The sequence below is a fragment of the Pygocentrus nattereri genome, chromosome 17 (genome assembly GCF_015220715.1).
Source record: "Pygocentrus nattereri isolate fPygNat1 chromosome 17, fPygNat1.pri, whole genome shotgun sequence".
Classification (NCBI taxonomy): Eukaryota; Metazoa; Chordata; class Actinopteri; order Characiformes; family Serrasalmidae; genus Pygocentrus; species Pygocentrus nattereri.
In genome coordinates, this window is record NC_051227.1 from 16,969,811 (window position 1) to 17,041,899 (window position 72,089).

General features: G+C 41.4%; 1 protein-coding gene across 2 annotated transcripts; it reads right to left on the reverse strand.

Moving 5' to 3' along the window:
* Positions 1-19,785: 19,785 nt before the first annotated feature.
* On the reverse strand, positions 19,786-40,450 carry ptbp2b (polypyrimidine tract binding protein 2b). Of its 2 annotated transcripts, XM_017722253.2 has the most exons (15): positions 40,334-40,450; positions 38,883-38,913; positions 38,693-38,753; positions 37,628-37,800; positions 37,283-37,426; positions 36,550-36,711; positions 36,198-36,308; positions 35,606-35,804; positions 30,728-30,787; positions 26,648-26,763; positions 23,881-23,914; positions 23,253-23,345; positions 22,558-22,774; positions 21,967-22,044; positions 19,786-20,171 (listed from the first exon to the last, which is right to left on the reverse strand). In XM_017722253.2, exons 1-15 carry the CDS (start codon positions 40,339-40,341, stop codon positions 20,042-20,044), a joined length of 1,617 nt encoding a protein of 538 aa, XP_017577742.1. In that variant the 5' UTR covers positions 40,342-40,450; the 3' UTR covers positions 19,786-20,041. The 2 variants fall into 2 exon arrangements, with proteins under 2 accessions (XP_017577742.1, XP_017577743.1); XM_017722254.2 differs by lacking the exon at positions 30,728-30,787.
* Positions 40,451-72,089: the final 31,639 nt, after the last annotated feature.

Sequence of the window (72,089 nt, forward strand, 5' to 3'; positions counted from 1 at the left end):
TTTAAGGCTTGTAGCACACAGCCTATCACGGCTTATTGCGTTCATTTCCAGTTTAGTAAAGAAACTTAGCAACTTCCCGATAGCTTCCCTTATAGGTGAATTTTGAGTAAATGGGTTTTCTGTTCTTCTACAGGAAAACATCAGAATTATTTGTCTTAATCGACTGTATGTTACAGATGCAGCCACAGAGATTAGGCTGACAAAGGCTGGAGTATTCCTTTAATCTTGTGCAAAGGCGTCCTTGGCTCCCTTTGGAAGGCCTGGATGGGTGAGCCAGGCTTTTCTACTGGAGCCTCACTCTGCTCTCAGTCTACAGCCTGAAGCAGATGTTAAATGCTGCTCCCCTGATAGATGTGCTGATAAATGGTAATGGAGGTGATTACTTTAAAGAGGGATAAAATGGCCTCTGAGCTACAGACCATCAGCGGCATTGGCTGGGGCTCTCACAGACTTCCCTAGCCTCTCCCAAGCCTGGTTTCCAGCGGATCAATTGGATTTTTCTCCCTGTTGACCCAAAAGAAGTACAGTCCAGACAAAATCCAGAGGCACCATTGATCCACACTTTTACAATAGCCATTATAAACATTTTACAGTGCTGTCAAAAGCAGGACTAGCATGAGGGACGGTTTGAGGCCTCTGCTGGTCGCTTTAATCTTGATCTGTTCTTAGCATGTGTAGCATAGGTCTGTTATAATTTCATAAACAGAGCTACTGTATTCTGTCATCATAGAATGCACAGCATAGATCTACTGTGATGAATTCATTCTCAACACCAAAGAGCTACTGCAGTTAATCTGCTAAACAGGGGAGAACTTTCATTATCTTGAATATGCATGAGGAAATATGGTATAATTAGATTGCACACGCATGAGATCGTACCAAGACAGCCACAGTGCCGTCATATGAAAAGAAAATGTAACTTGCCTTCTAGAAACAAATTTAAGTCCAATCTGCCATCTCGAGCATTACTGAGCTGCAAATAATGACAATTCAGTTTTACTGTAATTCTATGATAATCTGCAAAAACGGTCCCCCCGCCGGCCCTTCCCTCCGAAAATCTTCTGTTAACAGTTTTGCAGACTGTTATGAAGTCGCTTGTAAGCTTCAGACCCTCTCCTAATTGAAAAGTGCATGTGCCTGTGAGTACATCATTAAGGGGAAGGCCGCCGCCGCCGCTTCTCATCTGATCATTAAAGATGCGGAGGGGGGGCACTAAACACCCGCAACACCAACAGTGGCAGCCGTTTGTTTAATCTCTCTCTGTGTATCAGTGTTATTGGGCTGTTGCTTTGGGTAGCAATTTAGTGTTTTTAGCAGAGTTTCTGGCCCTACTGGAGATGCAGCGGGTATTCTGAAGGGATTTGTTACTGAAAAATGTATGAATATAAAAATAACACATTCTACATGTAAGAATATAAAACTGTATATATACACTACTCACAAAAAGTTAGGGATATTTGGCTTTCTGGTGAAATTTATGGAAAATGTAAAAAGTTCATGCTACAGTGATATTATATCATGAAAGTAGAGCATTTAGTAGTAGAAGCATGCAATGGTGATTTCCTCATCTCCAACAATGTATTGAAACAGAAGCCAACGACAGCGGTGGGTAGACCCCAACAAAAAATCTCAATGTCTCAATAACTTGTCATGTGCCCTTGAGCATCAATTACAGCTTGACAACGACGTCCCATGCTGTTCAGAAGTCGACTCATTGTCTGCTGAGGCATGGCATCCCACTCTTCTTGAAGGCCGTCAGGTCATTGAGGTTCTGGGGTACAGAGTTATGAGCCTCTACACGGCGACTCAGCTGATCCTGTAGGTTTTCTATGGGATTCAGGTCTGGAGAAAGTGCAGGCCACTCCACTTGAGGTACCCCAGTCTCCAGCAGCCGTTCCCTAATAATGCGACCTCTATGAGCTGGAGCACTGTCATCCATGAAGATGAAATTAGGCCTGTGTTGTTCATGCAGAGGCACAATGACTGGATTAATGATGTTATTCAGTAGTATGGGCTCGTCACTGTACCATTCACAAAGTGTAGAGCAGTTCTATATTGACTAGACACCCCTGCCCACACCACAACACCACCACCACCACCTGGCCGTTAAGCTCCTTGTTAGAGAACAGCAAGTTGTGAAAATAGTACTGAAAGATTGAACAACTGGACATGTGCATTCAAAAGTTTAGAAAAGGTCACATTTAGATCACCTGTAAAGGTTAGAGTGCATTTAAGGTTCATACTGAAATTTCACCCAAAAGCCAAATATCCCTAACTTTTTGTGAGGAGTGTACAATGCTGTTGTTAGAAGAAAACCTCATATTTCCATTTTTGTCGTTTTTCAGACATAATTTAAAAGTGTGTAAATTTCATGATGAATGGACTAAAAGAAATGACTCAAAATTACTAAAAATGTCTGAGATTTTCTTCCAACAACAGCACTACACACACACACACACACACACACAATATACATATATATATATATATATATATATATATATATATATATATATATATATATATATATATATATATATATATACATATACACACATATATAGTTAACCCTTTCAGTTATAGGGCTGAACCATTTGGAGAAAATATTGAATTGTGATTTTTGCTAATATTGCGACTGCAGTTTAGATAGCGATTTTTTATAGTTATTCCAGCCAGATTTATTTTGCCAGAAAGACCAGAATATCCACCTTTTTTGGCTTGAGGCTCGACTCCTGAACGTAGCGTGCCAAACTGCCAGTAAGTTGTGGTGGTGATGTCACAACACATGGAGGTTCGGTTGCCTCTGATTGGTCTAACTCATCTGCAGGCACGTCTCAAACTCTTATTAGGTTCCGTTTCCCCTCTTCACACGTAAAACCTTTCTGCTAATGCACACAATTAAAAATGATGGTTCTTCAAGGGTTCTTTAGTCAAGAAACTGGTTCTATATAGAACCATAAACACTCAACAGCCCACTGGCAAGCTGAAAAATGGTTCTTCAGATTGATGGAGAATGTGTTGTATATTATTTTATACAGCACCAAAATGTTCTTCTATTGTTACAAGTCTGACATCATTTTTAGTTCAATCCTAGAACCCTATACAACACATTCACCATCAGTCTTCAGAACCATTTCACCATGCAAAGAACATTTAAGCATGCAAATGGGCCACTTGGGTGTTCTTGGTTCTATATAGAATGACTGTCTTTACTAAAGAACCATCTTTCTGAAGAACCTTTATTAAGACTGTAGGATATAATAAAAAAATGCAGCTTATGCAATTTGAAAATAAAATTGTGATTTTGATATAAAAATGATTAATCTTTCAGTCTTAGTCTACTATTGTGCTAAAACACCATCATAAACCAATGCCAGCCACTCGAACTGCAGCCAAAATCTGCCAAAGCAACTTCACTACCACAGTTAATAAAGCTTGTAGGCTTTTGAGCTGTATTGATTTATGATGTCTGTTTAGTGCACAACAGAGTTAGTCTGCACTCTTTATTCCTCCTGTTATCTTGAAATCCCAGCGGTTTAAACCTACAGAAACACTGAATGGGATCAATCAATCAATCAATCAACCTTTCTTTCGACCCTGAAATGCATTAAGGGTGAACCTCATTTACAATGTTGTCAAGCAAACAGCAATGTATTGAAAAAGCTGAAATGAAATGTACGAACTAAAACAAATGAAAATCACGACAAAAAGATTTATAATAATAACAATAATAATAATAATATGCCCTGCGATGGACTGGTGACCTGTCCAGGGTGTATACTGCCTTCCGCCCGATGACAGCTGGGATAGGCTCCAGCACCCCCTGCCACCCAGAAGAAGAAGCGGCTTAGAAGATAATGATAATGATAATAATAATAAATGACCCAAAGATAAAAGAAGGGTTAATAACCTTATAATGACCACAAGATCCAGTGACATCTAGGGGGGAAATGTAGTCTTAGAAAATGGCTCTATATAGTAAAGACAATGGTTCTATATAGAACCATGGACACTGAAAGAGCCCTTTGCATGCTTAAAGGATTCTTCACATCATTAAATGGTTCATCCAGATTGATGCTGAATATGTTTTCCATGGTTTTATGTAGAACCTTCTGGAAAGGGGTTCTATATAGCACCAAAAGGGTTCTCTAAGTGTTCACGGCTCTATGCAGAACCAAATGTATGTTTGGAAGATCAGAGAGTGATAGCAGTGATTTATTTTTCCACAAAGAGAAACACAAATTACAAATTTCTGATTCAGGCATAAGGACACGTTTATTAGAAGGGGTGTCTACATACCTTTGGCCACATAGATGGCAGCGTGCTTCATTAGCATAAAACATGACCTTCAAGCGCACTGCTTATTAAGTGAGCTCACAGACCGGTGTAATAATAAAGCTCTATTTAATACACATGATATCCCCTAACTATGATGGAGCGCCTGCTGCTGCACATTCACAGCAGATAAACGTTATGCTACGTAAACAGGCACCGCACACAGGCAGAGGCATGATCAATGTTTTCAATATGAGAAAACTAGATAGCTTCTGATAAAGCTATGATTTCACTGCTGAATATCAACCACTAATTCACACATACAGTCACGGTGGGTTCCCATCCTGAGCAGAACCCACCACAGCCACCCAAGCGGCTCCATGTGACTCATTAAAAATGAATGTGCGAGGTTCATCATATCATTTGCATTTAGATAAAAGTCCATTTGATTTGGGAAATCTCTCCCCCACAGTATGATCAGAGAGATTTGCCTTTAATCTGTGAATAAATGTCCTGTAAGACCCCTCAGTTTTAGAAGTGCCTGTGTGGGTAAAGAAGTCATCATTGTGCCCAGACCAGCACACTGAGTCTCCACTGATTTATCCAGGCTCCGCCCACAAATGTAATTTGCTAAGATGGACAAGCTTTGGTCAAAATCTTTTTCAACAACTTTGAACAATTTTTGGTGAATCTGCTGCATAGCACTGACATAACCATGCCATGAACATGGTGTCAGATGCAGTCATGAAAGATTTGGTAATGCTTTACTTGAAGGGTGTCGTAGCGCATTCATAACATCTTACAGAAACACTTCAAAACATGTTGATATAAACATTTATAAAGCATCCAGGTTTTATATGGTATTAATATGGACTACCGTGTCATTTTACGGAGATTCGTTTTTCAAAATAAAAGTCCCTTTTTTCTGGACAGCCGAAATGAAAACGCCACCCATTGGTCATTAAGTGTTTCGATGCTTGGGCACATTTTGCCTATACTTTCAACTTCTTTGTAAATGTTTGTTTCTTCTTAAGCATTTGTATTTTGCTTTTTACCATACGTTGTCTTTAAAACTTTATTGTACTGAAGGGTTCATTCAGTAGTTTACATTGTTGAGGAAAGCATTATGTATCCTGAGTTGAAACCTTTCGAGGTTAAATGCTGGCACTGTTAGTGATGTTCTTTCTTGTTTATGGTATTGGAGATCACATGTAATTGACACTCTCTGAGACTGTTATCCCAAAGATTGACAAATTCTGCTTTGCCTTTACCTCAAAACTGATGGACGTTAACCAGATGGTATCTTTAAGCTGATCATTAATGTTTCTTTAAAGTAGTTTACTTACATCCGAGTGGCTGCCCAGCATCTAGAAGGAATGGATGAGATGCATATCTCTGAGTAATTTTCTGTCCATATAGTAAAGTGACATGTAAAGCAGCAAATGCTTAAGAAAAAAAACTAAAATTAAAAGAAGTCAAAAGTACACATAAAACATGCCCAGTGTCAAAGCACTTAATGACCAAAGGGATAAAGTGGGTTAAACTGAAAACAGTATACCTTTCTAAAATAAATTGAAGACTTTTATTTTGAAACAATGTATCTCAGTAAAATGGCATAGCAGCCTATATTAATATTGTGTTTAACATGTTGATTTAAACATTCTTGAGCATGTTGTGGAGTGTTTACGTTAGACGTTATGAATGTATTATGAAGACTTTACCCAGTTATATAACAGTGTTGTGCTTCCATTACTGTATTATTAGGTGCTTTCAAGTCGTTTCTGACTCCTGGCGACTGTATGGACAGTGTTCCTCCTGAATGTCCTGTCTTCTGTTTGCTTCTTCAGGCTTTTGAATGGTTTGCTCATGATTCTTCTGACTGCATCCATCCATTTTGCTGCTCTTTCTCTTTCACCTTCCAAACATCATAGTCCTTTCCAATGGACTGGTTCTTTTCAGACAATGTCCAAATTAAGAGCTTGCTTGGTTAGATGGGCTTCGACTGAGAGGTGAGGTCTTGTTTGTTGAAGGGACCTTTTGCTTCTTTGCCATCCAGGGTTCTCTTAAAAGTCTTCAGCAACACTAAAATTCAAAGGCATCTGTACTTTTCTTGTTTTGCTTGTTTATTGTCCCAACAGAAAACCACAGTCTGGACAATCCTAATCTCAAGTCACTGCACTTGAAGATCTGTTCAAGCTCCTTCAGGCTTGTTCTGCCGAGCGCCAATCTGTGTGGTATTACTTGATTTTCTGGACCCTCTGTTGTTAATAATTGGTCCGAGTTGGCAAAAGCTGTCCACCCTCTTCACATCTTCTTCATCAGTCGTAAAGTTATCTGCCTTTCCTGCCGTTATAACCTTAGTCATCTTCATATTAAGCTGAATTCCGAGTGTTGAATCATCTGCGTATCGAAGGTTATTGAAGTTTCTTCCAACAGTCCTGAATCCTCAATCACCTTCCACCTTCCTGCTTCTCTCATTACATGCTATGCACACAGGTTGAACAGGTGTGGTGATAGTGGGCAGCCTTGTCTGACTCCTTTGCTAACGTGGCATCGGTTTTCTGTCCTGACTGTGTTGATCAGTGTAAAGATTCATCACTGCTAACTGTCATCATACAGGCATATGGTGAACTAGGCTTCTTCTTCTTCTTTCGGCTCCTCCCTTTAGGGGTCGCCACAGCAGATCATCTGCCTCCATCTTGCCCTATCCATTGCCTCCTCTACTTTCACACCAACCATCTCCATGTCCACCTTCACTACATCCATTAACCTTCTCTGAGGTCTACCTCTTCTCCTTCTACCTGGCAGCTCCATCTCCAACATTCTTTGACCAATATATCCACTATTCCTCCTCAACACATGTCCAAACAATCTCAACCTGGCCTCTCTGGCTTTATCTCCAAACTGCTCCACCTTCACTGTCCCTCTGATCTGCTCAATTCTAACTATGGCGAACTAGGCTACACGGCAAAAATCAGCATCAAACATTGAGCCACCTGTCAAAATTACCAGGAATGGCAACATAAGACTGTTAAAAATCTGACATGACAACTTATGACAGCATATGACATCTGCATGTTTCTGCCAGTGGTAGTAAGTTTTGGTCAATTAAGTGTTAACAACCTTTTTTACTTTATTAGTTCATGTCACGGTCATAATAAGCAAGTTTTATCATATCTCGAGTCTGGAGTTATTCTACATGAGATATTTCATAGTTTTGATGTCTTCAGCATGATTTTACAATGAAAACAAGGAAGGAAGACAAAGAAAAAGACAGAGAAAGATAGAAAGACAGATAGAAAGAAAGAAAGGCCGAAAGAAAAAGAAAAAAAATGAAAGACAGAAAGAAAGAAAGAAGAGCAGAAAGAAAAAAAAGACAGACAAACATAAAGACAGACTGACAGACAGACAGAAAGACAAAAAGAAAGAAAAAATGAAAGAAGAGAGATGGAAAGCCAGGCAGACAGACAGACAGACAGAATGACAGAGAGAAAGACAGAAAGACAGATGGAAAGACAGAAAGACAGACAGAAAGACAGAACGACAGAGAGAAAGACAGAAAGACAAAGACAAAAAGAAAGACAGAGAGGTAGACAGACAGAAAAACAGAATGACAGACAGAAAGAAAGAAAAAGAAAGAAATAGAAAGAAAGACAAAGGTGAAAAGGCAGACAGACAGAAAGACAGAAAGAAAGACAAGCAGAAAGAAAAAAGACAAAAAGACAGATAGAAAGACAGAGAGACAGACAGACCCCAGAAGGCCCAATCATGGTCTTGTTCTTCCATCCTGGGCAGTCCAGGTCCGACACTCCTGGCTTTAGTCACCAGAAGCTCCTGAAAGTCATTAGCTGGATCAGGAGTGTTAGATTAGCACAGGAGCTATAAACTCTAGAGGACGTCTCTTTTACAACACTTAACTCATAAATTTACAGTAAATCATTCATGTAAAAAAGAAGTAAATCAACAGGCTGCTCTTAATGTCCTTGTGCCAGTAGCATGGATGCCAGGTAACCACATTTTGCTACTTCTCCTCTGCTTTTTACCTTTTACTGACTAAAGCCAGAAGAAAGTGTGTAAAAAAACCATTAAACAGAACCTCAACCACAGAATCAAAACCATGAGATGCACTTTTGTCCGTTTTTATATACGGGTCATTCTACAGAAACGTCCATTTCTGTGTCCCTAACGTTTAGAGATATATCACACTTCAAAAACATGTCAGGGTTACAATTTATATATATATATTAAAATAAAGCAATATGTTATTTTAACAATTACACCTTCTTGAGACTCAGTTTAGCAATATTGATTTTTAAATTATCTAGAATTCCAAACACCACAGAAGAGCCCATCTCCACAGTCATGTGTGAAGGCTGAGGCCATATTTTGAAGGAAAGAAAACAACTTTTTCCGCAGTTTTAACTACAATCATCCGTACGTGACTACGGAATATATCAATTAAATGACATAAATGACAGTTCATGATTTAGCTCATGACTTTTATTTGAAGCTTTTAGCTGACGTCACTGGCGTGACCGACTTTATTCTGAGGTAAGTGTGAAAAAATTGAGCACAGACAGATTAAACGATGTATTTTAGTGGATGTTCCATGATTGACAACGTGTGGTTTGATTCTCTGTAGCAGCCGTTGTGTAAAGTGCATTTTTCATTATAAATGTCTCTGGTGTTTGCCTTCTTATGTGTAAGACCAATGAGGATCGGTGACACCAGTGACTCCAATGGACAGACAGAAAAGTGGACATTCCTGCAGAATGACCCCTAAGCTTGCATTACTTGTTAGCTACATTAGCCTCGTAGCTCCAGCGCAAAACTAAAGAAGCAAACTCCAGACGCCAAACATGTCTTGGATGATCGACCACAACTGTGTTAAAAAGGGGAAAATGTGGACGTTTTTTTACAAAGTAATTGCTCTAAGTGAAGGTATAAGAAGCTGAACCTGCTCAGACGCTGCACCGGTATTTGAGAGATGTTAAATAATTCAGACTCTGTGCCCCCTCTAATACCAGCAGCAATTTCCCAAAGGGACGGAAAGGGGGGGCTGATTCCACCAGCGTCTGCTAAAGTTTTAATTCTCTCCAGGAAATACTCCTGATACCGTGACCTTAGATGAAGAGGAACAAGCAGACAGCGGTGTAGCTGTTAAAGTGGATTAGTCTGTCTGCTGGGTGACACTAAGGACTGCGTGCTCTGCTGAATCCCACAGATGGAAGATAACACCTCATGACAAAAGCCCAACTGATACATCATCAGGCTGATAAAACTGGTCAATATTAAGGCATCACAGATTTATTGGTCTCTGTGGAAATCTGGCCAACAGCACCAATAATAACTTCCTGATAAAGTGACTGGATTTTAGCTCAGGAAACCAATTTCTCAGAGCATGTGAACTCTTACTCTGATTTCTTTCGGATTTCTCTGTCTGGGCATGCGCGAAGCAGATCGGAAGCAGTTCTAAAACACTTTTGGAGCAACGCTGAAGCCGATTACATGCCTGACTAATTGAAGGATTTAAATACTCTTCATCTTCTAGATGACGTATGTTCATATGTTCAGGTAAAGTGGCCCAATGCCTTTAACAAAAAGCTGCGACATGAAGTTTGAGTTTACGTTACGTTTACGTCACGTCTACTTCTGTGAGTTTATTGGCTGGTTGCAAAGCAGAAATCTGATTACTGTCTGACTGATGTAGACCTGGACTTTCCCCATTGTCTGATCACTCAACCGCATGTAAACACATTGATCGAATTACTGACAGAATGTGATTTTCTGTAGTTCTCGGATTATTAAGTGCATGTGAACACACTCGGTCTGAGAGTTCAGTTTGTCCCTTTGGAATATAAAGTTCTAGCTGTGTTCTGAGCAGTTTTGAGATATAAAGCTTAGAAGATTTTGCATTTCAAATAGCAGAACTGATAAGTGGAACACGTCGGTGTCGTACATTAAAATGACTGACACCCTAAATTTATTCTAAGTGTACAAAATCAAAATCCTATCCAATTTGTGAGTGAGTGTTATTGGAACACGTCAAATGCAGATAGAACCTACTAATCCTAAGAACTCACTTTCTACATGAAGGTTCTGATCTGGCAAAACAGGAAAATAAGCAACGATTTTCAAGGAGCAAACTTCACTCGTATTTATTTTAGAACATATACTTAGTGTAACAGGGTGTCTATATGTTAGAAAGTTGAATTTAACGCTTTCTATCAGTTTTTATTAATTTTATATGACATTTCTTGCATTAGGACAAATTGTTTGCTTATTCAGAAAAGCACTGCAGATTAAGTATAGAGGTCAGAGCTAAATATTGTGCCCGGTGCAGAGGTCAGGTTTAGGTAGGAACCATTAGTTTAAGTGTCCCTGGGGTTAGACAGAAACCAGCTACTTTAATAAACTGTCCCAGTCAGTCAGCAAAGCAGGTCAGTATAAAAACAGTGCCAGTATCAGAAATGTGACTAATGAGCCAAAATGTCTTATTTTGGGAGAAAGAAGGAAAAATGGTGGATGAATGAATGAAATTGATGTTTATGTTGTAATTAAGACCCCATCAGTTCAAATATTCAAATATTCACAATGATTGGTTCTGTTATTTCACCATAACGTCACAGGTTTTTCACAAACACTATCAAAATTAAAGTGGAAAAACACACGACAGGCTGATGCAACTTTGATGTAATGTCCTTAAAACAAGCCAAAATGAGGCTCAGTATTGTGTGTGGCCTCCACGTGCCTGTATGACCTCCCTACAATGCCTGGGCATGCTCCTGATGAGGTGGCGGATGGTCTCCTGAGGGATCTCCTCCCAGACCTGGACCTGGAGTTGGTGGATGGAGCGAGACATGATGACCCAGATGTGCTCAATCGGATTCAGGTCTGGGGAATGGGCGGGTCAGTCCACAGCGTCAATGCCTTCATCTTGCAGGAACTGCTGACACACTCAAGCCACATGAGGTCTAGCATTGTCCTGCATTAGGAGGAACCCAGGGCCAACCCCACCAGCATATGGCCTCACAAGGGGTCTGAGGATCTCATCTCGGTACCTAATGGCAGTCAGGCTACCTCTGGCGAGCACATGGAGGGCTGTGCGGCCCTCCAAAGAACTGCCACCCCACACCATTACTGACAATCTGCCAAACCGGTCATGCTGAAGGATGTTGCAGTTTGCTCTCCACGGCGTCTCCAGACTCTGTCACATCTGCTCAGTGTAACCTGCTTTCATCTGTGAAGAGCACAGGGCGCCAGTGGCGAATTTGCCAATCCTGGTGTTCTCTGGCGAATGCGTCCTGTACGGTGTTGGGACGTGAGCACAACCCCCATCTGTGGATGTCGGGCCCTCATACCATCCTCATGGAGTCAGTTTCTAACCGTTTGTGCAGACACAAGCACGTTTGTGGCCTGCTGGACGTCATTTTGCCGGGCTCTAGTGCTCCTCCTGTTCCTCCTTGCACAAAGGCAGAGGTAGCAGTCCTGCTCCTGGGTTGTTGCCCTCCTACGGCCTCCTCCACATCTCCTGGTGTACTGGCCTGTCTCCTGGTAGCACCTCCAGCCTCTGGACACTACGCTGACAGACACAGCAAACCTTCTTGCCACAGCTCGCATTGATTTGCCATCCTGGATGAGCTGCACTACCTGAGCCACTTGTGTGGGTTGTAGAGTCCGTCTCATGCTACCACGAGTGTGAAAGCACCACCGACATTCAAAAGTGACCAAAACATCAGCCAGAAAGCAGAAAGGTACTGAGAAGTGGTCTGTGGTCCCCACCTGCAGAACCACTCCTTTATTGAGTGTGTCTTGCTAATTACCAATAATTTCCACCTGTTGTCTGTTCCATTTGCACAACAGCTGTGAAATTGATTGTCAATCAGTGTTGCTTCCTAAGTGGACAGTTTGATTTCACAAAAGTTTGATTTACTTGGAGTTATTGTGTTGTTTAAGTGTTCCCTTTATTTTTTTGAGTAGCGTGCTTTACTTCAAGCCTGTGAGATTAATGATGGAGCTGTTAAGGCTGTTGGCTCTTTTAGCCTCTTAGCTAGCTGATCAGCTTAGTTCTAGTTAAGAACAATCTGGTTCTTATTTCATCAATACCCTCAGTGGTCCATGCGAGCAGCATTAGAGTCAAAGATTACTCCATTACCAGCAGGTTCAGTCACTGTGAGGTGGTCATAGGTGTGGCTATATTGTGAATTTTATAACTGCTTTGAATGCGGCTCAGCCAATCAGATGTTAGGACTGGAACTACCTTTTGTATAATATGAATAATTCAATATGTACTATGACTTATTCAGTGAATACTGTGCATCATGTAGCATGTGCTATGAAACAGCTGAGATATTCAGTATCTGCTGTCAATTATTCAGCACATACTGTGAAGTACTGAGTAACTATTGCAAATTATCTTCTAACTACTAGAAATTATTCACCAAATTCTGTAGCTGTAAGTGAGGAACTGAAGTGTGGATGCACATACAGGCCTCTGGTATTTTAACAGAAAGAAGCACCCTGCAGTCCAGGCTTTTCACTAACGCCTCTGAACAGCGAGTGCTCAGAGTGGCAGAACGATCGGCGCTTAGAGGAAAGTGACCTCAGAGCGGAGGATGAGAAGAGGGACGTGAATGGAGTATTAAACTCTGGGGAAAGTAAGAGACTCCATGTGCTTTATTACTGTACTAATGGAGCCTTCGCAGGGATTTGTACTCTCTGAGCTTGTCTCTGCAACTTCTCTGTCCCAGAAGATGTCCTTTCCTTCCAACGCACACAGGGCTATTTCAGAAAGACAAAACGGCTACAGCAACAGTCTTTAGCACAGTCTGCATAGTAACTGCCAGCCTGTCGTGCCATGCAATACGTAAATATCTTTCATGGAGAATAAGAACTTTCTTCACATAAGTACAACAATTGTACTTAATGATGTATTTTACCTAGCAAGTGTGTATACATATAGGGGTGTACTCACTTTTGTGAGATACTGTGTGTGTGTATACAAACACACACACAAAAGTGAGTACACCCCTCATTTCTTCAAATATGTTATATCTTTTCATGGGATGACACTATAGAAACGAAACTGGGATATAACAAAGTAGTCAGTGTGCAGCTTGTATAGCAGTGCAGATTTACTGTCCTCTGAAAAGAACTCAACACAGCCATTAATGTCTAAATAGCTGGCAACACACTTCCACCTCACAGTGAACATGTCCAAATTGTGCTCAAAGTGTCAATATTGTGTATGACCACCATTATTATCTAGCACTGCCAGAACCCTCTTGGGCATGAAATTCACCAGAGCTGCACAGGTTGCTACTGGAATCCTCTTCCACTCCTCCATGATGACATCATGGAGCTGGTGGATGTTAGACACCTTGCGCTCCTCCTTCTTCTGCTTGAGGATGCCCCACAGGTGCTCAATTGGGAAATCAATCCATGTTCTTGGACTGCTTGTCTTCAGCAAACTCTTGAGCGTCAGCTTCAGAAGAGGCTTCCTTCTGGGACGACGGCCATGCAGCCCAAGTTGATGCATTGTGTAGCGTATGGTCTGAGAACTGACAGGCTGATTTCCCACTTCTTCTACCTCCGGAGCAATGCTGGCAGCACTCATGCATCTATTTTTTGATCCTCTGGACATGACACTGAACACGTGGACTTAGCTTTTTTTGGTCGACCCTGGTGAGGCCTGTTTGGAGTGGAACCTGTCCTGGAAAACCGCTGTATGACCTTGGCCACCGTGCTATACCTCAGTTTCAGGGTGTTGGCAATCTTATAGCCTAGGCCGTCTTTGATGAGAAGAGCAACAATTCTATTTCTCACATCCTCAGAGAGTTCTTTACCATGAAGTGCCATGATGAATATCCAGTGGCCAGTATAAGTGAATTATACCCAAAACACCAAATTTAACAGATACTGACATGGTGATGTGTTGGTGTGTGTTGTGCTGGTATGAGTTGATCACACACAGCAGTGCTGCTGGAGTTTTTAAACACTGTGTCCACTTACTGTCCACTCTATTAGACACTCCTACTTTGTCGGTCCATCTTGTAGATGTAAAGTCGGAGACGATAGCTCATCTGCTGTTGCATAGTTTGCGCTGGTCATTGGTCATCCTCTGGTCCTTGGTCATCCTCTGGTCCTTCTTCAGGTCACAGGATACTGCCCACAGGACGCTGTTGGCTGGATATTTTTGGTTGGTGGACTATTCTTAGTCCAGCAGTGACACAGATATTTAAAAACTCCAGCAGCACTGCTGTGTCTGATCCACTCAGACCAGCACAACACACACTAACACTCCACCACGTCAGTGTTACTGCAGTGTTGAGAATAATCCACCACCCAAATAGTACCTGCTCTGTGACGGTTCATGGGGTCCTGACCACTGAAGAACAGGGTGAAAGGGGGTAACAAAGTATCAGAGAAACAGATGGACTACAGTCTGTAACTGTAGAACTACAAAGTGCAGCTATACAGTAAGTGGAGCTGAGAAAATGGACGATAAGCATAGAAACCTAATGTGGCCGAGCGTTACCAGAAATTTTGTTAATAATGTTAGGTTAAATGCGGAGGCCTAATTCCTCTGTGTGCCCAGTTGGCCAATGATTCTGAATTCTATTCTATTCTATAGGGGACCATCCAAATAAAGTACTGACCCTACAGACCTGCACTAGACCTGGTACACCTTCAAGAAATCAGAGATTAAAGCTGCTTTAACTTTGGTTAAACATTTCATGATGAATGGTCCAAACCCTTTTTAGGTTAAAGGGAAAATCCACAGCTGCTTGAAACATCCTGCATAACAAAATCATTAAAATGTAACACCATTCCGAATGGTTTGGTGTGAAATGCTCTGTTCTAGGGAAACTTAACGAGTCAGAATTGTTCATAGTGGTGGTGATAAGAACCAGACGTTCACCTCTAAAAGCTCCCTCACATAAAGTTATTACATGAAATGGTTATGAATTCACTGCCTGACGTAAGACTTTTTTGTACAGTAGTTTTGAGAAGGCTTTGGCTTTTTTTTTTTTTTTTTTACCTCTATTTCACCCCCTTTAACATTACACATAAAACTCATAAGACTCGTAGGTTCACTGGTGGTTCTGGATGGTAAATAAAATCTATTTATAATCTATTTTATAAGTCTATATCTGTGCTGTAGATATGGCAACCCCTGGTTCCTATCACCACCACTGTAAAGAAATCCGAGTCAGTAAGCCTCTCTCTCAAACCGCTCCGCATGACTTTCTGTACTAAAGTTAATTTATTTTATCTTCCATTATGTAGAAATATAAAAAAATTAAGATAATTTAGAATGAGAACCATATTCAACAATTTTCCACCATAGCGAACAACCATTTAACCAAGTGAAGAACCAGTTATGCATTCAAAAGGCTTTGAGTGTTCATAAGTTTATACAAAGCACTGCCAACGATTTAACCTCTTAACTCTGTGGAACGACCGGTGGTTCCAAAACACGTTTAGTCATATTCTTCATATGTTTCATATTTCATAAGCTACATTCAGGCTGTAACTCTTCTTTCCAGTCAAATAGATGGCGATGTCATTTTAAACACAATAGAAGAAGCTGAACTCAGTTTGTTTTTCTACTGAAAGTCGACCCGTTTTTCCACAAATCTGGGCTATAAACTATAAACAGATGCCGTCTCATGAGGGATCTGCTCTGTAAAAATGATTTTTATAAAATAAAAAAGAGCGTGAGATTTTTGGCTTACAGCAGTAAATAAGCATAGAACAATGTGTGATCATAAAACACTTGGGAGAAACTTCTACAAAAACCCCCCAAAATTTACAGTAATTTCACACAGTTACTGAATAATTGGCCTTACGATTTGGTCACGTAAATTCAGATGGAAAAACCGAAATATACCCACAAGCATAAGCTTGCATACAAAAGCGAAGAACTTAAAAGCACTTATAAAATCTCGTCACATTAACATACATCAAATGTATGGCTTTTTTTTACGTTTCTTTAAACATTTCCATGTTAGAGGTACTACGTTATGTTACAACAGTCTCCATCCAAGGATCAGCAGAGAACGACGGTCGAGAGAGGGATACTGAGAGAAGGAGAGAGAGGGAGAGAGAGAGAAAGAGGCAGCAGAGAGACAGAGAGGTGAACAGAGTTGAAGGAGTTTATTCAGCATGCTACAGAGAGAGAGAGAGAGAGAAAAGCACACCAGCACGCAGGGACCGTACAGCATGAGCTCGGTAGAAAAGGAACTTTTAATCATCTCACTTCCAAACTACACTGAAATTGTACATTATTCTAGAGATGTAAAAACTCAACCCATGTAGAAAATATACACAGCGCCCCAGCCCCCGATTCCAGAATGTGTAACTGAATCTGTTAATGCAGAACGACCAAGCCCCCCACCCGGCTTCCCCAGACCACAGCAAGTCATTGACAAGAACTTGAGCAACATTTCCTGATGTCTGTTAATATAAATTGCGAACTTCCCCCCATAACGGTGAAAAAAAAAATCCAGAGATGCTGAATGACACAGCTTTGCACAACGCGGAGAAAAATAAGACAAAAGGCACGTTAACTTTGGTCCCAACAGTTCTTCTACACGTGAGGGTGACACTTCACAAGCACATCACAGTGAACATCACGACACCCAACTAAGGGCCGAGGTGCATTCAGATTCAGCTCGAAGCAAAGCTGGATGGACTTCTCTTTTCTTGCAGTACTTTTATCCATTTTACAGAGCACGGGGTGTCGTACCGTGTCAGAAACCACAAACAAGCTTATGTGATCATTTCATAAATGCAATCTGAGGCAGCTGAGAAATAAAAACTTCAGCAAAATCTGGGTGTGCAGTTTGCTGAACGCTACCTGGTGGAACCGAAAACTCCTACAACTTGGCTACATCAGCATCATCATCGTTTTAAAGAATTTTGCTGGTACTTCTGCACATCTTTTGTCAAATTGAACTCCTTCAGTAATAGCAGTCCTGATTTAATCTCACAGTAATGTAAGAAATCCTGGTAACAGATGATTGTCACCTGTTCTTTTGGTGGCTGGAAGGCTAACTACTTAAATAGAGCTCTTGGCACAGTTCCTTTGACCTCAGATTCAAAACAAGGCGGCTGAAATATAAAAATATTGGCGGTAGGCTAATCAGAAGGAGAATTAAATGAAAAACGAATCATCCAATCAAATTGCTTACAAATAGCATTATCGAGCTTCCTCTGGTGAAACTCATATGGTTAGAATAGGGCTTTAGCTACCTGTAGCTTTTCGATAGCCACATCATCCTTGTAGCCAACTTGAAGGCTGAAACTTAGTGGTACATTTTGTCTATTTGTGATTATTGAATTCTGCGTTAGATGCACGCTGAGCCACTCAATATAGAAACGTCCATTTTTGTGTTAGATCTATTACACTTGAAAAGACACATTAGGGTTACAATTTATTTAGATTTTAAAATAAAATGAATTACACCTTCTTGAGCCTCAATGTAGCAATATAAATCCATTATACAGAATTCCGAGCACCACAGAAGAGCTCGTACTCACAGTCGTGTGTGGGTGAGGCCATATTTTAAGGCCAAATGCATTGTTTTGGAATTTATGGAACTGCAATAATCCAAATAAACCAAAAACACGACTATGAATAAGATGAATTAGATGACAAAGAAACAAATGGCAAATAAATACAAAATATATAGTCAAAATGGTTGTCCCCAGGAGTCGTGTCACTGGTGTTATTGTATAACAAATCTCTTATTTTGTAATAAAAATCCCACTGATGACATCACTTCCTTTTACTGTTTTCTGAAGATCTATGAAGAAAAGCACGTTAAGCCCGCTGTGTCTTTTCAGTTATCAGAAATTTTCTCGTTAACTCAAGATTTCATATGAAGCTCGGGTGTGACCGACTTCAAATGGACTAAATTTCATATTTTAGTGGATTTCCCAAGTTTGACATGATGTGGTTTGATGTTCTGTAGCAGTCGTTTTGTCAAATGCATTTTTCATTAAAAATGCCCCTGGCGTTTCCCTTCTTACGTGTAACACCAGTAACACCAGTGATTCATATGGACAGATTTAAAAAAGTGGACGTTTCTGTAGAATGACCCAGTTGCGTAATGATTTAGGCCTACAATATGCACAATGCTAATTGGTCACTGTACACGTCCATTACTTGTTAGCTACATTAGCCTCGTAGCTCCAGTACAAAACTAAAGAAGCAAACTTCAGAACCCAGATCTTGGCTGGCTGACTACATTTGTGGGGAAAACAGTCAAAATTCAACCAAACAATTCCTTTTAGGGTTATTTTCCAGCTAGTATTCATCCCCCTTCTCATTTAACTATGACATTTATTTGTGTAATCTGTAACTGTATATTAGAAATCTGTGGTCTGTCTTGCCATCTGTCCACGGGTGTTTGTGGTCACTTTCAACTGCTAATGACGACTCTGAACGCACCTTGGTCAAACATACGCAATAGCAACAGTAAGCTTGTCCTCACTACTGCCAAGACCCAGCAGTTCATGCAGTTCCACTTAAAAAAATTGCAAATTAACAAACAAAATAAAAAAAGCGAGGAAGGGTTGGGAGTGCTAGAACAGTAGGTGCTGCAATATATTATACACTACGCTGCCCACAGTGTGTGTGTGTGTGTGTGTGTGTACAGCACTGAATTTTAAACTGTATTTTAAGTGCCAGATCTAAAACAAAATCCACTACAGCCCTTCCAAAAACACATAAACAAACAGAACACATCCAGGCAGGTGGCCGTTCCATTGAATCATGTCACTCATATGCAAGTGATGCATGAAAAAAAAAGAAAAAGAAAAAAGCAAGCCAACTGGCTTTAAAATGCTCAAATACGTTTCACAGGAAAGATAAAGTACCGTCCTTAAAATCCCACAAAACAATGGATCAGGGTCAGAGGGAAAGACTTTAATAAAATACTTCTTACACGAAAATGAAAAGAACGTGCCTAAACTTCTAACGCCTGTATGAGAGGATGCAAAATAGATGACGCTGTTTTTGCGTACGTAAGGCACCTTTTTGTTGTGGGAATAAAGCTGGCCCAACGCACGACGACAGTGGAGGAGTCTTACACACACAGAGGAGGGGAGAGGGAGAGAGGGAGAGAGGGAGAGAGGGAGAGAGAGAGAGAGAGAGAGAGAGAGAGAGAGAGAGAGAGAGAGAGAGAGAGAGAGAGAGAGAAAAATGCAGAAAGGTAAAACAGATAAAGAAACAAAGAAAAAGAGAAAGGCAAGAATAAAAACAGGAAAGAAAGCAGATAACTAACAAGTGCAAGCAAGTAAAAAGAAAGGGGAGTTAAAGGAAAAAAAGGAAAGAAAGAAAAAGGAAAGACAAAGAAATGAAAAAAAAAAAAAAATCAGGAAAGAAAACAGCAAGCAAGGGAGAAAGCAAAAAAAAAGCATGAGAGCAAGAGAAACAGAGTGAGAGACAGAGCGAGCGAGCGAGCGAGAGAGGGAGAGAGAGAGAGAGAGAGAGAGAGAGAGAGAGAGAGAGAGAGAGAGAGAGAGAGAGAGAGAGAGAGAGAGAGAGAGAGAGAGAGAGAGAGAGAGAGAGCGAGAGAGCGAGAGAGAGAGAGAGCGCGCGAGAGAGAGCGAGAGCGAGAGAGCGCACTGTGCCTGTGTGTTTATGGTACGGTCTTCAAGAATTACTGATACAGATGCATTTCGCTCTATACTCCATACTGAGTGGGGGAGGTGGGGTGGGAGGGGGGCGGTGCAGCTACAGAGCATGTTCAGATGTTCAGATGGTGGACTTGGAGAAGGAAACCCTGAGGCGATGGCCTCCGCCCATGTCGTAGTTATGGAGGTCGATCAGGGCCTGGATGGCCTCCTCCACTGTCGACATCTGCAGCAAAGACATCTTACGGTCTCTGAAATAAACAAAACTCATTTGTTAATTGTTACTGCACCACCACCTGATTAATATATTAATACACATCAATATAATCCTGATGCTAAAGCTTGGTTCCTATTGTGTGGAACATCCTAGTGAAGATGTTACCAATCTCAACTGTAGAGACCCAAAGCTCTGCATGTTTTTGTATATGTTATGACACTCCTGACCACTGAACTCCAGATCAGTACTGGTCATTTATCAGCAACTAAGAAGTAGCTGAATTGGTATGATTAAAATACACAAGACTTACACAAACACACACAAATGCATGCAAAAGTTTGTGAGCCTCAGTTCAACAACTTTGTTCCTAGTAAACAATGTGTGCACATTTGTTTATTTGCTACATGGAACATTACTGGGTGGTAATAATAAAATAGAAAAGAACAATAAATGTGGCCTATACAAAAGATATGGCACATTTTAGCGTTTCAGTGCATTATAGTGTGGTTATTGAGACATTTTAAATAGCCAACTACATCCTAGGACCTTTTTTTTCCACAAATAGCTGAAACGCATTCTTCTGTAACAATAATAAATAATTTGTACAAAATGTGGCAGCAGCATCCTAACAAAAACAAAACAGATTATATCAGTCCCTTTTTAGAAGAACTGCACTGGTTGTCTGTATCGTTCAGGACAGATTTTACAGTTCTGATACTAAATTTTAAGGCTCTAAATGACCTCACAGCACTGCTTGCATCACAGAATGATGATACTGACCTTCTACAAACACATTCTGTTAAATACAGAAAACCTGGAGAGACTCTGTTTCCGCTTCTAAACCGTGGAGCTCAGTTCCAACTTAAGAAGCATCTAAAAACGTCTCTCTTTAACTTAACATTTAATCAAAACTCTTGTGGTGTTTACCTTCATTTGATATGTGTCATTTTCTTATATGATTCTAAATTATTACTTATACTTTCTTTTATTACCATTTTTGCATTGCTGGTCTTGTAAAGCACTGTGAGTTGCCACTGGGGTGAAAAGTGCTATATAAATAAATATTTTTGTTATTATTAATTATTATAACATATGCCAGCCTTACCTGAAATGTGAACCCATCTTTCCAAAATGTGAAAATATAATTTTATCATGGTCAGTTCCACCTCTGCAGCACCCCTCTGGTTAAACTCTGCTATAGGCGTGGATGATGTGTCTTCCTATCAAGGTATGATGACGTCAGTATGCAAATCCGCCCCTGACGACGCCCTACTCGTGCCCAGAGCCATGTAGAGAGACGGCTCTGCTCGCGCTGCACTCATATAAATGAAACCATAGTCTAGAGCGAGGTAGAACATCAGTGCTCTTTTGGATGTTTTTCCATACATATCGTCTCATCGCATTTAGCAAGTTTTTTAGTGTTCCATTTAGTTATCATTGGCAAATCTTAGTTATTGTATTAGTAGATATTGTACTTTTTAGCCTTTTAGACTGAACTAGCCTTATATTGATAACGCTCAACGCATAATTAGGTGACCTGATGGACCGATTAAGTGAGGATTCTTGCAAGTCTCCATACAGCTACTGTTGAGTGCCATGATGACCGGTAAAGTAGTGTACGACTCCAACCTGCTCACATCTGTAAACAACCTGCTTGATTCCAATTATAGAAGTATAACAGCAAGACTATCACACCAAACAGGCAGCAGTGCCCCTCCCAAATTGAGCCAGCGATGGAGTTAGCCGAAAACAGTGAGGTGTAGTTACTCTTTTTTTTACGTGAAAACTTTCCTTAAAAATAAAAATTAAAAAAAGTTTAAGGTTCTTACTGAAAGAACTTGAAGGCTTTCACTGTGCCTCCAGAGTTGGAGAATAGAAGTCTCAGGTCCTCCTCGGTCACATCCTCACTGCAGAAAACACAAGCATTCAACATTTCTCCACACAGCAAGGATCGAGAAGACAGTGGCACTCAAAGCGAAGCGCCAAAAAAAATAAAAGAAAAACCCTCCACAATTCCTCCTCCATAGCCACAGTACTACATAATTAACCAAGTTCAGATTTTTAACCTGCGCCCCTGAGCTACAAAAGAGATACTAGCAATTAATTTTCAAAGAAGGGAAAAACCTTGGGAATCCAAATTTAAGCTTTATGTCTGAAGTACTCAGCACATGGTATTAGCATAATAACAAAAGCAGATGGAGGCTGTAACTCGTGCAATTCCTGAAAAGGTACCAACGAAGTGTCAATGCTAAGTCTGCCCAGTCATCTGCTACAAATGTCAGAACTAAAGAAATATTCTCTGAACTTTTCATTTCAATTATATTAAATGTAATATTACTGGGCAAATTCCTTGCTGAAGCATTTGTTTCTCCATCACCGCTCATTTAGCTGCCCCCTCCCACTGCGGTGTCTGTACTCACGGGATGTTGGAGAGATGGAGGGTGGCGGAGGGAGGGAAGATGTTCTGGAAGTTCTTGGAGCCGGGCTTTTTGAAGCGGTGCAGTGGAGAGTTTGCAAAATCTTTAGTGAGGCCCTGGTCGTCCAGACCTTCTCTGGGCAGCTGCACTGTCTGGTGTTTCGAAAGGGTGACACGGATTATTTTTCCGTACATCTTCTGGCCGTTTAGGTGGCTCATGGCTGGATCAAAACGAGGAGACAAGCACCGTCAAATATTTGTGTTGACTTGTATTTTAATTTTCTTCTATCAAGTCCACCTCTAACATTTGTGCGAGTTTATGTACCAAAAACAGTTCATTTTTACATTTTCAATCCTCTCATCTTTCCTAACCAGACTGTTTTCGTTACCTTTAGTTCTTATTGGCTGCAGGCTGGGAAATTAATGGTTTATTCTGAAAGGTTTAACACCGTTTATATAGTCAACCAACCTGAAAAAGTACTGAAATAAATGCCATTACTGGTTAGGGGTCAGGTATCACAGCGTTTTAACTACAGACAGTCTTTTTACAACATAAATCTATCAGATATAGAGAGGAACTATAGATCACACTAACGTGAACATCAGGTTTCAGGTCTAGCTGCTGTTTGCTGTTATTATGAAAGAGGAGCGCTTAGGCAGACGTTCATGGCTGAGCCGTGTTTTCTGATGGAGCCCTACCTAACTGCGCCTGGTTTCCATCTGCCATCTGGATGAGGGCGCTGTCCTTCTTATTGTAGAGAATCTTCACGCGCTGCACGTCCCCATACACACCTTCAGTTAAGCGAGAGGCAGATGGAGAGGGGAGGAAAGGAGGGATGGAGGGAGGAGTGAACCATGAAGGACAAGTTAGTGCTTTAGAGGCCTTAGAGTTCGAACATGAAGAAAAAAAAAAGGTGAAGAAGACTTCCAAAAAAAAAATAAAAATCTACAGCAAAGAGTCCAACAGTGTTTAAAATAGAGTACAGAACCCTCCCAAATAAAGGAGCTCAGTGATATGGCAAAGTTAAAAACAAAAGCCTACATGCAAAATAATTAACCATGCATTACGATAAGCTGTATATGAGGAGAGACAGAGAGAGCAAAGATAGAGATACAGGCTTTAATAAAGCCAAAAACGAATAGGAACTTCAAATTTGGAACAAAAAGTAATTGGAAAATTAAGACTGTTCTGATTTTTTGTTGTTAACTGAAGTTGAAACTAAATAAAAAGAAATAATAAAAATAATATTAATAATAAAATGAGAAAATAAACAAAAATGACAAAGAATAAATTAAAAAAAGAGGTAGATTGCCAACGATAACATACCGAAGAGGGTAAAGAGACTTTGGGGCGTAACCATCTTTAGAAGGAGAGAAGAGCAAGCAGCGTAAGACAGGAAGAGAGAAGAGTCGAGGTAGAGCGGAGATGAACAGATCATCCATAACGGAGGGTGGTTTCCCGCAGGATGGTGAGGTGACCATGGAGCATGGGGTCAAGGCAGTTAATTGGGGCAAGTTGGTCCGAGGAGGAACATTTGTTTTTGTTTGTTTGGTTTGTTTTTGTGTTCAGGCACAAAGCATGAACGGGAATAAAAGGGAGGGGAGGGGAGGGGAGAAGGGGTACAGGTGGTGGAAGGAGGGGTAATAAAGGGTAGGATAGGGGAAGGAGAGTGGGTAGAAAGCAATGTGGGGTAAAACAAGGAAAAAAAAGGAGTTGGGGAAGGGACAAAAAAAAAAAAAAAAAATACAGGTCAGTACACAGGAAATGCAGGAGTTTGGTCAGAAATGGCAGGGTTCTCTTTCCTTTCCTTTTGTTTCTGCTCCCGAACATTGCTTTAATTGTGCCAAATGTAGTCCCCCGAGACCAAACGTGGGTAAGGCACATTTAAATAGACTTACAGCATAGGAATGAGGGGGGAAAAGGACAGGACATGCAGAGAGAATGGCTTTGGTAGCTTGTTTTAGTAGCTGAAGCTTGGCAGATTATGAAATGCAAGGCAGCGTTGATTAAAAAAAAGGAATGCTAGCCTCTTGTTATTTTGTTTTTATCATTGGGACATAAAAGGCCATGCAGGTCCTGGGCATGAAAACCACCTTGCAGAGTTATGGGCATCAACAGACAGCACGTCATGTTTAAAACCACAAAACCCACAAGAGTGTTTGGGGAAAGAAAACCATGATGGGTGAAAAAAAATACAAGGATAGAGAAATATAATACCAAATAATAACAATAATAATCATAAGAATAATAAGAGAAAAAGTGAGAGAGATGAAGCGGGGGTGGAGCTACCACATTTCATACCAACTTTGAATAGCTTAGAGAGAGGCAGTGGAACGTCAGGAAGAGGGAGAGAGAAGTTACAGCTTAGAGAGAAAAGACAGTTAGATATTACTTCAAGAGCAGAGAGAGATGAGGTTGATAGAGAGAAACAGATAGAGAGAGAGAGAGAAAGAGAGAAAGAGAGAGAGACAGTGATCAAAACTTGCACAGAATGTACAGAGAGACTGCAGAGAGACCCTCCATTTTGACGAGAAATTCATCAAGAAATGCTTTCAGTATATTTTATGAGAGAACACAAACCCAAATGTGCAGATATTAGCTTTAAAACATCCACATCAAAGTCATTTCCTACTAAAATGGCCAGCTAACTGCAAATATACTGAAATAACATTAAAAACGTAAACACATTAAGGACGGTGTTGAGCCCACAGGCTCTGGTGGAGTAATGGGACAAGCAACTGCTCACTGTTCATCAAGTGATGAACTCTACAGTCTTTTGCTATCGGTGCCAATGTTTATATAATGGAATTATTCCTTAGCTTTGGAGCAACCAATCGGTCTGTGAGCAGTCACACTTGAGACAAATGCAGCCGATGAGGACGCAAAAGGCACTGAAGTGCTGACGTGAGACACTGCTATTTTTCAACATCAGATTTAAAATTCAGAGCATGATACCAATCCTAAGGCACCAATACCAACTACTACTAACTACTGTGAGGTTATGGTTAAAATAAAAAAATTAAAGAAAGGTAAAGTGAGAAAGACTATATCAAACAAATGTGGGGTAGGATCAGCATTAAGAAAAACCGTCCCTCTTCTGAAAAGTCGTATGCAATGTAAAAACATTTTCTTATTAAATTGGTGTTAAATAATACAAATAATTGTTTGAGAAAATGTATCTACACAATCATAGACAAAATTTTACACATCTCTGGTCAAATTACATGTTTGTAGTACAAATTACTGTACTCAGCAACCGGTCACATTTAAGTTTCATGTAGAGGATTTTTTTAACTTATTTTCACAGAAAACCAAGAAAACATGTAACTCCACAAGGGTGCTCAAGAGTGCTTTTGCACGTGACTATTTTAAATATTGTCCTGCTGCTCTCACTTAAAGACAGCCTGAACACACCCATTTATGCTTTTTGCCAACAAAGTCTTGTCACATGAATACTTTTGAAAGGCTACCTAGTTTATCATGTCGAAGAATTATTTTAGAGTTTTGGAAAAACCTGCATTGTTATTGTTCACTCAATTATCTGCTTGTCAAAATAATCAGCATTCAATTGTTAGTAAAATCAACAGTGACAACCTTACATTTCTGACCGAGACCTTCACCTACGGGCACTTCTTATAAAATGAACCTTATTGAATTAGAAAATCCTCACCAACCCTCCTCCTGGAGATCTACCTTCTACAGATCTTAGTTCCAAACCTGTCCCCCGCCTTGGTTAATACGAATGCATCTGAATTAGGCAATCAAGAACTTCTGAAGACGTTAATTAGCTGGGCAGGTTTGACAGACTGCGCAGGTATCCAGGACCAGGGTTGGCAACCACTGCTATAAAACTTCAGTGTGTTTTTATGCCTGATTTCATTAATGTGATGCTGTAAATGATAAATGTGATGCTGAAAAATGGTAGGAGGTCTTCTGAACTAAGAAATAACAAGAAAACAAAAATGAGCCTGGGCCAGTAATGACCGTACAGACGTACGGAGACAGACTGTGCTGGAGAACTGACTGAACACGGTGAGAAAAACAGAGAGAGCAGGTAGATAAGTGTGTGTGTGTGTGTGTGTGTTGCACTGACCTCGTCATTCAGATTGCTGGCCAGTAGAACTCCACTGCCTCCTGAGTGTCCAGACAGCGCCACCCTGCCGGCTGCTGCCGCTGCTGCTGCCGCTGCACTGAGAGGACTAATAGCCCCTACAGAGAGAGAGAGAGAGAGAGAGAGAGAGAGAGAGAGAGAGAGAGAGAGAGAGAGAGAGAGAGAGAGAGAGAGAGAGAGAGAGAGAGAGAGAGAAAGAGAGAGAGAGAGAGAGAAGCGCAGAGATAATAGGGAAACAGAACGAAGTAAAAACGTAAAGAAAAGAGAGAAAAAAGAAAAAAGAACGAGAGAGAAAGCAAAGGAAAAGAAAGTGATAAAGATAGAGGGAGTGGGGAGAGTAAAAAACAAAAAGGACAAAGAGAAAATAAGAGATAAAGAAACGGAACAAAGGAAAGAAAAAGGTAAAAAGTGGAAAAATGGGGAAATGCAAAAGAGAAAGCAAATGAGTAAGAAAGAGGAAGAGGGAGCAAGAGAGAGAGGAGGACAGAAAGAGATAAAGCAAAGAAAAAGGAAGGAAAATGAAAGAAAGTGAGAAAGAGTGCATGTGTGAGAAGGGGCAGAAGAAGAAAGTGGAAGAACGTGAGAGATTGAGAAAGAAGAGGGTGAGACAGAGAGAAAGAGAAACAAATGGAGACAAAAAAGAGAGAGATAAATAGTTCAGTATCAGTCAGTCGGTCATTCAGACTCCAGTAAACCTGCAGCAGTCTCCCCTCAGCCTTCAGTCCAGCTCCGGCCATGCAGCCCACCAGCGCTGCCAAGCACACGTACAGACCACCACAACCCTGCCGGCCAAACCGCATCCAACACACACTTCATACAGAGAGCTACGCACACCACTGACTCAGTTTCACACAGACTGCCATTCAGGAAGAAAACACCCAGATAAACACTAGGGGCCGACGGAAACACAGAACTGTGCAAAAACAGAGACCACCTTTCATTTCTAGCCCATAAGTAGAAGCTATTATTTTCACAGCATCAGGCCAAAAGCCAGAAAACAAACAGTGCTGTGCAAAAGTTTTAGCCACCTGTGAAAATCTGGTTTAAAATGCTGCTTATCTGGGCACAAGGAGTTTATTTGCTCAGAAAATCACAATATTGCTACAATGTACAGTGATTTTATAAATGTCAGTGTTTTTTAATCATTTCCAGACCTCTCACAGAGGAAGGCCAGTATTAGGCTAACTAAAATGAACTGGTTTGGTTAATTAATACTTCATTATGGTATACTAAATGTGCTGTGGATGGAATTTAATAAATCCCTGTGATGACTGGAGGCAATACAGGTGAAATCTGGAAGCCAACTTTCTTCTTCAATCTACCTCATAAAATGCCAACAGGAGATTCTTGGTACTTTTTACTGCGTTTATATATATATATATATATATATATATATATATATATATAAACAAAGTTATGTTGATTTATCTGGCAAAAAGCATAATTGCCAAGACAAATGTGCTGACACTTCTGCACAGAACAGTAAACTGTATTTAATACATATGAAAGTCTGGCATTAGAATTTATCCCAGCTTCCATTCTTTTCAAGCAATTTTTGGGAGTTTTCCAATAAAAATCTGCTTAATAGCTGTTTTGACTGGAATTTTGCACGGTACTGTAGTAGCTGGCCAATACAACCGTCAGATATTCAGAATACACATCCATATATAATATATACACACACTGCTCAAAAAAATAAAGGGAACACTTAAACAACACAATATAACTTCAAGTAAATCAAACTGTGAAATCAAACTGTCCACTTAGGAAGCAACACTGATTGACAATCAATTTCACAGCTGTTGTGCAAATGGAATAGACAACAGGTGGAAATCATTGGCGATTAGCAAGACCCACTCAATAAAGGAGTGGTTCTGCAGGTGGGGACCACAGACCACTTCTCAGTACCTTTCTGCTTTCTGGCTGATGTTTTGGTCACTTTTGAATGTTGGTGGTGCTTTCACACTCGTGGTAGCATGAGACAGACTCTACAACCCACACAAGTGGCTCAGGTAGTGCAGCTCATCCAGGATGGCAAATCAATGCGAGCTGTGGCAAGAAGGTTTGCTGTGTCTGTCAGCATAGTGTCCAGAGGCTGGAGGCGCTACCAGGAGACAGGCCAGTACACCAGGAGACATGGAGGAGGCCGTAGGAGGGCAACAACCCAGCAGCAGGACCACTACCTCCACCTTTGTGCAAGGAGGAACAGGAGGAGCACTAGAGCCCTGCAAAATGACCTCCAGCAGGCCACAAATGTGCATGTGTCTGCACAAACAGTTAGAAACCGACTCCATGAGGATGGTATGAGGGCCCGACATACACAGATGGGGGTTGTGCTCACATCCCAACACCGAGCAGGACGCATTTGCCAGAGAACACCAGGATTGGCAAATTCGCCACTGGTGCCCTGTGCTCTTCACAGATGAAAGCAGGTTCACATTGAGCACATGTGACAGACGTGACAGAGTCTGGAGACGCCATGGAGAGTGATCTGCTGCCTGCAACATCCTTCAGCATGACCGGTTTGACAGTGGGTCAGTAATGGTGTGGGGTGGCATTTGGAGGGCCACACAGCCCTCCATGTGCTCGCCAGAGGTAGCCTGACTGCCATTAGGTACCAAGATGAGATCCTGAGACCCCTCGTGAGACCATATGCTGGTGCGGTTGGCCCTCGGTTCCTCCTAACGCAGGACAATGCTAGACCTCATGTGGCTGGACCCACATGGACTGGCCCGCCCGTTCCCCAGACCTGAATCCGATTGAGCACATCTGGGACATCATGTCTCGCTCCATCCACCAATGCCATGTTGCACCACAGACTGTCCAGGAGTTGGCGGATGCTTTAGTCCAGGTCTGGGAGGAGATCCCTCAGGAGACCATCGGCCACCTCATCAGGAGCATGCCCAGGCGTTGTAGGTAGGTCATACAGGCACGTGGAGGCCACACACAATACTGAGCCTCATTTTGACTTGTTTTAAGGACATTACATCAAAGTTGGATCAGCCTGTAGTGTGTTTTTCCACTTTAATTTTGTGTGAAAAGCCAGGCCTATTAATAAATTTGATTTCCATTGATGATTTTTGCGTGATTTTGTTGTCAGCACATTCAACTTTGAACAGAACAAAGTATTCAATGAGAATATTTCATTCATTCAGATCTAGGATGTGTTATTTGAGTGTTCCCTTTATTTTTTTTAAGCAGTGATATATAGATATATATGAGTACATAAAGTATAAACAATAAATTAATAAAGCTGAAAAAGCAGATATCGCTTCCTAGTTATTTGTTCTGTAAAATCAATATAGGCAGAGCCAGTTAATTTGAACGCAAAGTATTCAGGTTAAAACAAACGTCACCTTAACATACAAAAAGAAGGAGAGAACTGGCAATAAAAGTAGAGCTACTGAGCAGAAACCCGAGAAATCAGAGAGAATGCTGAAGCATTACAATATTATTCTTTACACACACTACCTACGCTAGTCAATATTTCTATTATTTCCTTTGAGTTTCTGCTGTTTATTTAAGAAATTTGACAACTGAGAATTGCATCAGCCACTAATAGGCTGTTTAGTTATATCAGTTCAATTTTTGACTATGAGAATTTTTGGTTATTTAAACTCTGCATCACTGACAAAACGCTCAGATCGGCCGGACCCTAAAAATATCACCAGGCCTTTCCTCCCTCTCGCTGTCGCTGTGCAGTCCAGCAGCCACACTTCTTTATCAGGGTGGAGCTTTATGAGGTAGATTGATTGGCCAGTCTGTCTGAAAGGCAGTGTCTCATTACAAACATGGGTCAATCCCTCACATCAAGGCCACAATGCAGAATGGTAGGGCTTATTGCTGTGCCTTCTGATTAGCGCTCTGCAGAAAAGAGCAACCACGAGAATCCAACAAGTCAGGACAAATGGATGGAGCTGTTTCAGTAGAGAAAGCCCCGCCAATTCTGACAGCACTGGCAAAGAGGCTCTTTCCTCCAAGAGAAGGAAAGAACACAGAAGGGTTAAGAAAGGAAAAAAAAGAGAGAAAGAGAGAAACAGTAGATAACAGAAGCATAGGTACCTAGAGAAGATGGCAAAGCTCCAGCACTAGAGTAGGAAGTTACCATTCCGGATGGAGTACCTAGGAGAGTGTGTAGAGTAAAAGTCGTACGCGATCAGATAGGAACGGAGGGCCAGGGACTCTAATGAGCTCTGAAAATTTAATTAGGGATGCACCGATACGTAAATCGACACATTAACGTTGGCCAATATAGATTAAAATCAGCTTCGGCAGTTATGGATTCACTGTATGAAGAGTATTAACATCTATAGCTCATCAATTACACTTAGTTATCTGCATTTCTATTAAAAATAGGGTCAATATCTATGCAGGTTCTAAACTATTCCTACTTATTAGCACTAAAATACTTTTGAACTAAGACTAAAATTCCCAAGAGAGGAAGATCAAGCAAGGCATGGAAACCATTATCTATTATACAAATTAAGTGTAGCAATGCAAATTTACACTTACAGCATTTAGCAGACACTCTTATCCGGAGGGACTTACAATTTGGTCACAGGTAGGCGAAGGTAGCATTAGGAGTCTTGCCCAAGGACTCCTATTGGTATAGTGTACACGTGCAGGCCTAGTTGGGGGACTGAACCCCAGCCCAAAGAGACTAGAAGGCAAAGGTGTTACATTACACCAACCACCAAATGCAGCAAAACACTGATTTTGAGCGATGCAAAACTGCTTGGAGCAACACTGGCTACCAATTAGGGATGTTCATTCTCTCTAATTTTGATTTTAGAGAATTCATAAGACTTAATGAACAGATATTTGGTTAAAAAACAAGTGGCGGCCAAAAGTGGCCTAGGGCTCTAGGTTCATGTGTAAGACGAAAACACTGGAGAAACCTAAAAACAAGTTTTAGTAATTAAAATAGCCGAAAGAGCAAATGACCCAACACTAAAAGAATATAGAAATACAGCATTGGATGCTGATGTCTTCTTTTTCTCCTCGTGGGATGATGCACCATGTTAACTTGTCAGAGAAATACCTTGTCTTTTATTTAAAAATATCCTTGTTTCTAGACATCAACTACAGTAGTTAGCAACATAGGAGACAAATGTTTTACAAATGAGTAAAACCAACATTTTACAACCTTGTTTAAATATAAAAACAATACTTTTAGCCTCTATATTTTCTTTGTCTTCCCCTGACAACAAACATTAAAAAAGTGATATGAGTATTCAAATTAAGTTGAGTATTGCCTTACTACCACATTAACTAAGTAGTGTCAGCTAACACTAGCAGGCCAGCACATGTTAGCTGTCTAATAAATGTCGGTTATTACTTTTTTGCTGTTTTGTGTCAATTTATAAAGCCTTCAACTTAACACTCCATTTTTCAACATTGTCTCTACATGGGCATATATGACAGTACACTATATTAAATCTCACCCTCTGCATTCATGCTGAGCGGGACTTGAATCTACTGACTCCTCCAACCCAAATGTTAAGAAGAGCCACTCTGTCCTTTCGACAAAAACCAAACCACCTTGGGATCCACAACATTTGATATCCATTTTCAAATCTTGGCTGTAAATGTCTCAGTATATGGTGATGTGTTAGTATAAACTAAAAAATATAATCTTTAGAAAAACACAGGCTTACTTTTCTCTGCTTTAAGCTTTAGCCGCTTTTCTTGGATGTCCAGCAGGAAACTTTTCCGTAAGAATAGTATAGTTTCTCGTAAAATGTCTCTTAGCATTAGATGTTTTACGAGGTTGCTACTGGCAAGACAAGATTGTTGTCTGTGCTGCTATGGTGACCAGCAGCCTGTGCAACAATCTGCAGAGAAAAAAGTTGCCAAACTAGAAGTTACATATTAACCCCAGCATTTAAGATCGTTTATTGTTAAAACTGTGTTAGAATGAGCAAAAAAGAGCTTTGCTTTACTGCAAAGAAGAATCATCTTATTTTCACCTAGAAAATGTGGCTGTGGAGCCACAACAGGGCAGTACAAGAGCAGCATGAGACACTGGAGCCACTTATGCCCACCTCCCTGGTTTATACTAACTGGCTGCACAACTCGTGACCAGAGACAAACCCCAGTGGTTCCCAGCCTGTGGAAAAGTACCTGCTCTGGAGAACAAACAAAAAAAAGCTGTCTTCTGGAATCGAAACCAGCCCTGTTTGCCGCTCTTGATACAGCACAAAGCTTCCATGTTCCTGAACAAGTTTCAGTGGAGGAGAGATGAAGTGTGAGAAGAAAAAATGTTTCTAGATGATTTGTCAGGCATGGCAAGGTAATAGCGTGAAGTTTTTTTTGCCTGCTTTCTCATGCCTAATCAATGTATACGTACATCAGTAAAACTCTTCCCATCATGCAAGAGAACTGGTAAGACTTTCATACTACTGAACATACTGTTTCCATCTGAATAAGAGAAGAGATAAGAGAAGCCAACTGGCCCGAATAAGTGCACTTGAAATGCGCATGCCGTACTTAGCCAATTTTCATTTCTTCTGGCAAAGCGCATTGTGTGTTGTAGTCGATTTCTGATGTCGGGGTGATGAACTTCGCTTAACTGAGCTTTTTGTTTCTTCCAGGGTGATTTTGTACTGTTTGTTGTTGGGTAAATATTTGCAAAACAGCCACAGACAAGAACTTGAATTCTTTCTGCATATTGACTAATACTGCATTGGTGTAGTTTGGTGGAAATAACATACATATAATTTCACAACCAAAACGTTCTCTACATTTTAGGCATCGAGTAAGCACTGACATAAATAAAATGGCTGTATTTGTGTTGTATTCATTGTTACCCATGGTGCTCATCACCACCACTGCACACAAATCCAAGTCTGTAAGTTCCTCTACAGTGAACCATTTTACATCAACCATTCTAGACCTTGTCTTGGGGTCAACCGATAGAGGTTTGTTTTAGGGCCAACACCGATACAGATTATCAGTTTATCGAGGACATCAATAACCGATATTTGGGGCCAAAATTCATTTAACATAAATATGATTTTGTAGTGTGAAAATTTATAAGACTGCAACTCTTACTCATATTATTAATCTTAAATCATACTTATATTAAATAAATATATAAATAAACATACATTAAACAAATTAGAACACTACAAGAAATAAAGTGCTTTGAGCTTTAGACAGTATAGGCTGCAGAGTAGTAACTTAACTATGCTTCTTTAAGATAATTTATACAAACTGAATTTACACAACTGGATGTAAAACATTGTTACAACATGTAGTATACATATACAGGACAGTATGTCACAAGCTAAATAAAAATCCATGCGCTCTGTAGCTTTGTACTTTAAATTTTTTGTTGGAATGTGGCACTGCTGGGGCATTTGGACTGTTATTTATCAAATACCTGAAAAACGTATCTTTCAAGTATTGTGACCCCCCCCCCCCCCCCACAATATATCATCATAATTCACTTTGCCATAATTCTGATCTTTGCTTTTGTTCCTTCAGTCGGCAAATTCAAATTTGGCCAAGAACTTGTACACTGAACAAGTGATTTCTGTGAATATGAAAGAACTGTTTTAAACGTAGAAGCCATCATTCTCCACAAATACAAAAAAACCCTAACTTTGGTCATAATTTAACTAGTTATTAGTGGTACAGGTAGTGTAAACAGACTTAGACATTTGGAGAGATTAGTACAGATAGATGGGAAATCAATGGGAGAGCTGTCAAATCTACTTGGCTGTCTGGTTCTCTGTGTTTAATGCATCTTTTCAAATGTGCATCAAAAACTACAAACAGCTAGATTAGATCTAGATCAGTACCAGCAATGAATCGGTGCATCCCTAATTTGAACAGTAAATAAACAACAAATCTAAGTATGAGCTACCAGTGAGCAGTTTTTTATTGAGCTCTTACACCGTCTGTTACACACCAACTGGTTTCAAAGCGCTTTGTTGTTGTCTGATACCCCCCCCCCCTCCCCAAAACCACTACCACCCGATGCATAAGGGAGCTAAAACAAGTGAATATTTAGGAAGATGGGAATCTGCTAAAGAGAAGCTTGAAAGAAGTACCAGAATCAAGTTATGTGCACTGCTGACCACTGATGCACATCAGGGATGTAAAAATTACAAAGCAAGATAAATCAATCTGTATCAAGTTGTTGATTTTGGATTGTTACATTCAATTAAAACAACATTCAATGCTAGGGGTGCACAATATGAAGATAAACGTGTTTGATAACGCTGTTGTATAATCATATGACCACAGGAAAAAAAACTTCAAATAGTTTGCCTAAGTAACTACACTACTTATAACACACTTACTTACAAGCGGTCATGGAAAAAAACCCCAGCTTAGTTCCCTGAACAGCTTTTTTGAACAGACTACAAACATTACTTAATATATCTTTTTTATATTCTACATAGACCTATAATACAAGATATGTATAAACATATATCTTTATTTTCTAAACTGGCATAGAAAGACAAACAGAGTTAATTCCCTAAAACGCTTCTTATAGTCATGCACGTTTGTTGTGACAGCAGCCTCTTACTGTATTGGCTGTATGGACAAATGGTTAAGTTGCTCACTCCCCGTGTAGGAGAGCAGGTGTCAAAACTTATTGGGATTCTAAAACTAGATTTCTCAAATCTAATTACGTCAAATTTATCGCGCAGCCCAGTATATGCTCACCTTTTGCCAAAAAATCTACTTCCCAGGATATTTTCAAATGAGGCCAAATAGCTCATAGCCTCCGAACACACTGTTAAATCTTGTGCATTCATTAAAATAATTCAAAATCATTCCAAAGTAACCAAATCAATTCAAATTGTAAGAAAATCTGAGATTTCATTATCCACTTAATTATTTCCTTACGATCTGTGACTGGATCGACTCATTGTAAAGTCACAGATTTAATATACATCAGAACTCACTGACTGTGTTAAGCCTTACCGAGCAGCGAGGTGGAGTCTTTGCTGAGCGCAGCGGCCATCGCCGGATCTACAGGAGGCTGGCCGTCCCCTGCCGGCAGCTCCGGCCTGGTGTAGTCTCGACTCTTGTCGTTGTTGTACTTCACGTTCAGGTTGACCAGCTTGGAGAAGTCGATGCGCAGGGTGCAACAGGAGTTGTAGATGTTCTGTCCATCCAGGGACTTCAGATAGTGATGAAAGATGCAAGATGTTTATTGTGCTACATCACAGAACTAAGACAGCCCTGCAAATTAACTCTGAAAGTACGGAACTGTATATCTGCTATAATTAGTTGCCCATTAATGATGATTATGAAAAAAAAGTCTATATAAGATCTAATATATACAATACTGCGTGAAAGTCTTAGGCATCTAAGAAAAAGAAATGAAAGGTAATGCAGTTTACCATCTAGGCATTAAGCACATATTACGGTGACATGTTTTAAAAGAAAACTTAATGCACTTTTTAGAAACTAAAAACTCTTGTATTTATGTTTTTGTACTTATTCTAAAACCAGTGTTTCATTGTAGAGTTACATTTACTTCAACTGACTCAAGACCCAAGCTGTCACTCACCAGTTTGGCCTGCTGGGCATTGACTGGATCACTGAACTGCAGCAGTGCCTGGAACTGATTGTTTTTAGTGAATGTAATAATCTTCATGACAGTGCCAAATTTGGAGAAGATCTAAAAGTGAAAATGGAAAGATAAAGACATGATGTCAGTGGTTGCAGTTTCCATCGAGAAAGCTTGCATGCCCTAGTTAATAAAACTCAAGGTTTATTATTTGTTATAACACCATGAATGTTATAGTAACTCCTGTGAAACCAATAGGTATGTTATATAGTCATGACAATGAAGAAGAAGTGTTTTTCTTGTTTAAGGGGTTAATTTTTAATCTCTAGGCAAATGCGTGTGGAGCAGCGACCTGCTGCAAGACATCCAGGGTGACTGGGTAGAACATGTTGTCGATGATTATACGCAGGACTGGGCTGGGTGCAGGTGTTAAAACACCATCCCTTGCAGTGTCTGAGCTTGGAGATCCACCTTCCTGGACAGCGGAAACTGCCTGCAGCACAGCCTGGGCCCGCTGGGTAGAGCAGAAAAAGAACAGAAACATACTTAGACTTCCACTCTAGAGCAGTGTTTTCATCTCCCCTTCATCATTTTAGCTCAGAGAACCTCAAAAGCATTTAAACACTGTAGATAGTACTGGAAGAAACTGTACTTGGATTTCCTATTCATGCTGACTCTGTCTGTTAGTTTTAGCATTGTTAATTAATCTTCTACACATATTTGCCGCCAGATTTCAGTTATTAAACACAGCATTTGTATGACTTCCCCTTGCTTATGTTATAAGCCTATACGAGCACTAGTGTAGCTGTATGGGTACAAATGTGATCTTGTAACAAGAATACACATATGGAGACAATCTGTTAAACTTCTGCTGCTAAACTGAGGCGAAAACAGTCACTGAAGCAGATGAGCTCCCCCTAAAACCCACCCCTAGACTTCTGCAGCTCATTTAGCTTCAAGGAAAAGAATAAAAATAAATAAATAAATAAATCCTCACAAACAAAGCTGGCGATTCTTTCCACATTACATCTACTTCTGGTCTAGATTTGATGGGTATTAAAATGATGAGGGCCATGTTTGCTAACCTGATTGAGAGCACTGTCAGTCTTGAGCTCTTTGTGATTGGAGTACTGGATGAATACAGGGACATTTCGCACTTGAGGCGTCACTGCCGTATAGTAGTTCACCATAGTCACTGCCGCTTCTTCTGTTCCAAGCTCCAGGAACGCCTGCAGGCCAGAGTGGGGGAGAGAATAAATATTCAAGGTGAGCAAAACTGCTGCCCTTAGCCTTGACCAAATGGTCAAAAAAAGCTTTAAAACGGTTAACCGCAGAAAAAACGTTTTATATATTCAACCTTTTTACTCTGTGCCCTTGGAATAACATTTGCATTACAAATGCTTCTCAAAATTCATTTCGCTCTCACATACCTGATTCTTGCCTTTCAGCATCAGGATGTTGGTGACTTTCCCGAAGGGCAGGCCCAGGGCAATGACCTCTGTCTCAGAAACTTCATTTGGAAGTTTACGGATGTGAATGACTCTGGAAGGCGGGCTGTCCATGCTGTCCTCCACCCTCAGTTTTTTGCTGTCACTTCCATTAGCTGTGAAATGAGGTTTGGTTGAGATTATGCATAAAGAGTGAGACTTTTTTGATGTTTTTAGACATCATAATTCCCAAAAATGACAAATCTGCATTAAAACTAACTACTAGAGGTCCGGTTTTCAAGACATAACTGCATTGAATCTTTGTTCATATTATTGCGTGTCTGTTACACATTTATATATGTACTTGCTGATGGTGGAGTATGCAAACTAAAACAGCAGACTAAAGGTAAAATAGCCAGTAAAAAAGGTCATCACTGAAAAGCTGGTTATTGTATTCTGAAAAGCCATTCCTGGCCAGTAGAAGAGGGAGGGAGAAATATTATGTGTATATATAAACTGCCTACATTTTTCTTCTTCTTTTTTTGTGTTGGTGGCAGCAATAGGGGTGGCTCTCTTAAAAAAATGACTTAGAATATCAATTTTCTTACATTGTTGTTATATGTCAAAACAACAACACTAAAAACTGACTCACTCATCTGAAATAATTACTTCATAACATTATTTCAACACAGTATGTCAATTTTCTCAACTCAAAATCTTGAGAAAAGTCATTGTTAGTCATCAAGCCAAAATTTTAAAAACGTCGTTTCAAGACACTAAAACAATGAGATATTAAGTCAACATTTTCAAGACAATAAGTAATTGAGATATTAAGTGAATATTTTGAGATACTAGGTCAAAATAAAAAAAGGCATTCTGAGATACTAAACAAGTCAAAATATTGAGAAAATTAGTCAAAGTTGACTTATTGCCAGAAAAAGGGAATGGAAAAAAAAAAAGAAAAGACATTTGTGATATTTTTCTCATCTGGCTGGCAAGAACGAGCTTACATAGTACACCTCATTAGACAAGTCTATTTTACCATATTAACGCATTTCCCATCCTTACCAGTGACTGAAGAGTTGGGACTGTTGTAGAGACTGCCAGACAACAACTCATCTGAAGTTCTCTAAGAGAAAAGAGGGAAGATAAAGCGGCAAGTAAGAAAGAGAATCTATTCATCCACTTCAACACATCAGATCACCTCAAAAACACAGATGAGATGAACAAGAAGTAATTCGATAATCCAGGTTCTTACCTTTACGCCAACTGCAACATCACTAGCAATGCTAATGGAGGGAAACACACACAATTTGAATTATATGATTTGCTGCAATCGAACATCTTTGTATGACAAATGCTCTTGCATATTAGCACTGCTAGCTCAGAAGCTAACAAACTTTGTTCGATCTGCTTTGAACTAACAGTGAAAGGGGAACTCCACCGATTTTTCGAAAACTCTGTGAACAAAGTCATCCAGAGTAGTTCGGTGTGAAGTGCTCTGTTCTACAGAAACAGAGCTGTTCACAGCGGTGGTGACAGGATCCACACGTCTGAAGAGTCTAATGCCTCTGCAAGCTCCCTCACAGAAAGTTACTAAAAGAAATAGTTATGAATAGTGAGAGACACTGTTTTACCACACTCCTGAGATAAAGTTTTGGCTTCAATTCATTTGAACCCTTTTATGGTGGAGGGGTGCATGCAGGGGGTTGCAAGGCAAAGCAGTCCCCAAAGACCACTTATAGTTTTTCAGATTCATGACTATTTTAGACCCCATCAGCAACATTAAGTCTAAAATCCCTTAAGACACGGGTGGGTTCACTGGGGGCTTTGGATAGTCAATAAAACTGATACATATTGGTGTTGTAATCATGGTGACCACTGGCTTCTATCACCACCACTGTGAGTCAGTAAGTTTATCTACAATTAATCATTTCACATCAAACCACTCTGAATGTCTTTGTTTACATCTCAAAGACTGAATTCTTCGGAAATTTGAAAGTTGGTGGAGTTCCCCTCTAGTTAGATTGTTTCCAGTCGTGCTCGTAGCTAGATTACATTTTAAATGTTTTACGTTCATCAATATGTAACGTTATTTTAGTGTTTTTTCTGCTCTAATGTTCACGATTTATCTCATCAACTTATTATCAAGCCCCGAGGATTAAAGACTGACAATGTTCTTAGCTACTAATTCTCATAAACTTGCTGCATTTTGTTTCTATTCGTCACCACCATCTTCGTTTTTTTCCCGTCCCACCTTAAACGGTGCAGCAGTTACATTGTGGCACCTCAGGCGCTGTAATAGCTAGCTAGCGTTGTAATAGCTAGCTAGCATAGTTAGCTAGTTAGGTTAGCTGCTGCACCATTTAAGGTGGAACGGGACAAGGCGAACAAGATGCTGGCGGTTACAAATCCAACCTCAGCCTCCTAATTTCGTTTGGTTACCTTAAGAATCTCCACGACATGTTTTTTTATGAACTGCATGTACATTCAATCGTTTATATCTGTTTCCAAATCCAATCGTTTCCTCGCATTTCCAAAGGTAGCTAACGTTATTGTTCTGCATCGGTCTGTTAGCCGTGTTAGCAGCCTCGGCCTTCTAGTTCAGCAGACAATGGAAGCGAAGGCGCCTTAAAAGTCCTTTTTTCATAACAAACTGAAACGTAAGAACAGCCCTTTCCTAACATTTATGCAGTATTTTTCACTTACCCGTCCATTGCCGGGGAAAATGCACCTTTTCCACGTTTTGAAATGTATTTATTTTTTGCTCGAATAGCGGATCGACAGGCGAACGACACGCAGCTAAGCAACTAACGATAACGGCAGCAAAATGGAGCCTGCGCCGTCGGCGGTGAGGGAGGGGGTTTACGGAGTTCGCCGATTCTGGACGATGTGTGACGAGTTTATCCGATTCATGCCGCTTCTAAGCGATTCTTTCCGATTGTCTCCGGTTTACTCCGATTCTTTCCGATTCACGCTGATGCGTTCCGAATCGATGCGAGTCCGAGGGTCCATCTGAATTTATCTTAAGATAAGATAAGATAGACTTTTATTATCCCACTGGGGGAAATTTGCATGGTTACAGCAGAATACACAGTAAGCAGATAAAGAGCAGTAAGTAGACAAAGATGTGCATCATACAAAATATAAGATATACTACAGAAATAAATCAATAAACAAGGCGTCTGTTAGCAGAAAAATAAAAAATAAATAAAAATAGAATTCAGAAACTATACAAATTTACAGTTTACACATGCAGTTGTATGGATATTGCACATTTCTGAGCAGGTAATGACTGGATATTGCCATGGAAAATCTTTTCTTAACACAAAGATTAAAAGTGGTTGAAGATTAGAGTTTGAGGGGCCCTGTAACCGGAAGGTTGCCGGTTCGATCCCCAGTGCCGACAGTCCATGACTGAGGTGTCCTTGAGCAAAACGCCTAACACCCAATTGCCCTCCGAGCACCGTGGATAGGACTGCCCACCGCTCCGGGCAAGTGTGCTCACTGCCCCTAGTGTGTGTGTATTCACTAGTGTGTGTATGTGGTGTTTCACTTCACAGATGGGTTAAATGCGGAGGTGGAATTTCCCCATTTGTGGGATTAAAAAAAAGTATCACTTAATTAAATGTTGAATTTTTAGCCTTTTGTATTAATTTATATTTTATCAGAGCCCATGCCCTCCATTTACACTGTAAAACATAATTCTTGCACTTAAGTAACATAATTTTAGGGGTTTCTTTCACTTATTTGTTAAAATTACTAATACGAATCCACTAACATGTATTATTTCTTGTATAATTGTATAATAGATTTAGTTACCTAAATCTAATTCAAATCAGTCCTACAGTCTGAAGAGTACTTTGACCAGAAAACGCTTCTCAGCATTCTTAGCAGTTTTGCTGGTTTCTATTAATGAACTCTGTTAATTATTTTTATAATTATTAAATATAACTCCCTTTGCAAAATGTTATTTTTGTGTCATAGCATTTTATCATGTTAAATGTGAAGTTTGGATGCATGTTACATTTTGTGTTCAGGTTTATCATTTCAGCCTGGAGCCATGGATGCTAACAGGGAAGCAAATATGCATTAGAATTTAGAACATTTAGCCAAATGTGTTTGCACGCTGTGGAATTAGACCTCCACATTTGACCTTCCGTGCAGTGAAACACCCACATGCATGCATACTAGTGAACACACACACACACACTAGGGGGCAGTGAGCACACTTGCCCAGAGCAGTGGGCAGCCCTATCCACAGCACCCAGGGAGCAATTGGGTTTAGGTGTCTTGCTCAAGGGCACTTCAGTCATGGACTGTCAGCCAAGGGGATCGAAGTGGCAACCTTCCGGTCACAGAGCTGGTTCCCTAACCTCCAGCCAACGACTGCCCACTCACAACCTTCAGATTATGAAACTGAAGAGGAGCTATTAGACGCTGAGCTATTAGAGTCCTCAGAAATGGGGGATTCTAGTCTTATCCAATCCTTTCATATGTCACTGTACAAACTAGTGAGTTTAATGAAGTTACAGTATTTGACTGAAATTAACCGAACTAATGCAGAAGTAAGCAGAATGTGTAAAGGTAGGCCACAGCTATGTTAATGGACTTTACTTGCTGTAGAAGTGTGGATCAGTAAAGCAACTATACTTCATATATAAAGTCATTCATGCTTGAACCTGTTAAGTGGCTTTAGTCATTTCTTTCCCGAGGCAATAAGCTTGCAGTGTACTAGCGTGCATTTATTTATCTCGTTCTTTGTTTACTTTCCAGGCTTTCATAGCCCCTGGACCACAATATAATATGTAAATTGTCCTGAAGATAAAAAAAAAACTCATTCAGAGTGGTTTGGTGTGAAATGCTCTGTTTTAGAGAAACTTACAGAGGCAGAATCATTCATAGTGGTGGACATAGGAACCAGACGTCCACCTCTAAAAACTTCCTCATACGGTAGTTTTGAGAGAAAACATTGGTCTAAAATGTATTTAGTAATCCATTCAAGGTGGGCAGAGTACATGAAGCGTGTTCACTGGTAGTTCTGGATTAAATAAATTAAATGTCTATATTTGTCACAGACATTGTGACTTCTGGTTCCTTGCTGAAACCAGTAAACCTACATTGTGTGTATATATATATATATATATATATATATATATATATATATATGTATGTGTATTAGGGGTGCAGGAAAAGCTCAATTCTTAGATGCATCGCGATGCGGACGTAAGCGATTCTGAATCGATTCATAAATGTCAAAATTCAATTTTCTAAATATTTAATTTATACCATAATGTTGACGGAACGTAAAAGGCAGAACTTGGAAGTGGCTAAGTGCAGTGCCTGGACTGTCTGTGGCAGCATATAACAAAAACACACATGGATGACTGAGAAATCCGACCAGCTCTGCATTAAAAGCCAGATTCGGACAGGAGTCACAACCCAAATGTTAAGAAGAGACATTCTGTCTCTGAGACAATCGGACCATCTTGGGAGCTGCAACATTTAATGTCCAGTATGCACTGATGTCCTAGCAGAGGCTAAACAATATAAACGAAAACGTGGACTTACTGTAAAGTAAGTAAGTTTAAAGCAAAGCAAGTCTGCGTATTCGTTTATATTGTTATCCTATACTAGGACATCAGCAGATACTGAGACATACTGGACATTATACTAAGTCTGCTTTAAGTTTTAGCTGTAAGTTAGCTGCTTTCCTATCGTCTCAGCCAGAAAACTTTTCCAGTTTCTTGTAAAATGTCTCTCAACATTCGACTGTTTTACGAGGCTGAAGTCGTTTCTTATTCTGCAGCTTCACGTTAAATTTCACCTTAAATTCTGCCTGAGGTGCCAAATGTAACTGCTGCACTATTTAAGGTGGAACGGGAAAATTCAAAAGCGCATTTTATTCACAGATGAGTGGCAGCAGCGTCTCATGTGCTCCAAACAAGAGTGAATAAGAGCCTTCTAGTTCACTTGCCCCATCACTTCCATTTGAATTATTAATAAAAGAGATTGGAAGCAAATTCATTATGGGTCATTACAAATACTTTGCTTTAAAACGACAAAAAGGTGAAAAAAAGATTCATGAAGATGCATCGATAATCGTTTTCTAATCGCATGACAGCCCTTTGAATCGTAATCAAATCATGAGGTGCCTAAGGATTCCCACCCATAATAGATGGACGGATAGGTAGGTAGGTGGGTAGGTGGGTCAGAGAGGTGCTTAAAGAGTCGGTCAGTGAATGTGTGAATTACAAGCTTAAAACTACAGTAAAATACACAAGCAGGCTTTTGTGGAATTTCATATTGTTCCCCCTGAGGCCCACTGATGATATTGGTGTGGTTTTATACACATAAACAGTCACAGTGAATATTTACATGACCATTTTCCAACCTTTATTTAGCCCTTAAAATTAAACAAGCTGTGTTTGTTATTGTCCTTTTAAGACTAATATATGTAAATGAGCTCTGGTCTGATTGGCTGCCTTATATTGTGCCTCACCCAAAAGCATTTCAGGTTGAAACACTTCTAGCCTATATGTGAATGGGCAGCTGTAAACTGCTGTTGATTGATACTGTATATGTAAATAAGTTGTTTTTTGTGACGTCACGAAAACAATAATTTCAAAACAAAGGTTCTATATGTGCACTGTATGGATGGGGGAGTGAACAAATATGTCTTGAAGCTTTAGCAATGCTACACCAACGTTTTTTTGGGGTTTTTTTCCAAAAAAAAACCTGATGTATATTCAACACATACACATGTATTTAGTAAAGTGTATAAATTTAAGCCCTTAATTCTTTGTCACAGAGAGTGTGGTGTCAGGTTGCAACAGTGCAACAGAAGAAAAGATGTAGACGACCCAACAGTTGAGCAAAAGTAGCAGCCTGAGCATCAGTAGGCCTACATGCCCTGTATTGATTTCCAATGCAGCACATGTGGCGATGTCTCCAGGGCTTTGGTCACTGTGTGAGTCTGGAGCTCGCAGTTCTTTGTCCCTTGAATTAGATTATCGATGATAGCAGCAGGGCAACCTTCACCAAGCCCACCTGCCCCCGGCCTGAGACCAGCCTGGAACTGCTAGGCAGAGGTGGGTACAGTAGCCTATCTGCCCTCTCAAGTGAAAGTGTTGTTACTTCAATGAAATAATGAAGGGAGCGAAAAAAAGTAGCCAAAAAAAAAAAACCCGTAGCAGTACAAAAGCAGACCCAACACATCAGAATGAAATTAGACCCCAAAATTAGGAGTTACTTTTTGTTTTCATTTGAAAATACTGAAAGAAACACAAGTCCTCCAAGTTTTTACTTTCATTTGAATGTTTCATCATATTCAAACTACCTTGTCACGTCATAGTTGTACTTAAAAGGGGAACTCCACCAATTTTTCATAATTTCTGAATAATTCAGTCCTCAAGATGTAAACAGAGTCATTCAGAGTGGTTTGGTGTGAAACACTCTGTTCTAGAGAAACTTATAGAGTCAGAACTGCTCACAGTGGTGGTGATAGGAACCAGATGTCCACCTCTAAAAGCTCCCTCACAGAAAGTTCCTACATGACTGATGTCTGAGACAGTGTTTTATGGTAGTTTTGAGAGAAAACTTTGGCCTAAAATGTATTTTTTAAATCCATTCGAGGTGGGAGGGGTACATGCAGGGTGTTCACTGGGGGTTGCCTATATTTGCCTATATTTGTGTTGTAGACATTGTGACCCCTGGTTCCTATCACCACCACTGAAAAGAAATTGGTAGAATTGACAAGTTACTCCTTAAAGATTTCATTTCAAGACTCTTTTTACATCTCAACAATTTACATCCCCTTTAAATACAAGTATGACTATGACAAGGTAGCTTGAATATGATTAAATATTTCTTTTCCTTTATTTTCATACTGTGCTGCTGGTGTCGAGGGATTGAAAGACTACTTGAATCTATTATCATAGTCAAAACCTGCTGTTTAATCTGTTTCAGAAGTCTAATCAGATGCTTTGAAGGAAAAATCCAGCATTTTTTCAAAATGTCAGTATAATTCAGTTGCTGAGATAAAAACAAAGTCATTTAGAGGGGATTGAGAAGAAATAGTTCACTGTAGAGAAACGTATTGACTCTTCCCTTACTGATTTCTTTACAGTGGTACTGAGAGGATCCAGGGGACTCAATTTCTACAACACAAATGTAGCCACTTTATTTGCTACTGAAAACTTCCAGTGAATCTACACTGTAAAAAAGATAAATTACAGTAAATTATTGGCTACAGATTAGTAATAAATAACAGCAAGTAACTTTTTACTGTGACTCCACAGTCACCTGGACTGGATGTATATTTTAGATAACAGCAGTAATGCAACTCCATATATATATAATCATTCTATCAAATACAGTACTGTGTGAAAGTTTTACGCACCCAAGACACATTTTCAAAGTCTATTTATTTGGGTAGTTTGTGTTTATTTGCTGAGATTTGAATTAAAAAATGTACAAAATATTAATTAATAATCATTATATATATATATATATATATATATATATATATATATATATATATATATATATATATATAAAATGATTATTAATTAATATTCTGGGTCCTGGGTCCTCTCTGTGTGGAGTTTACATGTTTTCCCCGTGTCTGCGTGGGTTTCCTCCAGGTTCTCCAGTTTCCTCCCACAGTCCAAAGACATGAGGTCAGGCCAATTGGACAGGCTAAATTGCCCCTGGGTGTGAGTATGTGAGTGATTGTCTGTGTCTGTCTGTCTGCCCTGTGATGGACCGGCGATGTATCCAGGGTGTATCCTGCCTTCCGCCCGATGACCGCGACCCTGAGGGAGAAGCGGCTTAGAAAATGAATGGATGGATGAATTATGAATATGAATTTATTCTAATATGTATATTGTGATGAACTCACTGCTGAGGTAAATTGTTTAAAAATTTGCTTAGATGCCTAAAATGTTCACATAGTACAGTATGTCAACCATGTTTTGCATTGTATATGCACAGAATACCTCAAAAACGTTTTAAAATGCAAATATAAATATACAATTTACAGGCAATTTAATTTAGTTTGTAATTTGCACAAACAAAATACCGCATCCTGGTGGTAATTAACAGTGTACATGTTTTTTTTTTATATGTAGTGTTCATGATGGCCCTGTGATGGACCGGCGACCTGTACAGGGTGTATCCTGCCTTTCGCCCAGTGACAGCTGGAATAGGCTCCAACACCCCCATAGCCCCCTCCCCATGACCCAGAAGGAGAAGCGGCTTATATTATGTGTGTGTGTGTGTGTGTGTGTGTGTGTGTGTGTGTGTGTGTGTGTGTGTGTGTTCATGATGGTAAAACAGAGTCAAATCAGTAGAAATAATTTTTGGTTAGCGACTATTATGCTTCACAGCCCGCATATTTTCTGAAAACTATTATAAATTAAGAGATCAAGAGAGCAAGTTCTTTTTTGAAATCATAACACAGTATCTCAGTCATCAGGCAGTGAATTCATAACCATGCCATGTAGGAACTTTCTGTGAGGCAGCTTTTGGTTCCTATCACCACCACTGTGAACAATTCTGCCTCTGTAAGTTTCTTTAGGACAGAACGTTTCACACCAAACCGCTCTCACTATGTTTATGTCTAAACCACTTAATGAAGCAGAAATTCTGAAAAAGAGGGTGAATTCCTCTTTAAATAACTGTGCTGAAAAGACCAACCACACCTCATGCACTTGATTCCAATATGTACATCTTTTTCACATGAATGAAATAAAACACATTTCTGTCTCTCAGGCTGTTTACTTTTTTCAGTATGCAGCTCATATCCGCTGAGTGTAATCATGTTTTGTTTGAGGAAGGAAAGTTATCAGGTGAATAACCATCACACCTATCATCACGTCCTCCGGCGTGTTGGGCAGAGTGGCCTTTCAGAGCGACTGTGTGTGCTGAAATGTCAGAGACGTCACATTTCCACCTCGTTTCCTTCAAACCACACACCTCTCATCCCGCGCAAAGGGCAGCCAGGCTCGGCCGCCATGATCTACTGCCCCGCTGACCCACTGCCAGACAGCGCTACAGTTTCTGCTGAAGCCCAGTAACTGATGGATGACGGATGTCCAGTTGGAGCCCTTTTTAAAATGAGACGTTCGTTATTATTTATTTACATTTATATTCGTTATAAATGTAAATAAATAAATGATGCAAAACAGACAATTTGATAGCTGATGGTCAATTGACAAATTGAGATAATTTTACAGTATGTTGGTGATTTTCCATATGTCTCTGATATGAGATGGACAATGACACCATGGACACTATGCTGAAACCCTTTCAAACCTGTTGACACACACACACACACACACACACACTGACCGGCCAATTCATTAAATACATTTTCTTTTATATACACTACATAGCCAAACGTATGTGGACCCCTGACCATAACAGCTTTTTGAGCTTGTTGGACGTCCCATTCCTGAAACTGTGGACATTAATATGGAGTTGCCCCCCTTGGCAGCTATAATAGCCTGCACTTTTCTGGGACTGTGTCTGTAGAAATTTATGGCCATTCACTCAGTACAGCATTTGTAGATCAGGCAGTGATGTTGGATGAGAGGGCCTGTTCCAGTTGATCCCGTAGGTGTTCAGTGAAGTTGAGGTCAGGACACTGTGCAGGCAACTAGAGTTCCTACACACCAAACGCATCAAACCAGGTCTTTATGGAGCTCACTTTGAGCACAGGGGCTCAGTCGTGCTTGGACAGGAAAAGGACTTCCCCAAACTGCCACATAGTTAGAATCATATAGCTGTGTAAAATGTCTTGGTATGCTTTAGCATTAACATTATCCTTCACAGAAATGAAGGGGCCCAACCCTGAAAAACAAGCCCCAGTCCATTATCCCTCCTTCACCAAACTTAGCACTGTGTGTTTTGGTAGGTAATGTCCTCCTGACAACCTCCAAACCCAGATTCATCACTCCAGAAAACACATCTCCACTGCTCCAGAGTCCATTGATGGCATGCTTTACACCAATCCAGTCGACTCTTGGCATTGTGCATTGCGATCTTTGGCTTGTATGCAGCCGCTCAGCCATGAAAACCCATTTCATGAAGCTCCTGACTCACAGTTCTTGTGCTGATGTTGCTTCCAGAGGCAGTCTGGAGCTCTTTAGTGAGTGATGCAACAGATGATAGGAGATTTTTATGCGCACTTCAGTACTCGCCAGCCTCACTCTGTGTGGTTTACTGCTTCATGCCTAAGCTGTTGTTGCTTCTAGATGCTTCTGCTTCACAACAATAGCACTTACAGTTGGCTGGGGCAGATATAGCAGAGCAGAAATTTCACAAACTGATTTGGCAAAGGGGGCATCCTATGACAGCGCCATGTTTAAAGTCACTGAGCTCTTCTGTGCATCCTAATCTCTGCAACACACTGCCAGTGTTTGTCTATGGAGGTTGCATGGATATGTGTTTGATTTTATACACCTGTTAGCAATGAATGTGGCTGAACTCAGTGATTAAGAGGTGCATTTACATTCCCTTTGTGCATATAGTGTATATACACACAGACAGCCCACTTCGTTAAGTACTTATAGGAGTGGATCAGACACAGCAGTGCCACTGGAGTTTTCAACCACTGTGTCCACTCACTGTCCATTTCATTAGACACTCCTACCCTGTTGGTTCACCTTGTAGATATAAAATCAGAGACGACAGCTCATCTGCTGCTGCACAGTTTGTGTTGGTCATCCTCTAGTCCTTCATCAGTGGTCACAGGACGCTGCCCACAGGACGCTGTTGGCTGGATATTTTTGGTTGGTGGATTATTCTCAGTCCAGCAGTGACACTGAGGTGTTTAAAGACTCCAGTAGCACTGCTGTGTCTGATCCACTCATACCAGCACAACACACACTAACACACCACCACCATGTCAGTATTACTGCAGTGCTATGAATGATCCCCCACCTGCTCTGTGGTGGTCCTGTGGGGTCCACTGAATAAAACAGGGTAAAAGGGGCTAACAAAGTATCAGAGAAACAGATGGACTGCAGTCTGTAACTGTAGAACTACAAAAGCCCTCCTAAATGGTCATTGGAGCTCATAAAATGGACAATGAGAGTAGAAGCAAGGACGTGTTCTCAGGTCTGGATCATCAAGTTATGGGGTCCTGGGCAGGAATGTTTGGTGGGCCCCTACCTGGCTACCTTTTTTGTGTGGTCAGTGCAGCACCACAATGGCAGCACAGTAACTACAGTGTTGGCACATCACCACTATGAGCTCAATTTTGTTTTCCCAATTGAGACAAAACAGTAGCAACGGAGGGTTGTTATCCATCCATCCATCCATCCATCCATCTATAGGAGAATTCAAAATAGTCTATCCAAGAGGAGTTACTCATTTAAAACATTTGCAGGGGTTCTTTAAATGTCACATCAACTTTTTTTTTCCTCCAATATAATTGGTTAAAAATAACATACATAACATCTGTCCCCTAAAGCACACTTTCATTACGCTTCATGGTGTCAGTGCTTTGGTGTCATGCCTGGCCATATTGCGGTGCTACATTATAAGGGAACAGTTATTCAAGTAGTAAATTTAACAAGAGCGGCGCGTAACGTAGAACATGGTCTTTTTATGAGTCGAGGCATGCCTCCTCTTATAATTTACAATATGTAAACACGTCTTTATCTCCACACGAGCGTGACACCGAGACAGTTTCCATGGAGACTTTTAGTTAAAAAAAGAAAGAAAACCTGTCGTACAAATCAATCTCATTAACCTTTTCACCCTTCGCCCGTGTCCCTGGAGTACAGGGCCTCATAAACAAGCGCCTGCTTTGCTAATTCAGACTCGGGGCGCACGCCGCTCCCTTTTTAGCAGATTCCAACCTGACAGAGCATCACAAGGAGGAAAGTGCACGGCCAGGGTCATCCTCTAGCTAGAACCATGCTGTGCTTACAGTTATACGATGCCTAATGGATGTAGGCTCATTTTAATGACCGTCCATCTGTCTTTGTTTAAATGAAAACCCATATGTGCTCGATGAGGTTATTTCAGGACTTGGGCAGAATTACCTGCTGCTAATTCAGTAGAAGTTGAAGTACACTCCAGGCTTGTGAATGCTGGTGCATGTCATTTTCCTCGCCATTTACCCAGCGGTAATGCTGCCACGAGTGCCAGGCTGGTTCATAGCCATTGTGGAGCGCATTTCGATGCAGGGAACACCAGATGTGTGCGTGATGTTTGGATCTGCTGCCTGATGATCAATGATGTGAGGTGGGGTGAAAACAGCGGGAGAAATAAAAGGACTCTTTGAAAATGACCAAGGGGCACGACCAGGTCCCCATCACAACATGATCGAATCTCGGCTCATGCTGTCACTGTGCACAGACATATGAGTGCGGACGCGTGAGAAAGCCTTTATGTGTGTTTGTTTTTGTGCATTTTCAGGACAGAAATCTTTCAAATTAGACTAAAACAGGGCTGAACTATTCTGTCAGGACTTGCTTTTCACAGCAGCAAGGGTCATTTCTTAATATTAAAAGAGCAAATCTCATTATTGTTAGTTAATAAGATTAAGATTAAGGTCAGGTTTAGACATCAGCTCAGAAAACTATAACATACACTCTTAAAAAAAGATGGTTCTTCAAGGGTTCATTAGTAGAGAAACTGGTTCTTTATAGAACTTTTTCAAAAGGGTTCTAAACGGCACCAAAAATGGTTATTCAATGGTTACAAGCCTGACATTGTAACAAAAGCAGAACCTTTTTTTCGGTGCCATTTAGAACCCTTTTCAAAAAGACTCTGTATGGAACCATCTACTGCATATTCTCCACCAGTCTGAAGAACCCTTTCATGATGCAAAGAAGCCTTTAATCACGTAAAGGTTTCTTTGGATGTTAACGGTTCTATATAGAACCATTTTCTTTACTAACCTCTTGAAGAACCATCTTTTCGAAGAGTGTACAAGTACTTACATACACAGTCGTGTTCAACAGTTGGAATGCCCACAGTCTATTTCCATGCTTTGTGGAGTGGAAATAAGTTGTACGGAACACATTCCCTACAGGCAGTACATCTAAATTGACACAGCAGTGCTGCTGGAGTTTTCAAACACTGTGTCCACTCACTGTCCACTCTGTTAGACACTCCTACATTGTCAGTCCACCTTGTAGATGTAAAGTCAGAGACGACAGCTCATCTGCTGCTGCACAGTTTGTGTTGGTCATCCTCTAGTCCTTCATCAGTGGTCACAGGACGCTGCCCACTGGACGCTGTTGGCTGGATATTTTTGTTTGGGGGACTTTTCTCAGTCCAGCAGAGACACTGAGGTGCTCAAAAACCTCACTGCTGTGTCTGATCCACTCAAACCAGCACAACACACACTAACATTCCACCACCACATCAGTGTTACTGCAGTGCAGTACTTTTTTTTTTTTCTTGGTGCTGAAAAATGAACTGTACTTGTTAATTTGACTGGAAATTAAACAAATGAAGTCTCATATTTTTAACAGTGCTCTATATTATACATATGGGACACGTTATCATTACATATGGGTTATGTGGGACATGTGTGTGCCCCATCCCCCTTGAAGGTGGGTCAGTAGTGGCTCCCTGGAGGCCTCACCCGAGCACTGCTTGTTATCCTGTTGCAGGAGCCGGAGTGTGACAGTGCTTTAATCCGTCCGGCTTTGTGCCACGGACCCTGACACCATGCTAAATTGCGTTTGCTGTGAGGAGGCGCTCAGAAGTGTGGAGCCCAGCGCCGCTCCCCTGACCTCACTGCCGCTTCTAGAACAAATACCACAGAGACGGCGCTGATGTGAGGCTTGGCAATCTCCAATGCAACCCAAAGGCTCTTTTGTCATAATTCCTCCATTGATGGCATATGACGTTCCATCTTCCACTTGAGAGGACAGGCACTGAACTCAATTCCCTTCAAAGGCTCCGACAGCATGAGGCTGATGTTCGCATGATCCGTCTCTGTGTGAAAACAACTCACCTTTACCATTTTAGGGGGTGGGGGGAGGGGGGGTTCGACTTATATCAACCATGGGGGGATGGGAGAGCGTGGTGTGTTTGCATTTGGGATGTAAACACATCTGATTAGGTCACTCATGCCACCTTTGGAGCCTGACATATACCAAGGTTTGTGGCTTCCACGAAACAGTGACAGTATACAATATGATAAAATAGACAATGTTTCAAGTCAAAGGCAACACAGTGTAAAATACTGAAAGTGTTTATATTATACTAAAGTTGAGTGCTATATTTAAACAAGATAGAAATGTAATAATACAGGTTAAAAATGATTTGTCAGACCAATTTCAGGACTGTCTGCCTAATATACAACAGTAGCCAAATTTACATGCAGTCTAATAATCCGTTGATAATGACTAATAGCTCAATCAGAATATAACATATCCATGTATACACCTCAATCAGAATAGACTATATCGATTGAGGCCATTCGGAATACAATTTCTATCAGATTGAACGAGGTGGTAATCTTGTAAATAATCCGTTAAATAGAAGAAAAATATCCGTGAAAAAATCTGTATCTGATTACTTTCCCAATCGGAAAGTTTAAATATATTCTGTGCATGTTCGTTCGTGTCATAGTGAAAGTTTATAATGCTCAACATGGCGGTGGGACGTACATCCAGCTTATGTGTCTCAGAACACAGGAGCCATAGAGAGAGCTGCAATCAGCCTCTGGCAAGCAGGTGACATAGCAAACAGACACAGAGAACAGCATATACACTACAGAGAGTGCAGATTTGGTAGACAGAGACGAGGTTGGAAAATGCTGGAGCATTCTTTTAACAAAGAAAATGAAGACACTGTGTTACTATAGCCCCTGTAGGTCTTTGTTTTAGCTCTAGACATTCTCCTTTTATCTTCTGTGCAGTGGGAGATGGCCTGTGTTCCTCAGCTGACCTGAGACCAGTTTTATATGGACTGAACTCAACATCTGGGTGTCTGATGCCCATCAGCCTGCTCAGTCTCACCCAATGCAGCCAGCTCAGGTGAGAACTATTAGCTATATACTGGACTCAGATTGCATTTTACTCATAAATGTGCAAGCATCTCAGTCATTTGGTTAGGTGTAAACACGATTCCATTGCCCATTAAGCACATGCTGTGGGTTAACTCTATCATACCTATAATGAGTGATACATTCAGATCCTCTTCCAGAGTTACTGTGACCAGTGGTGAACAGTAACTAAGTAAATGTAATTCGTTACTGTACTTAAATAGTTTTTTTGTGTATCTGTACACAAAAAAACTACTTCCTCTTGACCTTCTTTAATAAGGACATCTGAAGTACATGTTCATTTTCCTGAGTCTGACATCATATAAGGCCATTTTAAAGCACTGCTCACTGCTGATCATCTCACTCTGACTGGACTCACAAGATGCTCGTTGTCATGGTAACATCTACATTAAGTTGTTCTCTATGTATGCATGTAATTTTGGATTGGGTTTCTTGTAGTGAGCTTGCTAACGGATGTTTTCCATCATATTGTTGAATAGAGTGAGCAGATAAACACCTCAGTCTGAATCTATATTCGGAATGTGTTTAATCAGACTTATTAAACCTTTGCATGTAAATACAGCCAGTGCATCCAGGGAATGCTGTCGAGGCTGTTTAAATTAAGGAACGTTTGAAAGGATGGGTGGACAGATGACAGGCACACATAGCTCAGTAATATTTACTAGGTTAGGTTTTGCTTGGTGGTTAGCTTTTTCTCTGTGTCTCTGACTCAAACACAGAGAGACTGTTGAGAGTAGTTTTGTTAAAGCTATGTGTGTTGGACAAACCACATCAGCCTTGCAATTGGTGACGATACTGATTATGTACATGTGACCCAAGATTAGGACCATCCAGTTTAGAAAGAGGAGAAGCTTGATGTATTACATCTGCGTATTACATTAAATGTGAATCAAGCAAATAACCCTTTGGAAATACCACTATGCCCAGAGCTCGTGGACTGACCCATATAACTTTATTCAATGTATTTACTTTAATTCATACATTTTCTTTGGGATAACACCTAATGACTTAAATGGAGAACCTGGTTCTCATGTACTGTACTGTATATATAGTATACTGTATACTATATATACTATATAGTATATATAGTAATACTTGTAGAACAAATCTACATAATTATCATGAAACTCTAAATTCAAGTAAACTTAGTAAAACCATCAAAACCATCTGTGTCAAATTTTCTAGCTTTACTGAAAATCCCCCTGTAATTCATAATACTTTCATTCTGTTTCTTAACCTTATTGTTTTAATGCGTCTTATTCTCTTGATGTCCTGTCATTTTTGTCATTATTGCACTTCTTTCTTGGATAATGTTCTAAAAAATTGACTCAGCCAATCAGATTGTAGAATCAGAACTGTTTTATAAAATGCTGGAATGTATAACCCACAAAGCCATCCATACATTCTTTGGTTTTATTAGTGTGCTAGACTGTACAGCTACTATGACGGCGTTTTAGGGCGACTGTTAATAAAAATTAAAATAGTAGACTTCGAGAATAAAGTCATAATATTTTGAGAATAAATTTGTGCTATTTCAAGAAAAAAAGTTGTAGAATTCTGGTGACATTAAAGTTGCATTTATACCAGGAAAGGTCCCAATATTACGGACAAAGGCTTTGCAAAGTTAAGGGACGCAGCAGCTCCTCGTGCTAAAATGAGCGGTATTGAGCTGGTGGAGCTGCACTTTCATATCGATTCACCCATAAAGAAACACTCAGCCTCCCCATCTCTCCTGCACATCAACACCAGCCTGTTATTAGTGTAAGAACCGGCTGAAACGGCTGAGCAGGAAACTGTGTTTATCTAGAATAAAGAGCCAGACGGACTCGGAGGAAACTATCTGTCTGTGTTGTTGAAGGAGAATCACAGGCAGGGTCATCTACACAGCTATCGGGGGCTACACCTCTGTTCCATTCAAAGAGGGCATGAAGTTTCACAGACAGGGAGAACGATAATCAAAATGATCCATCGAAAGACAGGAGTGAGTGGAGCTCCAGCGCCAGTACAGCAACCGAGACCCCAATGTGTTATGGCAGCCCCCTACAGTTAGCCCCTTTTTATCCTCCAAATATTATGACTATTTTCTCCAAATATTACGACTTTATTTTCAAAATATTATGACTTTTTTCTTGAAATATTATGACTTTATTCCCGAAGTCTACTATGATTGACATTAGCTACATTACCAATTTGTGACAAATGAGTTTATAGTTTATCTAAACCAAGGTTGAACATGACAAAACATTAGAAAAGAAGCCAGTCACATTGTGTGAGGCCATGCAATTTGTCAGAAAATCAACAGTTTATTCAAGGATGTAACACAAGACCCCCAGGTTCAGCTTTCTCTCTTTAATGGGGGGGCATTTGCATATATTTTCATATATAGAAACAATACTGCAAAAAAACACCCTATTTTGAATTCCTTGGCTTTTGTGATGCCACAAAAAAAAACATTTTCATATATCCATCTTTTCAGCCAGCAGCTTGTTTAGCCCCGCCCAGACTGAAGTCATAAGTGATGTTTCAGCCTGAACTGCTTCTGAATGAGGAACAATACCAAGCAGCCAATTAGAACAGCTCTCATTTATATATACACCAGTCTTAAAGGCTTAATTCTAAGATAAAGATAGTTTAGAAAAGGGTCATGTAGAAATGAATTTGGAGTGTTTATGACATGAAACCCCACAGATGTTATATGTGGACCGCAAAAAGAAAAAATAAAATATGAGAAAATGTAAGAAATCTACGATCACTACAAAGACATTATAATGTCCAACTATACTACTAATGTGTTACCAGATTTTATTGTATTCTATCTGCACCTACAGGCAGAATATGCAGAGTTGTACATTCTACATTGTATTTATGTCATATTATGTTACAGTAAGTTTTGACGTACATTTGAACGAAGTAAATCCAGCGGTGGACGAAGTACACAAGTACTTGAGTTAAAGTAGAGACGCCCAAGGTAAAATATTACTCCAGTAAAAGTAGAAGTTCCTCCCTTTAGACCTCCACTTGAGTAAAAGTACTAAAGTATTTACCTTCAAATGTACTGAAGTATCAAAAGTAAAAGTATTAAAAGATTAATTATGGCTTTAATGTCCTGTTATCATTTTTATAACAAGACTCGAATTGATTTCAGGTGAAAATCCTCCAGTGTCTCTCTTGGTAAACCAGTCTTTTAATAGAACATCATTAATTAGTGACGCTGACGTCTATTAAAATGATCATAAGCACAAAACACTGAAGGTAAACAGTTTCCATCAGGGAGAACCGAGTGGCTCTGAAATCACTTTTTACACACAAGCAAAGGTTCAGTTTAAGATTTATTTACAACTTAGTTCCAAGTTTATGTTTAATAAAAACTGGCTTTAAACTCAGGATCACAAATGAGCTTCCTTTACTATGTTGATCTGTAGGTCTCTGTTCATAAACATAAACCAGCCCAGACTCATTTACTATAAAATTAAATGGTGTTTGTATAAATTCAGAAAAAAGCCGCGTCAGTCACGACTGCATATGTGGACATATTTCTATATTGTGCTCTATTTACACAAAGTTAGGTTAGTTCATCATTTATGTTGAACAGACTCTCCCAAAATTTTACGCTGCTGCGTTGACGTTGAACCGTGTGCTGCACTGGGTCGGTATGACCAACAGGTCAAGACCAGCTCTAAACAAAGTGACCGCTGTGCCCTGATTGGTGCTCTGGCTTTGTGCTTCTTTCGTTTTGACATGTTACGTTTTTATACACACAGAAACCAAAAGGAACGACAGATTTCTCAAAATGTAGTGGAGGAAAAAGTCAGATATTAGACTCTGAAGTGGAGTGAAAGTGAAAAGTCGCCCAAAATGGAAAAAACTTCAGTACAGATACAGGAAAAAAACTACTTAAGTACAGAAACCAATTACATTTACTTATTTACTGTCCACCACTGAGTAAATTCAATTCATTATCTTTTCCATTGTATTTCCATAGAGCACAGAGCATACGTAAAGGCAGAAACCACCAGTTTGATCCATCCTAGATCTCATACAGTGTCCACCTCCCCCCGACTCCCTCCCCCACTCCGACACAACAGATTCCAGCTCCGTATAACACCTGGAAGCAGCTAGCATTACCCCGAGGTCTACAGGGATCCACGGTGACATCTGGGAACTAATGAAGCCACAGATGAGCTAAATGTTAATTAAGGTTTCTGTAATAAAAATCCATATGGTCTCTTACTGATCAGAACAGTCCAGATATAATCTGTACATTTCATTATTCCACCGCCGGCCTGCTATTGCAGTTCCCGTTCCAGCCCGAAGACAGAAGCCATCGGGGGAAAACAAAAATTGCTTTATTGCTTTATGAAAATGACTGTCTTTTATATTTCTGTCCTTTTCTTTCTACGTTTCTTCATAAACTTTAAAACATACTTAAGGATATTGCATATTCATTCCAGAGTGGATTTAGAAGGAAGGTCTCCTTCGAAGGATTTTGAGGGGTTTGAGATGAAACTTTGAGATGAATAACCTTCGGGTCTTTCACATGGCCAGAAAAATAAGTCTTTAAAAAAAGTTGTGACGACCAACTTGATTGTTACATCAAAACCCACCAAAGAAAGAAAGAATAAGAACATTCGGCTCAGAAACCTTGGGAAATTGATCCTTTTCACACTTCTATATTTGACGCAGCAGAAGTTGTCATAATAACGCGAACATTGCAGCAGCGAGTTATGATGAGAATGTAAACAAAGTCCTCCTTTATAGAGTCTCTGATGTAAAGGACTCGCTTATTTTAACATCTTCATTAAGGAATTTACCTACATTCTTAAAACAATGGCTCTTCAAGGGTTCTTTTGTAAGAAAATGTGTTCTATGTAGAACCGTGAACACTCAAAGAACCCTTTACATATTCTTTGCATTGTGAAATGGTTCTCAAGGTTGATGGAGAATGTGTGGTATGTGATTCTATATAGAACCTTTGAAACTTTGAAAATGGTTCTACATATATGAGAAGTTCAGCGAGCTCACTGGTGGGCTTTAGTTACATACAGGGAATCAAATCTCCCACCCCTAATTCTGTGGTGATATGAAGCTGAAGTCAGATATTCACCAGCTTCTTGTTCGAATTTTCTCGTTCCACCTTAAATGGTGTAGCAGGCACATTCTGGCACTTCAGGCTTCAGAACTGCTGGATTATTTAAGGTGGAACGGGAAAGTTAGCTAGCTAGTTACTGAGACATTAGTATACTATTAGTGAGATTTTATGCTTGTTATTAGGAAAACGACCAAAATACATTGAAATGACATGAGACTAAGATCAAACAGTGGTTATCGTAATTTGTAACTGAGAAAACTCTCACATTTGTCACTCGCACAACCATCTTGCCAGGTTTTCTGTTTTTCTCATAACATCTCTGAAAAACCTCCATTTGGAGGGCCATGTAGCCCTAACACTTCTCCCTACCCCTCCATCTCAACAAGAATTGGGACACCCTACCCCCTAGACATGAACACACAAAACAGAGGGCTAAGGGCTAAGTGGTAGGGGCGAGGAGTGAAATGGGACTGGGCCTCAGGCACCAGAATGTAACTGGTGCACGATTTAAGTTGGAACAAAAAACTTAGTTGGAACTAGAATGTAACTGCTACACAGTTTACATGGTTTAAGGTGGAACAGAAAATGAGCAGAACCAGAATGTAACCAGTGCACCGTTTAAGGTAGAACAGAAAATTTAACCAGAATGTAACCACTGCACCGTTTAAGGTGGAACAGAAAATTGAACCAGAATGTATCTGTAACTAATTCAAGTTCCCTGCATCTTTAAAGAGCTGCTGAAAACACTGTGAAGGCACAGTTGTATGCAATTTGGATAAAGTCCTTCCTGTCCAGCAGTAAAGGTGTGTGTGAGGAGTCAGTCAGACTAATCTGTCACTGGGACGAGCTGTTTGTGTTGTGTAGAGGAGGGAACGAACAGGCTTTGTGCTGATTAGGACACGGAGTTGATGAATCTGTCTGTTCGGAATCTCCCAGACGGCTTTTTGGCAGCAACAGCAGATGCAGCCAAGGAGGAAGGAAATGTGCGTCCGGCTGACTGACAGACTGACGGACTCTCCCAGTGAGCTGTATGGTAAACACTATTAAAAGCTATTCAAATTTGGCCCTCATTTGCTTTGGTGTCACTGTAATTGCCTTTTTAATGAAATCTGAATGATGCTGCTCTTCACGTTTTTTCACAATGTACGCAATTTTTGGCTTGTTTGAACAGTTTTTTGTTTCTGATTTGAACAAAATCTCAAAAATAATTAGTGCATCCAAGAATTTCAGGATTTTAGATCAGAAAATCAGCTAGAACCAGAACGTAACTGCTGTATGGTTTCATTTGGAACAGAACATTAGCTAGAATCAGAATATAACTGCTGCACAGTTCAAGGTGGAACAGGGAATTAGCTAGAACCAGAATATAACTGCTGCATGGTTCAAAGTGGAACATAAGAACCAGAAGGTAACCGCTGCATGGTTCAAGGTGGGACAGAAAATGAACTTGAACCAGAATATAACTGCTGCATGGTTCAAGGTGGGACAGAAAATGAACTTGAACCAGAATATAACTGCTGCACGGTACAAAATGGAACATAAAATTAGCTAGAACCAGAATATAACTGCTGCATGGTTCAAGGTGGGACAGAAAATTTAGCTAGAACCAGAACGTAACTGCTGCACATTTCAAGGTAGAAACAGGAAATTACCTAGAAACAGAATGTGACTGCCGCATGGTTTAAGGTGGAATGGAAAATTTGCTGCACTTGTTTGGACAAAATCTCCCAATCAGTCAGTGCTGGGGCCTAGGATTTCAGGATTTCAGGATTTCAGGACTTGAAGTTCATCCATTTGCGCACAGGTACCAGACACCTAGCCATCCTGTAAAACACTGGGCCGATGCAGCTTTATAGCTGGACTGACGCCAAGATTAGGCTCAGCCTATACATGCCAAGTGACCGGTGTGGTGGTAATGACCATGTAGGGATGAACAAGAGCAGGCAGAAGAGAAATGTTCTCAATACAGTCACAGTACAGACACACATAACTGAATATAATGACACATAACACAGCACTAAACACTGTACAGAGCAGTACATTCCTACATTAGTCCAAATCTAACTCGGCCCTGAAGAGTCTTAAAGTGGCCAAACAAAACCATACAAATGTCCAGGATAAGTGAACCTCAGGGGAATAAAAACATACAACAAAATTGCAGAACATGGGCTCTTTAATAGCTCGGCCTACACGGCAGACCTGTACCGTAAAGTGCTTATTTCGGTTTATTTCTAAAACCCTGGCATGGTTCATGGCCATGTTCCACAGAGGCAATCACACGCACTGAGGGATAGGATAATTGCCATTGATGGCAGCCAAGCTTTCAGCACAGCGGCTCGCAGTAGCGCAAATAGCAAAAACCAACTCCGCGTTGGAGGCCTGGGAGAGAATTTCAGGCAATAGTCTTCGGACGAAGGCGACGACTCTTTCTCGGAGCTCAGAGAGGGGGTCGGGCTTGCATCCTCATTTCATAACACAGCTCAGCTCGGCATTAGGTAGGACTCTAAAGTGTAGCTTCGTTACAGCAGAGCCATGATTACAGGAAACCGTTGGAAACCCCGCGTCCCAGGAGAAGCTGAAACGAATGTAGATTCGTATGACAGCTGGCAGCCCCTGTTAGCCTGTTTTCACCTGGACCCCTGGAGAGGTGTCAGAGCTGGCCGCCATGCGGTTTTCTCTCCTAACGGCGCCGAAACAACTCATTAAAAGCAGATGACACAGCGGTGACGAGCGGCAGGCAGTGGTCAGCGCTCCCGGAATGCCGAGCTGCGACCATCATTAGCAGGGAGGCAGGGCGGCGTGAGGAATGAGGTCAGTGTGTTCCGGACCTGCGGTGGGCAGGACAGCAGCGGCCACTGTGTGATGCGCTCCAGCTTGCCAGGCCAGGGCCATAATGAGCACAATCTTCTGCACATACTTGCTGACACACAATAACACACAAGCACACACAGCACAGTTTTTCACTACAATTAAAACTCGCTTGCAGAAATGCTGGAAAATATGGTCAAAGTACATGTTTTGTTGGTTCGAAGTGAAATATATTTTAAAAACTGTAAAATGTGCCATGTTTAAAGGTTTTTCCATTAAATTGAGCAAATAAATAGTAATTGTGCACTCAAATGTGTAGAAATGTGTTTTCTGTAGAGGATGTGTTCATTTATTTTCACTTCAAAAGTACAAGATATTTATCATTCAGGAGGAAATTAGATAAAAATAATCCTCTTCCTTAAAACGAGGAGAAAGACAGTGAAAATACAGGGGTTTCCAAAATTGGAGAGAAAAATGTCAAAGCTACAGAGAAAATGAGACTCCTAACAATCACCTGGAAGACCTGGTAGACACCAAAACTGCCCCCATCAGATAAACAGCACTTAATGCTTTCATCTCTGAGAGAGAGGAGACAATCAAGCTGCTTCAGATCAGAAAACATCCACAGGTGTTTCTGTCCATCCTTCCACTGTGAGAAGACCACTCAGTACTGTGGGTCTGAAAGGATGTGTAGCTGATCAAGAACAACCTCACGGAGAAAAGAAGACTGACACATCAAACAAAGTAGCAATAGGCTGACCACCCCAGAGTCCAGACCTCAACATCACTGAATGAGTTTGGGATTATTTTTATGGTGAAAAGCAGAATATTCAAAAACAATTTCTAAGACTGGTGTGGAAAAAATATACAGATTCCTTTAAAGGTCTGAAAGTGAGTCTCCTGAAAAGAATGGAAACCACAACAATAATAAAAGAGTGGACACAACGCATACTGAAAAAAACATATTTTATTTGGGTTTTAATGTAATTTTGTATGATTTCTGCCCCCCCCCCTCCCCGACACCAAAAAAGAAATCTATTGTATTTAAAGGCATTACTTTTTTCTGAACATTGTAACACAGCTATAACCAACAAAGTGCTTTAATGTTTGAAGGATGGTTCAGGATAACATAACCAAAGCCCAGTGGTGGATGAAGTACACAAACCATGTACTTGAGTTAAATTAGAGACGCCCAAGGTAAAATATTACTCCAGTAAAAGTAAAAGTTCCTCCTTTAGACCTCCACTTGAGTAAAAGTACTAAAGTATTTACTTTCAAATGTACTGAAGTATCAAAGTAAAAGTACTAAAAGATTAATTCTGGCTCTGATGTCCTGTTATCATTTTTATAACAAGACTCGCTTCATGAACTGATTTCAGGTGAAAGTCCTCCAGCGTCTCTCTTGGTAAACCAGTCTTTTAATAGAACGTCATTAATTAGTGACACTGACATCTATTAAAATGATCATAAGCACAAAACACTGAAGGTAAACAGTTTCCATCAGGGAGAACCGAGTGGCTCTGAAATCACTTTTACACATGTAGGGGCTACTACTCGCGACTGGAGCGAATCCGCAACAGACAGGCGTTAAGTCACTCAACGGGGTCTAGCCCTTTAAGAGACTCGAGGGGGGGGTACTAGTTGGTAGTAGTTCAGTTGTTGTTTTGGAAGCGAGTTAAGTTTCGTTTTTGTCTCGTAAAATAAAAGTTTTCCCTCCGCGGGATTCTCCACTAACTTGAGCCTCCTTACTTCACGACCCACTTCAGTGGTGACCCCGACGCCTCTTCGGACGTCTCCGAAGCTCTTCCGACATGACAACACACGCAGTGGCTCTTAAGCTGCCGGAGTTTTGGGAGCAGCACGCCGCCATTTGGTTCGCGCAAGCTGAGGCTCAGTTCGCCATCCGGAGAATCACGGAGGACGAGACGAAGTTCTATTACGTCGTCGCTTCCCTGACCAGCAGCACTGCCTCCAGAGTACTGAGTTTCCTCCAGGCTCCCACCGAAGGCGATAAGTATGCAGCGTTAAAGTCACTTCTCCTTCAGACGTTTGAGTTGTCCGAGTCAGAGCGCGCACGCAGGCTTCTCTCGTTACCCGGTTTAGGCGACTCAAAACCGTCCGAACTCATGGACCACATGTTGTCTCTGCTGGGCGACCACCCGCCATGTTTTCTATTCAGAGAACTTTTCTTGCAGCAGCTGCCTGGCGACGTTCGTGCGGCTTTAGCAGGCTCAACTCTTAAAGACTTTCGTGCTTTGGCTAGAGAGGCCGACAAGATCCTCTCCGCCAAGCAGGGTCTTGCGGCCACGCGGGCATACGCGTCTTCATCTCCCTCTGACGCCCCGGTATGTGCAGCCATGCCCCAACCCCCTCCAGCCTTCTGCTTCTACCATGCACGTTTTGGGGCCAAGGCTAAAAAATGTCGTCCTCCCTGCTGTTTTGGGAAGCCGGGAAACGCAAGGGCCGACGCCTGTTAGCGGCTACGGGCGTCGGCCATTCCAGCAGCCTGCTCTTCCTCACAGACACAGTGTCAGGGCGCCGTTTCCTTTGCGACACAGGCGCTCAGTTGAGCGTTCTGCCTGCCTCTGGGTTGGACATGAAGTCAGGCCGTGCTGGCCCCGCCCTCGAGGCTGCCAATGGTACCTCCATCCCCACGTATGGGCTGAGGTCAATTCCACTGTGCTTTGGCGGGCAGCGATTTACATGGCCTTTTGTGCTGGCAAAGGTTTCCACCCCCCTTCTGGGTGCCGATTTCCTGTGTGCCAACAGCCTGCTGGTTGATGTTAAAAACAGACGCCTTGTCAACCCGGAGACGTTCAGCTCCTTACCATGCTCACTCAGCCGTTTCGGCTCCTCCAAGCTGACGGGTGCGTTTTTTGTCTCAGACGACTTCTCGCGCCTCCTCGCGGAGTTTCCGGGCCTGACGGACCCCACGTTCTCCTCAGATGGCAGCAAGCATGGAGTCGAACATCACATCGCCACTTCGGGTCCGCCGGTCCACGCTCGCGCTAGGTGCCTGGATCCCGCCAAGCTCACGGTCGCAAAGGCTGAGTTTAACACATTGGAACGCCTAGGCATCGTGCGAAGGTCCGACAGCCCCTGGGCTTCTCCACTGCACATTGTCCGGAAGCCGGGCGGAGGCTGGCGCCCATGTGGTGATTACCGCCGACTCAATGATGCCACCACTCCGGATCGCTATCCCATTCCTCATGTGCAGGATTTTTCTGCCTGTCTGGCTGGGAAAGTCATCTTTTCCAAGGTGGACCTAGTTCGTGGCTACCATCAAGTCCCCGTGCATCCCGCTGACATCCCGAAGACGGCGGTGATCACTCCTTTTGGCCTGTTTGAGTTCCTCCGCATGCCATTTGGCCTCAAGAATGCCGCCCAGACGTTCCAGCGCCTCATGGACAGTGTCCTGCGTGACCTGCCATTCCTCTTTGTTTATCTGGATGACATTCTGGTTGCCAGCACCTCCAGGTCAGAACACCTGCACCACCTCAGGCTCCTATTTGAGCGCCTCAATCAGCACGGTTTGATCATCAACCCGTCGAAGTGCCAGTTCGGGCTTCAGGTCATCGATTTCCTCGGTCACCGCGTCACCAGTGCCGGCGCCATTCCACTCCCTACTAAAGTGGAAGCCATTCAGTGTTTCGCCCGCCCTCTGACAGTTAGAGCTCTGCAGGAGTTTCTAGGAATGGTGAACTTCTATCACCGTTTCATCCCACGCGCGGCCAGTCTCATGCACCCTCTGTATGAAGCCCTCAAAGGCAAAGCGGCCAAACACGCAGTAGACTGGACTAACGAGCGGCTCCTGGCTTTCAATGCGGCCAAACGTGCGCTGGTGGATGCGACTATGTTGGCGCACCCCTCACCTGATGCACCCATTGCTATCACCACGGACGCATCTGACTATGCAGTTGGCGCGGTGCATGAACAGTGGGTCGATGGTGCTTGGCAACCCCTGGCGTTCTTTAGTCGCCTGCTCCGCCCCGCTGAGCGTAAATACAGCACATTTGACCGTGAGCTGCTCGCCCTGTACTTGGCCGTGCGCCACTTTCGCTTTCTCTTGGAGGGCCGTCCATTTGTTGCATTTGTGGATCACAAACCCTTGGCATTTGCCATGGCGAAGTCCTCCGAACCGTGGTCTTCCCGTCAGCAACGTCAGCTGGCCTTCATCTCGGAGTTCACCACGGACGTTCAGCATGTTGCAGGAAAAGACAACCCTGTGGCCGACTGTCTCTCCCGCGCGGCAGTTGACGCTGTACACCTCGGCATCGACTACTCCCGAATGGCGGCGGACCAGGTGTCGGACCCAGAGGTCCAAGCCTACAGGTCTGCGGTCACTGGCTTGCGGTTGGCGGATGTTCCCTTCAGTGATACTGGTGTGACGCTCCTCTGTGACGTGTCCATGGGCCGCCCCAGGCCTATTGTTCCCACCTGCTGGCGCAGACCGGTTTTTGACACCATACACGGCCTCTCTCACCCCGGCAGGAGGGCATCGCAAAGGCTGGTGGCAGACAAATTCGTCTGGTACGGCCTTAAAAAGGACATTCGCAACTGGAGTACTGCTTGTGTGGACTGTCAACGCGCCAAGGTGCATCAGCATGTTAAGGCCCCGCTGGCGTTGTTCCCTGTGCCTGAGCGGCGTTTCGACCACGTACATGTGGATCTGGTGGGTCCGCTGCCACCGTCCCGGGGTTTCACCCACCTCCTCACGATCGTCGACAGGACCACGAGGTGGCCAGAAGCCGTGCCGCTTTCTTCCACAACGTCCTCGGAGGTGGCCAGAGCATTCATTGACACGTGGGTCTCGCGGTTTGGCGTTCCATCAGACATTTCCTCGGATCGCGGCCCTCAGTTCACTTCAGCCCTCTGGACCAGCATGGCTGCGGGTCTCGGGGTGCATCTTCACCGTACTACTGCCTACCATCCCCAGGCCAATGGGCTGTGTGAGCGTTTCCACCGCTCTATGAAGGCCGCACTCCGGGCCAGTCTCCAGGATGACGGTTGGGCCGGTAGGCTTCCCTGGGTAATGCTGGGCCTCCGTTCGGCCCCCAAGGACGACCTCCAAGCCTCTTCGGCTGAACTTGTTTATGGCCAGGTGCTACGGGTTCCTGGGGATTTCCTCCCAAGTTCTACTACCCCGTGGTCCGCCAGCCACCAGCGACAGGCCCTTCGTGAGTTCTCCAGCGATTTTGCACCGGTGCCCACCTCCCAACATGGCCTGCCGGAGTCACGCTTTCCGCCTTCTTTGCGAGCGGCGGAGTTTGTGTTCATCCGGCACGACGCGCACCGGAGCCCCCTCCGTCCAGTCTACGATGGTCCTTTCCGAGTGTTGACTCCTGGGGATAAGTACTTCAAGGTTGAGGTTGGCGGCGTTCCTGTGAGCATTTCGGTAGACTGCCTGAAGCCGGCCCACCTGGCTCCTGGCAGCACTGTGGAGACTGGGTGGCCCGCGAAGCGTGGAGGTTCCTCAGGCACTGTCCCGGCACGCCCCAGGGAGCGGCCGGCCTTTTCCCCGGCTCCGGGTGTGACGAGCCGTTCCGGACGTCTGGTTCGGCCCCCTCGCCAGTTGGACATGTCCGTTTTCGCGGATTCTGGGGGGACGTGTGTAGGGGCTACTACTCGCGACTGGAGCGAATCCGCAACAGACAGGCGTTAAGTCACTCAACGGGGTCTAGCCCTTTAAGAGACTCGAGGGGGGGGGTACTAGTTGGTAGTAGTTCAGTTGTTGTTTTGGAAGCGAGTTAAGTTTCGTTTTTGTCTCGTAAAATAAAAGTTTTCCCTCCGCGGGATTCTCCACTAACTTGAGCCTCCTTACTTCACGACCCACTTCACACACAAGCAAAGTTTCAGATTAAGATTTATTTACAACTTAGTTCCAAGTTTAAGTTTAATAAAAACTGGCTTTAAACTCAGGATCACAGATGAGCTCCTTTACTATGTTGATCTGTCGGCCTCTGTTCATAAACATAAACCAGCCCAGACTAATTTACTATAAAATGAAATGGTGTTTGTAGAAATTCAGAAAAAATTTGCGTCGGTCACGACTGCATATGTGGACATATTTCTATATTGTGCTCTATTTACACAAAGTTAGGTTAGTTCATCATTTATGTTGAACAGACTCTCCCAAAATTTTATGCTGCTGTGCTGACGTTGAACCGTGTGCTGCACTGGGTCGGTATGACCAACAGGTCAAAACCAGCTCTAAACAAAGTGACCGCTGTGCCCTGATTGGTGCTCTGGCTTTGTGCTTCTTTCGTTTTGACATGTTACGTTTTTATACACACAGAAACCAAAAGGAACGACAGATTTCTGAAAATGTAGTGGAGGAAAAAGTCAGATATTAGACTCTGAAATGTAGTGGAGTGAAAGTGAAAAGTCACCCAAAAGGGAAAAACTTCAGTACAGATACACAAAAAAACAACTTAAGTACAGTAATGAATTACAATTCAAGTCAAAACTTGAGATTTCAAAGCCAATACATGTAAAAAGTGAAAAAAAGCATCAAGACACAAGCAAAGGTCAAAAACCGAAAAACAGAAAACCAGACAAACCAGGCAAAGGGCAAGGCAAAAATACACAACAAATCACAAAGAGTTTGAAACACAATAAAGAGAGAACAGATAAATACTCAGCATGAACAGTACAAGGATTGCAGTACTTCAGAACAAGCCTGAGAAAGAAATCCATATGTATACAGGACTAGACTTGACAAAGGAGCACAGGTGAATGCAGTCAGTTATCAGGCGAGTTGCTGTTTGGAAATTGGCTTTGGATGATAGCAGGCATGTGTCCCTCACCTGCTAATCAGTGGGATTTTGGGAAAGTGGTGGATGTGAGAATGGTGGAAGAATCCAGAAGCTTGAGAAACATTAAACAAATGATGAGGTCTCTGACTTTAGAACAGCACTGTAATATACATTAATACGATCATTTTACTGTAATGCAATTAGTTTAATCACTATGTTTGAAGTTCAGTACAGGAATAAACTGTAACACTGATATTCCATATAGTTAAAAATCTTCAACATGCTTTTGGTAACCTTCTCATATTCCCATAGCAACATTATGCACATTATTTACAGCAACTGCTGGTGTCAGCACAAAGCCTTCTATTTCAGAAATGACAGTTTTACAGAGAAAGAAAAACATTCTTAACTTTTAATGGAACACAAAGAAATAAAGGTGTTGTGCAGGTACATGTTTTTTTCATGGAGGTACAAACAATGTAAATGTTCCCTCAAAGGTACAACAGTGGTTTTAAGATCCAATTATGCACCTTCAATACGTTTTTCCAGGTGAAAAGTACATATTTCTAATTTTTTATAATATAACACTTTAAAACAGAATACAATAAAAAGCCTCAAGATGAGACGGGGTGTGTGGAGTCAGTGCATCTTAGGAAATCTAATTTCAATGGATTATGGTACATTTATGTTCGCTGACTAAAGGTTCTGAGATGTTGAGGGTACCACCCCCAGTAGAGGGTATCCTGCCCCAGTAACCGTTTAGTACCTTTATATCTGAGAGTGAAGTTAAAGTGACTCCAAGCAATTTTTGACCATTTCTGTCAGTCCATGCCTTCAAATTTGCACCTTTTTTAAAAAATAAATCAACGCAAAAATGACATGACAAAAATAGACATTTTGTTCAGACATCAATGATACATTTGTTTTATCAGACCGATTATGGCTTTTCTACTTTGTGGTTAAAATAGATTTCCCACCCGCTTTCCACTATTTAGTTTTTGGGCAGGCCTTGCAGTAAAATGGCCCTCCAAGGCCCCCCCACAGCAATCAGCCTGGGTGCTATTGTCTGTAAAAATGGGCCAATGTCACGATTGGCTCCTCCCACTCCATGTGCTTTTTGCTTTGATCTGCCATGTGTGCTTGTTTTGGTCCAGCCCCCTTATTTAGTGACTCCACCCCTGATTGTCACCACCTGTTTTCCGCATGTCCCTCATTATCCCTGTGTTTTATAAGCCCCGTGTTTGCCCTTTGTTTTCGTTGGTCTTTGTGTTGGATGTTCTGTTTGGAGCTTCTCTGTTGTTTGATTCTTGGTTGAGGTTCAGTGTTTTTGTTTATCATGTCTGACCTGCATTCTCTCCATATTGGCTACTTGAAACTGGACTGTTAGGACTATGACCCTGGTTTTCCCCTTAATAAATCTCACTTATCTCAGCACGTGCGTCTGCCTCCTCACGCCGTGTTACAGCCAAAGAACACAGCATGGCTGAAAAGCAGCAGTATCACACAATTTGAAACCTTGATTTTATCTGTACGTCTGTGTATTTTTAAGCAACTGTTATGACCCCACGTTTTGTGCATGGGATCAGTAACATGTGGGATTAAAATACTGAACTGGTGAGAATGGATTGGAACAGACCAACATGGAGCTTTTGAAGCCATTTTTTTGTTCCAATGAAACCGGAGTGCTGTGATACCTAGAACCACACTAGAAGAATCAAACTGGACGACACCAAAGAAAAGAACAAATCAAAGCCTAACCATACTGGCCTACTCCGAAACAAAAAGCATTTAGCTAATCTAAAAAAGGAAACTGTTGTTTATTCGAATAGCGATAATATGAAGATGATGAAGGAATCTCCGCTGACACCTTCTTGCTTGCATATAAAAAGTTTATTATAACAGAAGAACAGGATCAAAATCAGACACCATGGTTTGTCAGAGAGAGGTTTCGGAGCCAATATGAATCCCTCTGAAGAAATAGCTCTGAGTGGCCACTTTTATATCCAAGTTGTATACGTGAAACAAAGACACATATGGAACTAATTAAATGACCTCATCTTATGTGGAACTGAGAGAGTGGGAGAAAGGGGCTACAGCCCATGGGACCTTGGGCTGTAGACCAGGGCCACCTTAACTAAACTTTCCATATAAAGTGAAATACCATATATGGAGCCCCCTCAGCTCAAGCATTTCACATGAGGCCCCAAACTCATAATGTCAGATTTCATACGAAAGCTCAGATACCTCTAAACCAAAGCCAATGACTCGAAACTTCCCTAGCCAGTAACCAAAAGTACATGTGACAGTGCCCTCTGACCTGGGGAGCTAGACAGAGTAGACATCTATGTGGTGCGAATGTATAGGCACCCCTCGTACCTGTTCGAAGGGTGGTACAAATACTTAGTCTTTTGTAAAACTCAGTTAAAAGAAGCACTGATAAAATATCTAAAACAAAGCACCCCTAACACAAGAGATTAAACACACAAACTAAACAACACATGTGATCAGTCCCGTCTCTCTTCAGCCATCTAGAAAGCCTCTTTTAAAACATGGGCCCCTCCCCCAACTGCACCAGCCAGGCCTCTGATTGGTTCTCCTCACATGAATGCCAGCAGAGCAGGCACCTCTGAAGGAAGAGACCAAGAGAGAGAGAGAGAGAGAGAGATACAAACACAAAAAACAGAAAATATGTGCTTACATGTAACAGCAAACTCTAACCTTGCATAAAAAGATGCAAACAGCAGCTCAGGTCCGGTCCTACTGGGCTCTATGTGACCATACATTGCTTCTTGGATGTGTAGTGGTCAAGAAGCCCTCACTGAACAAACGTCTGCGGTCTGTAATAATGCTTTATAGACTGTTAAGTCTAAACTAGAAGTGGGGATTACAAGCAGAAGCAGAAAACATAACCACCTACTAAGACTGAGCTTTGGAGTTGTGGAAAGTAATCCCTGCAGATTTCTTAGAGGATTGAAAGCAAGTATCCTGAAAACAATGGCAACCACAATAAAGAGTGGAATGCTGTAATGTGGCTATAACAAACTGGATGTTAGAAATGAAGGTTCTGTGCTGGTACATTTTTTGTTCGTCAAGGTACAAACAATGAATTGTTCCCTCAAAGGTACAACAGTGGGTTTAAGGTCTGATTGTGAACCTTAAATCAGTTTTTCCAGGTGAAAAGTTCATATTTGTACCTTTTCATAATCGAATGTTTTGAAACAGAACAGTAGAATAAAAGTCCTGGAGGCGAGTGTGTGGAGTCAGTACAACTTAGAAAATATAATTTCAGTGGATTATGGTTCAGTTATGTTCCCTGACTAAAGGTACAGTATGTTGAGGGTCTCACCCCAGTGCCAGGAGGGGCACTGTAACAGTGATAGTTTAGTACCTTTGTTTTTGACAGTGTAGAGCAAGGCCAGGCCCATTAAAGACCTGATGCACTTTTAATCATGAACTGGACATACATCACTCAAATTACTGGCACCTGCATGTTGGTATCAAATAATGAAGCCTGGGACAGGATGGTCAGCACTTGGCAGACTTAAAACCAGGACAGCGGCTGAGATTAGCTAAGTGAAACTTAAATTGACACTAATTTCCAAAGCTGACTGAGATATACCTTCGTTTTATAATTAGGGGGACACAGTGTTAGGGGTACATGAGTAATTACTCCAGATAAGGAGTTTGGTTTTGTTCTAAAGCCTCGTCTGATAGAGGTGAAGGAGTTTCCCCCGTTAACTCCACAAATTACCTGCTTAATTAAAATCTACCTTC

Coding starts and splice junctions, on each gene's coding strand:
- ptbp2b (XM_017722253.2), bottom strand. Junction 38,754..38,882: donor ATGTTGCAGTTGGCGTAAAG/GTAAGAACCTGG, acceptor CTTTTCTCTTAG/AGAACTTCAGATGAGTTGTT. Junction 23,915..26,647: donor CCAGCAATCTGAATGACGAG/GTCAGTGCAACA, acceptor CTCCTTCTAAAG/ATGGTTACGCCCCAAAGTCT.